Source organism: Gadus chalcogrammus, chromosome 12 (assembly GCF_026213295.1).
Source record: "Gadus chalcogrammus isolate NIFS_2021 chromosome 12, NIFS_Gcha_1.0, whole genome shotgun sequence".
NCBI lineage: Eukaryota > Metazoa > Chordata > Actinopteri > Gadiformes > Gadidae > Gadus > Gadus chalcogrammus.
Genome location: NC_079423.1, coordinates 30,770,113 through 30,840,162, shown reverse-complemented (window position 1 = coordinate 30,840,162; position 70,050 = coordinate 30,770,113). Strand labels below are relative to the sequence as shown.

At 50.0% G+C, this 70,050-nt stretch overlaps 5 protein-coding genes across 5 annotated transcripts in view; 4 read left to right on the top strand and 1 right to left on the bottom strand.

Moving 5' to 3' along the window:
- ell (elongation factor RNA polymerase II) overlaps positions 1 to 10,524 on the top strand; it is a 27,427-nt gene extending 16,903 nt beyond the window's left edge. The window contains exons 5-13 of the mRNA XM_056604764.1: positions 342 to 592; positions 1,416 to 1,540; positions 5,016 to 5,136; positions 6,981 to 7,118; positions 7,210 to 7,687; positions 8,302 to 8,368; positions 8,589 to 8,760; positions 9,177 to 9,221; positions 9,335 to 10,524. Coding sequence (XP_056460739.1) covers positions 342 to 592; positions 1,416 to 1,540; positions 5,016 to 5,136; positions 6,981 to 7,118; positions 7,210 to 7,687; positions 8,302 to 8,368; positions 8,589 to 8,760; positions 9,177 to 9,221; positions 9,335 to 9,451 — 1,514 coding nt within the window. The 3' untranslated portion in view covers positions 9,452 to 10,524. The remainder of the gene's footprint in view (positions 1 to 341; positions 593 to 1,415; positions 1,541 to 5,015; positions 5,137 to 6,980; positions 7,119 to 7,209; positions 7,688 to 8,301; positions 8,369 to 8,588; positions 8,761 to 9,176; positions 9,222 to 9,334) is intronic.
- A 3,298-nt stretch (positions 10,525 to 13,822) lies between these two features.
- Positions 13,823 to 44,906, top strand: dot1l (DOT1-like histone H3K79 methyltransferase). Its single transcript, XM_056604663.1, has 28 exons — positions 13,823 to 14,191; positions 19,343 to 19,386; positions 19,518 to 19,592; positions 20,084 to 20,147; positions 20,385 to 20,610; positions 21,004 to 21,098; positions 21,408 to 21,470; positions 21,655 to 21,710; positions 21,827 to 21,906; positions 22,221 to 22,289; positions 22,390 to 22,496; positions 23,588 to 23,629; positions 23,770 to 23,865; positions 25,042 to 25,315; positions 25,579 to 25,692; positions 26,116 to 26,207; positions 27,160 to 27,261; positions 28,294 to 28,431; positions 29,035 to 29,160; positions 30,324 to 30,718; positions 32,028 to 32,130; positions 32,478 to 32,630; positions 32,955 to 32,997; positions 33,515 to 34,167; positions 34,804 to 35,006; positions 35,746 to 35,822; positions 36,160 to 36,918; positions 39,776 to 44,906. The coding sequence occupies exons 1-28, from the start codon at positions 14,111 to 14,113 to the stop codon at positions 39,781 to 39,783; spliced, it is 4,338 nt and encodes a 1,445-aa protein (XP_056460638.1). The 5' UTR covers positions 13,823 to 14,110; the 3' UTR covers positions 39,784 to 44,906.
- A 4,012-nt stretch (positions 44,907 to 48,918) lies between these two features.
- On the top strand, positions 48,919 to 55,190 carry oaz1a (ornithine decarboxylase antizyme 1a). The gene is given in 6 exon segments (XM_056604750.1): positions 48,919 to 49,102; positions 51,917 to 51,983; positions 51,985 to 52,071; positions 52,581 to 52,756; positions 53,072 to 53,157; positions 54,542 to 55,190. Coding segments are annotated over 6 exon segments (666 nt in total). The 5' UTR covers positions 48,919 to 48,983; the 3' UTR covers positions 54,673 to 55,190.
- Positions 55,089 to 58,959, bottom strand: peak3 (PEAK family member 3). Its single transcript, XM_056604689.1, has 4 exons — positions 58,745 to 58,959; positions 58,042 to 58,196; positions 56,631 to 57,214; positions 55,089 to 56,456 (listed from the first exon to the last, which is right to left on the bottom strand). Exons 1-4 carry the CDS (start codon positions 58,816 to 58,818, stop codon positions 55,425 to 55,427), a joined length of 1,845 nt encoding a protein of 614 aa, XP_056460664.1. The 5' UTR covers positions 58,819 to 58,959; the 3' UTR covers positions 55,089 to 55,424.
- Positions 58,960 to 63,078: 4,119 nt separating this feature from the next.
- On the top strand, positions 63,079 to 64,745 carry org (oogenesis-related gene). The gene is made up of 6 exons (XM_056604747.1): positions 63,079 to 63,253; positions 63,378 to 63,455; positions 63,548 to 63,764; positions 64,069 to 64,241; positions 64,444 to 64,542; positions 64,629 to 64,745. Exons 1-6 carry the CDS (start codon positions 63,188 to 63,190, stop codon positions 64,665 to 64,667), a joined length of 672 nt encoding a protein of 223 aa, XP_056460722.1. The 5' UTR covers positions 63,079 to 63,187; the 3' UTR covers positions 64,668 to 64,745.
- Positions 64,746 to 70,050: the final 5,305 nt, after the last annotated feature.

The window sequence follows — 70,050 nt, the reverse complement described above, 5'->3', positions numbered from 1 at the left end:
CTCAGTGGGAGGTGAAGCACCAGCTGACACTGAGCATGGTTTACCGGAGGCTGTTGTCGATGTGTTTAGGTCCGTGCTATGATTCGATACTGGTGTTGATCATCGTCTGAAGGTTATCATACTGCTCTTGACGTGAGAATGTGTGGTAGAACACAGACTTCAGCGTGTTTATCCTGAGGCCAAGTAATGCCCCCGGTTGAGGAGTCGATCCAAGGTATCCCCCACTGTGTTGTTTGGCCTGGTTCGGGCTTCACCACGACTCCCGTCTACAAAGGCAGTGTGGTTATTCTACCGCCTGCTTCCCACTGCTCTAACGTCGCGTGTGGGGTCCTCCTCCCTAGGCAAGAAGGTTCAGATCCGGAAACCGGCTCCCGGCCTGTCGGACGTGGCGCCGTCTCGGAGGACGTCGCGGCCCGTCATCATCTCCAGCACGGCCCTGAAGAAGAGCGCCGCGCAGCAGAGGCCGCTGAGGGAGCGCCTCATCCACCTGCTGGCCCTGAAGCCCTACAGGAAACCAGAGCTCATCCTCCGGCTGCAGAAGGACGGCCTCTCGCAGGCCGACAAGGAGACTCTGGACAGCCACCTGCAACAGGTGTGCAGCCGGCCAGGGATCATACACGGGTGGGGAGGGGGGTGGTGGGGGGGGGGGGGGTACAGACTCTGCATAGCGACCCCCCCCCCCCCCCCCCCCCCCCTCCTACACACTTATTGTGTTGTTTACGTCCTGGTTATGGTACTTAGCTGTGTAGCTATCTTTGTTGGATATAGGGAATGGGTTAACGATTGCTAGTGGATTGCTTGGCACTTGGTCGTAGGGCTGGGTCAAAATATCGATTCATCAATGCCCTGCAATTTATTTGTTCTCGATTCAATTTCGATTCTGAATTTTTTTTAAATAGATTATTTCCAAAAAAAGAAAAGAAGCATGCTCAGTCATTGTAACATAGAAGTGAGTATACCTAAATGTACATTGTACATGCCCTTTTACATTTGTCCATGTTATGATTATTACTTTTATGCTGCAAATTTAGCTCAGGAGCAAAACTATACAATGGTGTATTCCCTTTTTGCTAGTTAAAGCCCAATGAAATGGTTAATTCATTTTGAAATAGTTAATTCTAAATAATATGTAGGTATTTTTTTCATCTGCACGTATTATTGAATCGATATCGAAGCAATTGGATCAATATCAAATCGAATCGATATCGAATCAAGACCTAAAGAATCAAATTGAATTGTGAGGTACCTGGCAATACCCAGCCCTACTTGGTTCTATGAACATCCTTACTGGTCCGACAGATATATTGTTCACCTTGTTCTGACAAATGTACTCGTTCTGAATCACTTTGGATAAAAGCGTCTGCTAAATGTAAATGTATATACCAACCAATTTCTGCCTTTTGTAATCTCTCCAGGTGGCGAACCTAAACGGCAAAGATAACACCTTCACATTGAAGGACTCTTTGTTTAAAGACCTTCAGAAGGACTGGCCAGGCTACACAGAGGGCGATCAGCAGCTTCTCAAGAGAGTCCTCGTTCGGTACGTGAGGGGTTTGCCTCAGACGCACACCGCTCTGATGTTATTACTCCATCAGCCTTCAAAGGGTTGATAGTTATTGACTTCCTGATTGGGAAATAATTTGCGTGTCAGTGATGGATATCCCATTATGTACTTGATTCCTATTAGTTATAGTTATGGTTTTCGTAGCCGTCGTCATCCAACCTCGTGATGTTTCATACAAGGCAGGTAGTAGTCCATACTCTGTAAGCGCTTGTTTTTGAAAATAAATCAACCATTATGGGTCCATCTCCGATAAAAACCAGAGCCTGAGGTAATGTAGAGCTACCAACTCCTGAGTTTTGTTTCCACTTCTGCGATGTTGCTGTAAGGTGGCAGGAGGTTCCTCTTCTGCATACGGAGCTGTACATAATGTATAACATGCATGTTTGGCTTCAAATACAATATCAATTGTATTGTAATATTACTGCCGAGTGCTCTGACCTATACAACGCAGTCAATTTGATCATTTTAGCCGACCAAGGTATCGTATGCACAAAGGAGGCAGTTGAGTTTGGTCACTTACTTTAGTTAAATCAAGTATATCAACTTCTATGAAGTTGATATACATTTAATGTAAGTTTAATGGCGTTAAATTGAGTCTTGTCGTTATGCTTTTATATGTAGTCATTTCAGTATAGGATATGACTTTTCTCTCCTTTCACCCTTTTATGACCTTTCATACATGTTTTTGGCAGCATATATGGTCCAAACATTGCCATTGTGTTGCGTTGCCATGGGACCTGAATCTAAACGAGCCCATACGAATTCTTTGCTGTTTTTATTTCCTCATTCTGCCTGCCACACACGGCTGCTGCTCTCCCCACACAATGACCTATTTTTGCCTACTTATGTTTGTCAGCTGATTGCCTGACATTTGGAGCCAATATTTTGAGTTGTGAAATGTGTGAAATGTGTGACGGTTGGACTGCGTGCGCTCTCGAGCATTACGGGTTATTCTGCTTGTGTTGGTGTTGTTTAAGGTAATTCAAGTGATTCCTATTGACCTCCGACTACAGTGTGATCAATTACCTGTACAAAAACTAAGAACACGTTGACCCGTCCCAGAATTCACTCGGTCTGAAGCAAGCCTAAGGACTGAGGCTCAATAAAGCTCGTTGAGAATCCTCCCTTAATCATGACCTGCAATAACCCGAGGCATGCAAATTCAGGTGGAGCTTAAACGTATTTCTAAATGATCTCCAGGACTAAGGTTTTTTTAATGAGCGCCACTTGACGTAAGATATGTATTTAATAAATGTATTGCTGAAGGTTAACCTCCGAACATCTAAACATAGGTTCAACATTATATCCATAGCTATTTTTAACCGTTCTAATGGCAGGTAGCGTGGGCCCTCCCACGAGGTTTTTCTGTGTTTCATTGAAGTCTTGTGTGCTCGCTTTGTTGACAGTACATGCTGCTGGCGTCGCTCCCAGTGGAAAATATGGTTTCTCAAGATGTGGGACAGAAAGGGAGAAGGCGGCTCCCATCAAACTATATATAGAGCAGGCAGCACGGCTCAGGGCTGGGCTTGGGTTTACCAAGAGAGCTCACAATGTTTTGGATGCACCAGAGCAGGAATAGTTCACATTCTCCGTGATGTGCTCAGACATTCCTGTGGTGATATCTGAGGGCAGCTCGAGTCTATCGTTCTCACTGTGCACATTTGCATGCTCTAATGCATACGCCAGTGCATACATTCCGGCTTGTGTACACTAGCACACGTTTGCAATCTCTTGCGTTCCCGGCTGTCATATGTGCAAATGAACTTTGAGCCTTATTGGTCAGTTTATCAACTAACTGCCAGCCTTTTGGTAACCACCAACCAAACCTTTCCCCACTTCTTGATTACGTCCCAATCTACCCTGTCACCAGCTCCCCAAATCTTCCTCCTCTCCCCCCCCCCCCCCTTAGTGTAGAGCTACAGAAGAACCCAAGCTAAATGATTCAGAGGCCTGGGATGCAACAGTGTTCGAGCGTGCACTGCTCTGTGTGTGAGCTGGCGTTGTTCCCAGGTTCACCTGTATACCGTCCCCTATAGTCTCTCGGGGGGGGGGGGGGGGGGGGGGGGCACTGGCTCCCAGCTCTCAGCTCTCATGTTACCTTTACCGGCGCATTTAAGCCTCCCTAACGACCATCACGGTGTGTCCAGTGTTCGGCCTGTCCCCAACATTGGACGCACCATGAAGAAGCAGTCCTAGATAGGGGTGGGAAAAATAATAGATTCTTCGATGCATCGCGATTCTGTGTAGAACGATTCCGTCTCGATTCAGATAATTAATAATCAGAATTAAAAAAATAAAATTGTATTTTTATTGTATTTTAAATTAAATTTGTTCACCTCCTGCAACATTTTCTTCGACAGAGAGGAATAATTTGAGTAGTGCTAAAATTATTCAATTTATCTTCAATGTGTATTGGCCAATCTGATATTTCTGGACGCGATTGCGATTCAACCTACGCATAGCATGTACGCACACTCAGAGCCAGACACAAGAACGACAAACAAGTTCTTATTCTTATAATTGACTAAGAGCCGGATTTTTTTTAATGACATAGAAAAGAAAGATTAGAAAGAAAATAAAACGAAATCTGTTTTTTTTACCTACAGTGTGTTGTAATGCGAGTTGATGATTGATTATTGCATTGTTCATAGAAAGTCATATTTGTGACAAAAGCCCCTAGAGGATGGGGATGACGAAACACGCATGAAAGACTTGAGTTGGTACCACCTGGTAGGGCTGCTCGATTATGGGAAAAAAAAAATGTTTTATTTATTCTGCATGCCTCTCCCAAAAATAACATTGTAACTGAGAACTTTGAAATTTCGCCTTATAAAAATACACAAAATGTCAAAAAGAAAAAGTTCCAATCTAAAATTATAAACAGATATGTATCCAGCTGTTCTGCCTTTTCTATAAAACATTAAAAAAATAATAATAATAAATACAAAAATCGAAATCGTTTGACGCAAAAATCGAAATCGGATCATCCTTCTTCGTTGTTGTTTTTTTTTTCTTTCGCTTGAAGTATTTGGATTTGTGGTTTGTCCACAAGCTGCTTTTGTGTGTCAGATTTATGCGTGCGTAATCAGGATACACACACGGCGTGTCATGCCTCAGCCAAATGGTGTCGCAACGCAGAAGGGGAAGCGCAAGGTCACAGATCATATTTGTCAGCGGCCGGTATTGCCACTGGATCAGCGCTGTTCTGCATATTTCAGAACGCAGCCCACAGTCAGAGTACTTTGACCTTTTCACCGCGCACGAGTTTAAGGGGCCCTCATTTAATCTTCTACAGCGCTTTAAGTTGGCCTTAAGCATTTTCGTTTGGCTCGAGTAGACCCTAATCTCCCTTGTTTTATAGAAAACCGGACCAGTGAAATCCACCAGCAGATATAGCCCATGCCATAATCCTTATGTGTGCCTTTGTGTGTGTTTCTCGTTTTTCTCTCAGGAAAATGTGCCAGTCCCAGAACACTCCTGTGACCGCACCCCCTCCCGGACCCCCTCCGGCCCCCCCATCTGAGAACCCCGTGAGCCCGCCCAAAGAGCTGGCCAGCCACTCCCCATCTCAGGTGAGTCCGCCCAAAGAGCCGGCTAGCCCCACCCCTTCTCAGGTGAGCCCGCCCACAAAGCCGGCCGGCAAATCCCCTTCTCAGGTGAGCCCCTGGGCCCCCCCCCCCCCCACCAGGGAGTCTGTCTTTACCTCCGGTGCAGTCCCCTTCGGTCCGAGTGGGGTCCACCTTTCCTTCACCTAACCCGGTGGGGAGGGGGGGGGAGGGAGGGGGAGGGAGGGAGAGAGAGATTTCTATGGAGATGTTTTCTGCTCGTTCATAAATATAAACTGGGAGTCATCGTCGTGCCCACGCAGGAAAAGGCTTTGCCGCTATTCATTGGAATTATTTGGTGTGTGTCAAGACAGACAGACGGACTGACTCACTCCTCGATGACCAATACCTCGCACACCCTGCTGTGTGACGCAGCAGACGACCTGTCATTCTTCTGCCTCTTTCCTGTGCCCCACCCAAGAGGCTACCCCCCCCCGCCCCCCAGACGAGGGCTGCTGATAGGCTGTGTTCCCTGGTGTTCAGGTGTCCATTAGGCAGGGTCGAAGCTGTTCCGCTGCCGGGTATTAATAGTGACTTCCTCTCAGCGGGGGGGGGGGGGGGGGGGTTCACCTGACTCACCTCTGTCCTGTCTCGCTCTCCCGCTCCCTCACCCGCCCACGCACATCGCACGCCAACACATACACGCACACACACTCGTGCCTGAACGGGAACCAACACGAGGGCCGCTGCGTCTCCGCTGGGCCGTGGGTGGGTGCGGGCTGGACGGGTATAACCGGTCCTGTCGGTGAAGTGGTGTCCAGGGGGTACTGCTCAAAGGAAAGCAGGGTTAAGGAGAGCTGCGTGGGTCCAAACGCGGTCCCGAGTCGTTGGTCCATGCTGTTATTTCAGGGCTGTAAGTCTTCCTGTTGCGACAGCCAACCGCACACGGTCATTAGGTGAGCCACTCCCAAAGCGGTCAGCCCACAGGACGAATCCCTCTTCTTGTGTGTGGAAGACATCACTCCCACGCAGCCCAGAATAGAGGCTGCTCTGAATCGGTCCTCAGTTTGTTAGTTTTTTCACCTTTTCCCCTTTTTCTTTTCTTCACCATTTTGCTGCAGTAAAAAATACTTTATGGAGTTTCCAGAACGTACTATCTCCCACGTTTGGAAATCTGCCTCATGAAAGCGAGACAGGCCGCGCTGGTTTAGAGTTTGGGTCCGGGTAACACATTTGTTATGGGTTGTTTGTCATTTAGTGGCATTGCAGTGAAATGACGATGTGACGTGTATCACGCAGTATATACCACCATATTGTAGTCTAAATGTTCACTAAATGATTTAACGTTGGTACTTGAATTGGGCTCCTTCTCTGACTTTGTGTTACGATCCGTCCAGGTCTCTAGACTTCCACCTGATGATGTGGAGAAGTTTAAACTTTCCACCCTAAATAGTGATATATCTCTATAGATATTTGTCGATATAAATATACAGTATATCTATAGATATATCTATTTATACACGTATATCGAGATAGAGGTATATTGAACAATTATTCGTCGAAGGCGAAGTGAATAGTGGGGATTAGCTATTGAAGGAGCCTGAGGAGAATAATTGTTTTAGTATATACTACACGTGAACACTCAAGATAACACTTTTTGCCGGGTTTTATTGATTGAGATCTCAATCATGGGATGTTGCCCAACATCCTGAGATAGCGAACCAATCGAATTGCGCAATCTTAGGAGGTTTACATGTAGCATACACTAAAATACACTTAAATGTCTATATCGAGACAGACGGTAGGTATAGATAGATATCTATCGCCTTATATAGATATCACTGCTAAATATCAAATGTCCTTGTTGACAGAAACGACCCGCTGGCGACTTCATCGACCCTCTGGCCAACAAGAAGCCTCGGATATCTCACCTGGTCAGCAAGGCTGCCGCCGGCCCGCCCAACGGAAAGCTCACCTCATCCAACGGCAAGGAGGCGGGCGGGGGCAGAGACGGGGGCGGGGGCCACACCACGACGACGGCGGCAGGCGGTGGCGGCGGCGCCAACCGCGGCGTCCGCGCCGACGGTCGTCCCGGACGTCGTCATGACGACGAGCAGCTCCCAGCAGCTCCCCCTGCTAGACATTCCGCGCCCCTTCGACCCGCTGTCCGACGTCAGCAACGACTCGAGCCACAACGGCCGGGACTGCGAGAGCCAGGAGGCGGCGCTGTCGGAGCGGCTCGGCCCGCAGCCCTCCCCCTTCTCGGGGCCCGGCGCCACGGCCGGCGCCGCCTCTCTCGCCGTGCCCGGCCTGGGGCCCGCGTCCCCGGGCCGCACGGGCCTCGCCGCGCCCCGGGACAAGAGTCCGTCCCTGCACAGCAAGTCCAAGAAGAAGTCGAAAAAACACAAAGACAAGGACAAGAGCAAGGAGCGGGAGCAGGAGAAGGAGAGGAGGACGGCGGCGGCGGCGGCGGCGGCGGCGGCGGCGGCGGCGGCGGCGGCGGAGCCCAAGCGGAGCTGTGACCTCATCAGCTCCAGTCCAGAGAACGCCAAGAGCAGTATTCCACACAGAAGCACAGGTACGCTGGGGACACGCCGTTAAGGCTTACTTATGGTTCCACGGTGACGTAAGGTAATGACCACGCACTCGCTTCGACGTACTCGTGGCCCTGTTTTGGTTCTGTGTCGGGTCGACGTTTGCGTTCCGAGCACCAATTGCTGCCGTGTCGCAGGAATTTTTGGGAGGCGCACGTCCGTCCCTTGCGCTGGACGCAAGGAGGGTCCGCAAGGAGGTGATGGGGCCGTAAAGCCCCCGCGTTGCGTCGACGTCCAACCATAACTAAGCCTTTGCACCTTGTACTTGGTACCGGGGGGGGACACACTTACACCGAGGCGGAGCAGGTTGGCTGGTAACCGCAAGGTTGCTAGTTCGAGTGTCGAGGTGTCCCTGAGCAAGACGCCTCACCCTCGCTGCTCCTGACGAGCTGTGCTGTCGCCTTGCGTGGTCGACTCAGCCCGTGTGTGAATGTGTGCATGAATGGGTGAGTGTCGGGCCATATTGGAAAGCGTTTTTGGATAAAAGCGCCGTATAAATGCTGCAGTCCATTACATCTCGTCGCTGAAACCTGTGCTGTCATTCCTCGGGTGGGTTCTGATTTCTGTCCGAGTTGACGGGCGGGTTTGTTTCTTGCAGATATCAACGGAATGTTCAACAATAGCAGTATTCCCTCGTCCTCATCTGAGATGGCAGATTATACGACGTAAGTTCATCCAGGCCCGTCGTGTCACTGCCCCCCGTACCGGCCCACTTCACATGTTGTATAATATAATGTAACGATAGATGATCATAGAATACCTTCGTTAGTAATCTATTGGAGGATTCAATCTCATTTGGTTGAACAACATGTCAACACGTAGGGGCGAGTATTATTCTCATGATTCCCCCCCCCCCCACAACCACCACTGAACCCTCCCTGACAGGAAGTACCTGGTGATTGGCTCCCCGGAACAGCGGCAGACGTATAAGACGGACTTCAACGCGGAGTACAGCGAGTACCGGGGACTGCACGCGCGGATAGAGGGCGTCACCCGGCAGTTCTCCGTCCTGGACACTGAGCTCAAGCAGCTCCCCCAAGGCACAGACAAGTACAAGGTGAGACCCCCCCCCTCGCCACGGCACGCGGCCATATTGGGAAGGGCAGCCTCTCCAACGCCTGTCGTTATGGGTTATGATATTTTTAGAAAGTCTCGTTGAGTTCTTGATCTGTTTTGCCAGAGGGTGTTGAAATAATCACATCTAGATGAGCATCACATACAGAACAATTCTAGAGCCATGGATACACAATCACAGCGTTCACACGTATTAATTAATATTGCACGGACGTAAACTGTAGTGTTTTTATGGTGTTTCTGATGAAAGGGTAGTTGTTGATTTGGGTCTGAAGGTGACGTGGGGACTGATTGTTATTCATAAAAAGCAGACGGGGCAGATGTCTGCTTGAAATGTTAATCAAGATCTAACCACATGATCATTCGATGGTTAATGCCCTTTCGTCTTCTCTTCAACAGACAATCCACGATCAGATACTTCAAGAGTATCGCAAAATAAAAAAGGTACGTACTTCCAGTGTTTTTCCAGTACTTACTTTGGTGTCATGAATCATTTCACATGTATGAGTAGACCGTTTCTGACGCTTCATAAACCTTTTCTTTCCTTTCTTTTCCAGACTAACCCAAACTATAGCCAAGAGAAGAATCGCTGTGAATATCTACACAACAAACTGGCGCACATAAAGAAACTTATAGCCGAGTACGATCAACTGCACCCACAAAACTGGCACTAGCTAGGCGTTGCTTCCGTATTCTCAGTCAGAGGAAGGAAAACTCTGGATTGTGCTTTTGCTCTAAAAACAAATTGAAAAAAAAAACGAAATAAAAAACCGATGAAAGATGCCATGAAGGGTGACTTCCCTTCATTGGGGCCAAAAGCACTAGTGATGAAAAAGCAGATTCTATTTTTTTCTTTCTCTCTCCCTCTTCCTCCCTTTTTATTTTTCCAGAGACGGGACGTTGGCTGTTGTCGGCCGCCGGCCCTCTGTCACTACACTGCTTCACAGAAATGACCCAGTGTGGCCTCTTGTTTTTATTTGGTTTCTCTTCTCCCGAGCTCTCCTTATCATGCACAGAGATCTTTCAGAGAGTAGACTTGGAATGGTCCACAGTGACTCTAGGGAGATCTCCCAGTAGTCTCCCAATGGTTGGGTCTCCAATTCGGGAGTATTTTGGTGGGGGAGGAGACGAAGTCTGCAGAACGCCAAATACTATCCTTTGAGAAGAGAAATACAAGAAGAATGAAATGGATGATATCAGTTTTCCCGCTTATACTGAAACGGACGGTGGTGAAGCTGAAATTATTTTTTGTATTTATTTTTTGACATGGGGTTAAGAGTCTGTTAGGATTTTACTGTACACTCCTCTCCATATCAGTGCTAAAAGCAGTATCTCTTTTGTTTTGTTTTTGTCTTCAGATCTTGAAAGTCAGCCAGTATTTATTCAAAAGAGGCCTTGGCCATCCAGTTATCAATCTTGCTCACTTTTCCTTTTTATAAAGAGGTACCGATAGACCTATTGATCTAACTGAAGAGAACGCTACTCGATGAACAAAGTCAGGCACAGGTTTCTGCTCGACTTTTCTTAAATTATGTGCAGATGTCTTAACAAGGGGAGCATGTTGTAAAAGTTGGGCTTTGAGAAGCTGTGAAGTACTGCCCCCCCACCCCTTCCCCCCTCCCCTTCCCTTTTGACTAGCTGCAACGCTTGTCCATCAAATGTTCTTGGATATTCTTTCTTTTTTTTTTGCTTCCCTCTTTTGGTCACTAAAGCCCAATCCCATTTCTACCCCTTACCCCTCCCCCTTCCCCCTTAAAAACAAGGGGGAGGGGTAAAGGGAAGGGGTAAGGAGTAGAAATGGGATTGTGCCTTAGGCCCAATCCCATTTCTACCCCTTACCCCTTCAAAACATGGGGAAGGGGTAAGGGGTAGAAATGGGATTGGGCCTAAGTCGTTGTGGCATTCGGTATTTAACACAGGATCACTTTAGAGTCAGGAGTAGATGGCTGTAGCGATCCAGTAATTCCAAACGGTCTGACCAGGGAGCTCACGGCCACCACTGCTGCTCAAATCATGCCCAAAACGATCCTCTAATTGTAAGTTAATGCAGAACTAAAGAGCTTTTCAACGTCTGCAACTGGGGAAAGAGAAATGTTGTGATTTCAAAGCAGAGGTTCAAAATGTCATTCTAGGTTCCCACACCATCACGAGTCGGATGTATAAGATGCTGTTTACCGTGTGTACTTAAAGATCCCGTTCTCCCCATTCTAATCACTAAAACGACTGTTAACATGAAGCCATCCTGCGTCCTCCCGGATGAGACCCGTACACTAGCCGTCTATGCCTGCCTGGCTACCTGGGACCCGTACTAACGGCCTTGGGGGAAACGCATGTCGGATCAATATTGCCTTTCTGAACACGATAGTCACCAGAATGACGTGGAACCTTCTGATTCCGGATCAGTGGTCCTGTTTGAGAAACACTGTGACAGAATATCCTGTTTTCAAATCGAATTGGAATCTTTTTAACAGCTGTCACAAAAAACGTCTATGAATAAATGATGAACCCGAGACTTGTTTTTTGTCATCAGACGCGTTTATTAACTCGACCCTTTATGTCAATATGACAAATCAGCACTTTTCCTGCTAATATTGCTGTTACCTGGTTGTTTTTTGTCCAAACGTTAACTCTGTCCATGAGTGCATGCTTTATGAATGTGTTACAATGCCCAGTATTCATATCTTCACTTGAAACAACTGCCCAAGTGCAATGTTAAATCAACTAAAGGCCTATTCCAACTGACTCCGTATGTCTGACCAGCATGTATACCAAAGTGCTTATCAAGCTGGATTCAACTATAACGTTCTATCAAGACACTGGAAAAGGAATCCAATCCATTTCACAGTATTTATTTCCACTGTTCATGTACAAATTCGTTTTTTTTGTTTTTTTTTGGGGGGGGGGGGGGTTCTTAATCCATTATTTTGATCTCAAATGTTGGGTGGGGCGGTAGTCCTTCGTATTTCGAATGAGGTCTGTATTGTGGGGTTCAGATATTTCAATCTAGATCCGACCACCTTTTTAAACTAAGCTTAACACTAAGGCCAATAGTCTAAGCTCTACCCCAACGATGCCGAGTAGTGCTGGGTTCACACTGGAACGGGAGCGGTGCGTGGAGGTTAGGAGTGGCGATGTCTGTGTGAACAGAAACTACAATCAGCCCCAGTATTGCAACCCTTCAAAAGGGCCTGTTTTTTTTCTTTTCTTTCCTACGGCTGTTTATTGTTTTGTCGTCTTCAATACCTTTTCTGATGCAATCGCTGTACTATGTCTGTTATGGTCGAAATGTATTTTGAATCAATTTTTCATCAGTCGATGGTAAACATTGTGCACCGATACAGAGCAATTGGTTTGACGATAATGAAATACCAGCACAGTAATACCATTGTATGAGTTGATTGTGCCAAATGACCTGTTGGTTAGGTTTATTTTTCTTTGATTCTATACATGCTGCTGTATACGCAAAGAGGGCTTTGGAGAGAAGTCGTCTGATATGTTGGCGCTACAACCCAAAGCACGCTTTTGGAAACCATAAGGGACTGGGACTGAAATTTATCTTTATTTCAATAAAAATTCTTTAAAATCCTCCTTTGTGAAATTCTAAAGCGGTTGTGGCTTGTCTTATTGTTCAGAGTTCCGATTACTGCTGTAATTGTTCTATTATGGCTGACATTATTTGAACGATTTTTATTCAATTCTACTGCCCAATATTGTTGAATAAAGTTATGCAAACAATGTGGTTCAACAAGTTTTATGTAACGATGACTGCTTGCTTATTCTATCCTATCCAAAAATGTCAAATATGTAACGTGCAAGAAGCCCTGGATGTGTCACTCAAGTGCGCATATTTGCAATGTATAATGCAAGGGCTGTATTTCGATAAGCGGCCTGTAGATGTCGCTGTTGGCCTGACCAGTTCTCCTTGCTCTCATCCAAGTGCACTTTTTTTCCAGAGATGTTTATAAGGAAAAACCTAACTTGGCTGCAGGGTCTTTTTGCTAAACTGTTACTCCTAAAAGCTAGGTTACTCTATATAATACACAATAAGCAAACTAAAGTAATGCTTGAGTATGTTCACTATGTTGAAATTAAATGTAGGATATATCATGGTTATTCTTGAAACAATTACTATTCTTTAAACCAGAGGAATATGTATATGAATATATTTTAGTTGCTTGCAAAGCCGCCGTAATGTGATCCAGAAAGTCTTTGGCCCGGCAGCGTGACAGAAGATGGCCCAACGGGGTGATGGAGCAGAGAGGCTTGCAGCAACAACACAATCATTTTAAAAAAAAAAAAGGTCCCAGAAATCCTCCACACGATGACTCTCTTCCAGCTGGCTCGGGGGAGCCTGTAGCCTTGGCGACCACCCCAATACTGGCCTCAGCTGTGCTCAGTACTGGAGTGATGTCAGTGGGTTCACTGTGGCGATCTACCATCTCCTCTCTCCCTTTTGGCCCTCCCCTTCAACATACACCGTCTCCTTCTGGATCCTCCTATGGCGGAGATCGATGGTTCTGGGACATTTCACAGAGCTGAAAAAGGCTATAAAAAAAAAAACATACATATATGCCTTTGTTTAAAAAATGCCTGTAGGTTCTAGAAACGTGTTGGAGGATTATGTATCAACATAATCTTCATGATTATCTTCATGTTTAACCTCTGTTTTTCTTTTATTCCTAGTCTGTTTTACATAGTTTTGATAGGCCAATATGTAAAGCGTCTTAGAGTACCATATTAAGCGCTATATACATTTCATTTATTATTATTATTATTATTATTATTATTATTATTATGTAGGTAAACAATGCATTGATTGTTTGCACATTAATTATATATTTCATCACACACATCTCAAACAATTCAGTACAATAATAAAGACAAGTAAAACAATGATTCAGCTACAATATACATTTTATTACTTTCAAATACAAAAAGGACCTTTCAGCTGAACAAAACCATCTCTCAGCCAAGAACTTTAACGTTTGTTTGGTCTAATCTGAGTTCCCAGTGACGTATGAGCGCCCCCATCAGGCCCCGCCCCCTCGCCATATTATTCATGCCGGGCAAGATGGCGGCGATACGGCCGAGGTATTATTGCCAGTGGATATGAACAGGCATTTTGATCATAGTATAAAACGGAATAAGAGATATTCATGGTTACGAATAGAACAGTATAGCATTGCTGTAACGCCGGCGTCTATACTAGTTTGGATTTCTGCTTTTCTAGGTGTTTTTTAACCAGAATGTTCAGGTTGTAGCTCGCTCCGACCGAGCAGCTAGCTCACCGAGGCTAGTCCGGCAGCTAGCTACCATCACAGAGAAAGCGGAGAATGGGAGAAAAGCTGGAACTCAAACTCAAGTCGCCGGTCGGAGCCGAAGCCGCTGGCTACCCTTGGCCGTTACCAGTATACGTAAGTATACAAATGGTCACATAATAAGGATTATTCTTTATTTGGGCTTTGCCGTCTCTTTTGTTAGCTAGCCCTTGCTCCTAGCCGTGGCTAGCCCCAGACCTACATGCTTGAAGTCAACCAGTTCATGCTGGAAGTCCACCAGTTCATGAGGGCTGAGGCGGTGACAGACAGACAGACGGGGCATCCAAGGTGACATGGCGCGGCGACAATGATCGATCCAGACGTGTGTTCGGCTGTACGTGCCCTTTTACCCGGGCTCTGTGTCTTATTTCGATGCTATTATGAGGCTTTGTGCAGCTCAATGTAAACACACGACCCTTTGGTCACTTGGATGTGCGATGTTTGTATAAGGAAGTCGGGTTAGAGACGGAGCGGTGCACTGTTGCCCACTACGTGAGGTCATTTGTGATAACGATTCATGACTGTTGATCATGTCTTGCCAGAGTGTATCGAATCGAGCTAGGGTTCTGTGTTATGAAGCGTTATAACCATCGGTCTGTCAGGGATCGCTGGATACACGACGTCTCACACTTCAAGCTCCCGAATAGACCTTTCACGTTACTTTGCATGTTTTTCCAATTGACAACTTTATCCCTGTGACCAGTAAAGAAACGTATTCAAATGAAATTGGAGAGAGCCACTGTAACATCAATGCATACAATTGGGCGTGTACATGTTAAAGGGGTAATGAAAGAGAAACTGAAAAAGGCTTCTTTACATCTCTTCTGAAGAGCATTAAGTATGATGCAATCACCCACTATAGCTTTTAACGTGGCTTATTGATTTCCTCCTAGTCATGTTTGCTTCCTATAAGCCAGCAAGTCAGCAAAACAGTCTCTTCAGGATCTTACAGGGACACAAGCACACACAACACACACACGTCAGAAATAGGCTTTATTGGTTTAACTGATACAAATTTCCTCGGGACCAACCGTCAAGGAATCTGAAGCATCTATGGTGTTCAGCAACACAGCCTGTAACGTGTCTCTCGTGTCTTCAAATGGAAAGCATGCCCAGAGTAGACTCTATATCCTCTCTCTGTCCTCCATGTGTTCAACCATTTATATGGATATTGGAATGGGGCCATATAGGAAGAGCACATTGCATTATAGTACATCGCATTGCTGCATATATTTAACGTCCGCCCAGTGTGTGTGTTTTGTGTGTCTGTGGCTTTCGGTCATGAATTGTATTATTCACTGCCCGTTTTCAGTGCTCTCCCACTGTTAAGACGCACACTAGCTGATTCCACTTGGTGTAGATTCCATTATTCTCCACTCCTACAGAGCTAACCGATTGGGTATCTCCTCGCCCACTGCGTGCACTCTAACTGTACTCTGTCCTGTCCCACATGATGCTGTAGCGGGCTCCCAACCGAGCTGCCAAGCAACGTTATTCACATGTTCTGCTCACCTCGTTACTGAATCGTGCACTTCTCCCTCCCTGCACTGTGCATTCTCCCCCTTCTGTGCATTTGAAATATGTCTAAATGCTTCCACACGAGACACCCTCTCTCCTTGTCTCGTGCGGTTTGTACTAAGCGTTGGCTGGGTGTGGGTAATTGCGATGGCATGTGGGTCTTAAACAGATTAGTTTTATAGAACTCCTTGGATCCGGTGTGGAATGTGTGACGCTTACCTGCCGTGTCTGGGACCCCTGTATCCTTTACAGCACGGTAAATACTGTAGTTTACACTACTAGTTAACCCGCGTCGGATACAGCAGAGATGCGGGAGCATTCATTTGGTCCAGCTCAACATCATTAGGAGCAGGGTTGAGACCAGGTTTGAACAGTGTGTAGTAGATGTCTGCAGCAGTGTAGTATAGTTATTATATACACACATTTGTACTTTTTTAAAATTGTTCATTTCTTTCGGGTCCCCTTGCACTGTATTATCAGATAGACACGAGTCAAACAGAAGCTAAACAGGCACCCTTACATTAACATTTAGAGCACTTAACAAACCCTTATCCAAAGCGTCTTACTATAAGACAATTTGTCAGAAGAAAGGATGTTCATAGAAACATGTGCCAAGCACTAACGATGGTTAGGTTAACCCAGTACGCATCAAAGATAGCTATTTTTAAGTCTCATGACGTTCAAAGTACAATAAGGGCTTAAGGGGGGGGGAACCAATGACTGCTAGTCATTGGGTCTGTCGCCAGAGTGAGCATAGTAGTAGTAGTAGTATTAGTAACACCAGTGGTATTCACTTCTTAGAGGGCTCATTCTTTAGATGTTTATCTTCCTCTCACCTCAGCGTCATGCTCTGTCTCTCCCCTTCAGTTCCCTCTCCTGGATCTCTCTCGTGCTCTGGGTCTCTCTGGCTCGTGCTCAGGCTGCCTCTGTGTCTCCAGACAGGGTTTATTTTTAGCCACAGCCCGGTCCAGGTGTTGCCGTGTGACTCTCCAGTCCTTTGTGTGAAAAGCAGCAACCTTTTCTCCCAGCCACGCTCGACGGAGGCATATACACACTCAGCGTTGATACAGTACAACATCCCCTCCACCCTCCCCTCAAGGCAGGTGGTGTATGTGAATGTTTACATGGACTAACTCGTGATATCATCGGGAAGTTGCGATTGTAGCTCGCCGAGCACCATATGAACCGCTACAACCCAATCCCTGCGAGTGTCTTGTTCAGTGTAAACAGGGCTACATCGGAAACCTCTGTAGCCAAAGATCTCCTGATCCGACGGAGCCTGCTCGACAGCTTGTCTCGTGTTGACAGTAGGGGCGCCGTGGCTCGTGTGCACATGGAGACGCTGGGGCGGGAGTTAGTGCAGCAGTAGTAGTAGTAGCGGCATTGCGCGGGAAAAACAGGTTTGTAGGCTGGGAGCCGTTGGCTGAAGGAAGCATGCCAGGCCGCAGAACACTGTGGCTGCTGTACTCCCTGATGGGCTCGCTCTCCTTCCCTCTTTGGCTCTCTGCCTCTCTGCCCTTTGGTTTCCCAACTGTGTGTGTGTGTGTGTGTGTGTGTGTGTGTGTGTGTGTGTGTGTGTGTGTGTGTGTGTGTGTGTGTGTGTGTGTGTGTGTGTGTGTGTGTGTGTGTGTGTGTGTGTGTGTGTGTGTGTGTGTGTGTGGCCTGAGTTGTTGTAGCAGTAGCGGGGAATATGTCACAGGAAGCCTGGTTGTCGCGGCGGCGAGCTGTTGGCTTACGGCCGGGGTGTCCCGACCACATGACAATTGCTGGGCTGCTGCAGGATTTCCATGTCTCCCGCCCCGACCTCCCCTAATCGCTTCCTTCTCTCTGTTCCTCTCCCCGGTTTCTCCCCCTTGTCTCTCCTCCCTCTGCTGTCGCCCGCCCCGCTTTACCGTCGCTACATCTGCACTTTCCTTTTCCTTCTCCCTCTTCCATTGCCTGACATTCCTGGAGCGAGAGGCCATTGCTGGCAGTTTATCAGGAGCAGGGAGAGTGAAAAGTGGGTCAGTGGGTCGAGTCAGGCAACCGCCTCAGACTGGCTCTGGGCGGAGACCGGTGTCCTATTACCGCCAGGCAGCTGTTGCGACACGGCACGCTCCGGCTCAAAAACCTAAACTATATATAACTCCGCTGTTGGCGACGGAGGCCGCTAAAAATAAAACCCAAAGGTCTAGGGTGCCTGTGTGTGTTAGTGTGTCTTCCCCTTTAGAACGCAGTGCCTCAGCATGCTCTCTCCCCAGGTACATTGCTGCAGGTCGTTCTGAGCGAGGAGGGGGGAAAGGGGGGGGCTTGTGTTTGCTTTTTGTCAACGCTGAGACAATGCAGCTTGTAACGACCCGGGCTCGGTCATTGCGACAGGCGTTAACGCTTCTTGGATGGTGACACGACGCCGGGGGGGTCTCTGGGGGTCTCCGGTGGTGTCGGGAGAGAGTGTAAACCGATCGGACAGGCAGGTAGAGGGTGTTGCAGTGGAGCGAGGTTGTCTTTAAGGAATGACGAACCGGCATGAGCTCGTGCACCGACATGAACCGTAGCCTGCGTGGGAAAGCCATACGGCTGCTAGGCAACCAAAACAAACGGAACGGTCAACTTTATGGAGTACATGTGGATGGAAACGATTAGACCCGCGTGGAAGACGTCAATGCTGTGCAGTGCACGACTAGATAAATGGAGTTCAGTGCTTGCTGAACCGCCCAGTAAGTCATATCTGCAGGGGGGTCATATCTGCACTAGCCATGCTACAGGCTGTAAGACATGCACAAGAAGAGGACACCGTGGCTGCAGCATTTGGGATTAGTAATCTCTGAGGCTGACCTCATGCCAGGGTTACCTCGGAGAACAGCTGGCTCCGTTTGATAGGCGTCAGCCCGGCCGTCATGACGAAATGTAAACGGATCGAAACCTAGAACAGAATCTAAACTTGCTCAACGCCAACGTTCACACTGTCTTACATTTAGGCTGGTTGGTTTGTTTGGTTGTGAATTACAATGGCTTTTGTGTGTAGTGCGGCAATCTGGTGGATTTCTGTTGTGTTCTCCTCGGCGACACCTTGGAGTTCAGTGAGAAATCTCCCTTGTGATGCAAACTGTCGAGACTGACACCCTGTTGTAACATTCATGTTATTGCAAATACAAGGGCTTTCATCAGCGGATCATTGGCTCATCGCCCTGGTGCTACCTCATCCGGCAATAGATAGTGACTCAACAGATGAAAATCTTTGAGATCCTGCTTTTTTTAAAATATTTTTAATCTAGAGAATGAAAGCAGGAAAAAATAACTGAAATCAATGTTCGTTTTCCAGTGTGCACTTTCACGTTAATGAATGACAATTAGGGGCAGCTCTTATCTCAAATCGAGTCAAATAATCAATGATCCCCATCACGGTTGTCCACTTTGAACTTGATTGTGGTCCACATTGATTCTGTCAGACTTCCTCACTTACCCCGGCCCTATCATTGTACTCTCACTAACGAGTCCCCTCTCTCGACCTCATGCTGTTAGTCAACCTTTGATTTTTTTTTTCTACACTCATTCACTCTGATACTGCCTGGTTCCAGTCCCTCTTTAGATGCTGGCTTCTTCTTCATTATTATTTATATCATTCACGTTGCATTTACGTTCTTCCCTTGACATGATCTTCCTACGTGTCTCGTTAAACTAGAGAACATGAGAAAACCTGCTACTTTTGTAACTCTCTCTCTCTCTGTCTTTCTCTCTCGGTCTCTCTAGGATAAACACCATGACGCCGCCCATGAAATCATCGAGACCATCCGGTACGTAGTCCCCCGTCACATCCGAGCCACTCTGACTATTGTAACCCCTGGTTACATGAACGCCTATACTGCAGTAACGCGGTCCCGATCTCTAATCTGACTTCCATGTTGTGTTTTGGCCTCATTCCTAGATGGGTGTGTGAGGAGATTCCAGACCTCAAACTGGCGATGGAAAACTATGTACTCATCGATTACGACACAAAGTGGTGAGCCGGGGTGTTGCACATCAAAGCACAGACGATCATAAGTGGCTGACCAACCTCATGTTCGGTGTCACTCTTTACTTTCTTTTTATTATTGTGGTTTGTTCTCTAGTACCTCCTATACTTCAAGCAATGCCAGTTTTCAACGTCCTTATTGTCTGTTTATGATAGTCCTATAATGCTGCAGTCACACCAAATGAAAAGGCGTGGCATGAATCCATAGAAATGACCTGGTTCGCATGGATTTCGTGCTGTTCTACCTAGTTTACCTGATGTCACACTCGCACGAGAGATTTCACGCTCTAGCAAGAAAGTTTGCGGGTATCGTGAGCAACCTCGCCACAGTAACGCCAGTAGAATATTCGCTTCCCTTTTGTTGCAAACATAATGATATTAGTGTGTTGCTTTTGTTTTGATCCAACCATTTAAAAGGGGTCTTCTTTGTACGCATACATCGTAAACTGTCTTCTGATCTTGTCTTTGTTGTCCCATAGCTTTGAAAGCATGCAGAGACTTTGCGATAAGTACAACAGAGCCATCGACGGCATTCACCAACTGGTAGGTCCACGGCCCACAGTTTATGTCTCTACTCATGCCGGCAGCCGACTTCTGAACCCTCCTTTGTCATCAAGTCGGCCTAATAATTCTTCTTTGATTATTAATGGCGTGAAATCTACAGTTTCGGACTGTAAACGCAGACATCTGTCGACGTGTTCTTGTTGTTGGACCTGAATCCTTCGACCTGGCCGTGTATCATAAGCACTCTGCCTCACCGGTCTGCACTCTGCCCCATAGTGGAAGGGGACGGCCAACATGAAGCTGAACAAGAGGCCCTCCAACGGGCTGCTGAGGCACATCCTGCAGCAGGTGTACAACCACTCGGTCACCGACCCCGAGAAGCTCAACAACTACGAGCCCTTCTCGCCCGAGGTGTACGGCGAGACCTCCTTCGACCTGGTGGCGCAGATCATCGGCGAGATGGAGATGATGGAGGACGACACCTTCGTGGACCTCGGCAGCGGTCAGTGCACTCCACCCTGGGGGGGGGGGGGGGGTTCTGTGGGGTTTGGACGTACCTAACAGTCCCTCCACGGGCCACAGGCTTGTGACTGAACTAATTGTCCCCTGTCCAGCAGGGTAACGAATGCACGGGCTGGGGTGGAACTTAGACTCTGATCAGCTTAAGTCATAAACTAGTTCCTTGGCCGTATAAAACTGACCCTCCCGCGTCAGTTTATTTGTCCTTAGCGTGTACTTGATGACATCGAATAAACCTTGCTGCCAGGCAACCGTCGACGACCGACACTGGTGTAAAAGCGAGTGGGCGACTGGGTCGGACGCCTTTTGTGTTCACCGTCTTGTGTGCCCCGAGAGAGCCGCCTGTGAACCCGTCTTCCGCTGTCGGCGTCCCCAGGTGTCGGCCAGGTGGTGCTGCAAGTGGCGGCAGCAACCAACTGTAAGCACTACTTCGGGGTGGAGAAGGCAGACATCCCCGCCACATACGCAGAGGTAAGGCCGTCAGTCTGGTGTGAATCTAAATTGACCAGGGACACAGACCTGACACTGACACGGTCAGCTGGGTTTAAACCATAACCTGATGTCTGATAAACCAATCGGACGGATGCCTTTCCCACTGAAAAGGATCTGAGATTGATTAACCGTTGCGCGCGCACGCACGCACGCACGCACGCACGCACGCACGCACGCACGCACGCACACACGAGAGGATTCAACAGTAGAGAGCAAAGCTGTGAATGAGCGTGTGGATTAGGATCAGCTGGCCTGAATGGAGTCATTGATGGTGTCTGTTCCCTCTAGTCCATGGATAAAGAGTTCAAGAAGTGGATGAAGTGGTACGGGAAAAAGCACGGCGAATACACGGTGAGTCGCTGCTTCACATAACCACAGGCCCCAACCCTGTCATATCTCTGCATAATTAGTGTTTCACATCACACCAGGCCACAGCCCCGTAGCATCTCTTCATCATGGGTATTGCAGTGTGGGCCATCCCTTAGACCCTCTTGGGTTGCTTGTGAGGCTCAATGTCCTTTTTATCGTTTTTCAGCTTGAAAGGGGGGATTTTCTCTCTGAAGAATGGAAGGAAAGGATTGCCAACACCAGGTAGAGTACCGAAACACAGTCGTACCAACCGGCCTGAAAACACTGGTATCATATGATCCGCGCAAGCGAGTTCCTACTTGTTAGCTGTACACTGACGTGGCTCTCTCTCCCTGCAGTGTTATATTCGTGAATAACTTTGCCTTCGGTCCGGAGGTCGACCACCAGCTGAAGGAGCGTTTTGCCAACATGAAGGAAGGTCGGTACCACGACGTCACCCACCCGGTTGGGTCCAGCCGCTGTAACCATTCACTTGTCTCTTCTTCTTGAGTTCATGGGAGGGAAGAGGTATCAAACGTGGCAGAGTCCGAACTCCATGACCCTATAACCTTTTCATGTCTGCCAATCGTTTGACCGGATACTCCGGAAGAGCTCCCATGTCGGTAGCAGGTGCTTGACCTGTCACTCAATCAACCTCACGGCCTCATAGAATTAATTGAATCAATGTGCTTAGTTTGTAAATCTCTTTGTGTGTAAAATCTCCACAACGTGTTTTTTCATTTGTCTTCTCAGGTGGAAAAATTGTATCCTCAAAACCGTTTGCACCTCTAAATTTTAGAATAAACAGTCGAAACTTGAGCGGTAAGTGTCTCCCTCTTGATGATGATGATTTAAAGAACAACCTTCGGTCATACCCGGACCAGACTGGACCCGTTTCAACGGACTACCTCTCCTCCTCCAGATATCGGCACAATAATGCGGGTCGTCGAGCTGTCTCCTCTCCGGGGATCGGTGTCCTGGACAGGGAAACCGGTCTCCTACTACCTGCACACCATAGACCGAACCATAGTGAGTAGAACACCTGCACACCATAGACTACACCATAGTGAGTAGAACACCTGCAGGCCATAGACTACACCATAGTGAGTAACCTGGTTTATATTTAATACTACCCATTGTGCACACAGAATGCGTTCCTCTAGACACTGTTGACCACAGCTTTCTAAAAGGCTTAGTTTTGGAGTGCACTCAGGAGCAATCAGCTGAAACATCTCCAGGCAGCCATTTGGCTACCCTAAGCAGCCAGAACTATTCTGTTTCTGCAGCAGCTGTTCTCCCGATGCAACAGTCGCATCCGATTCAAACCCACACATTGGGCCTGTAGCGAGAAATCAGGAAGGACAGCGTTGGGACGAACTGAAAGCGGGAGCAGGCAGAGTAGGGCGACTTGGCCAGGGACGCCTTTTCGTTAGCGCCTCTGCAGAACCACCGAGACGAGTGCCGTTTGCTTTCGGTCGCGTCACTCGGTCGGTGCCTCGGAAGCTCCATCTGTCTCCGTTGTACGCTGCATGGAATCGCCATGGGGTTGGCAGCCTGCTAAATGCCTAAATGCATCCGCTGCTTCCCGGCCCGTGTAATGCCGAGCATGATGGATGGAGATGAAGCACGACGTGGTGGTCGTCTGTTAGTTCTCATTTCTTGATTGATGCTTTAAGCGACTAGTTGTAGGCTGATCATGCATCAGTCACGCGCTGTCGGTTTATTCATTATTTGTGGAACAAATGACTTTTTGAATAGTAATGGGGTTGATTCTGGAAGAGTTAATTGCGTCTGTGGGGTAGCCCGACATTTACAAGGAAAATCAAACATTTCCTTGTTGTAAATGTCTCCTGTCGAAAAGGCAATTTCCCAGCACGCCCTGTGGCTTTTGCCTCCTCCACTTTGCAGCCCTGATGAATTATTTAGCGGCATCAGGCAAATTACAGGCTTTTAGTTGGTCATCAGGCCTGTTAATGTAGCGGTGTTGCTGTGGAAGATGTATTTCAATCGGACGACAACGCGAGACCACCCAACTGCCCAGTGGAACTAACTGCTGCCTCTTTGACTGTACGCCAAACCACCGCAGTCGTCTAAAACGTTGTTGTCTTTGTGTTCCACAGCTTGAAAACTATTTTTCTAGCCTGAAAAATCCTAAACTCAGGGTAAGTCCCATTGCTTCTATTCATGCACTGAAGCACAACATGTCACCAGAACTCCCTTTGGGGGGGAGAGTTCTCCCTTCAGAGGGTGTTCAGGACCCCGGGGACCGGCCCTTGACAGCAGCGCTCCGCGTGTGTTTCAGGAGGAGCAGGAGATTGTGCGGCGGCGGCAGCAGAAGGACAGCAAGGACAGCAAGAGCAACAGCACTACACCCACCAAGCCCAAAGAGCCGACCAAGGTACGGACAGAGCAGCATCCCCCGGTAGGCCGGCTCCCCCCCCCCCCCCCGCCCAAGAACACGGACAAACATCCACAACAATATGCCTTTGTTGGGGCCGAAATCGTGTGTGCTGTCCGATAAAATAATCAACATTTGTTTTAAAATTAGCAAAACATAAGCCGATATGAAATGCGTCCTCTATTGCGTTATCGCTGAAGTACAGTTCTAGAGCGGGGTTTAACTTCCGCGTAGCTTACGCTCACCGTGATTAACCGCGGCACTGCAGGCCCACGCACGGCTCGGCCGTCAGAGCGGCTCTCCTGCCGTACGGTTACTTCGGACGGCGGTTTACGGACCCTGCTCGCGGACGGAGCCGCAAAAAGGTCGGCGGCAGCACATCGTAAACGGCATAAGAGCCGTGCGCGAGGGACGTGATTACGCCGCGACTGGTTCACGCCAGCTCACACGCGGCTACTAGAGACGAGGCTCATGGCAGGCTGTGCGCCGTTTCCCTGGCCCCTTGAAGACGCAATTTTTAACGCTTCAACTAGCTTCTACCTTTATTTTTTTAAATGACCCGGTAGTCAACTCTGATCTATAGTGATTTTCAATCAAGTCGCACCCTATAATTGATCTATTATAAAAAATCGAAAATGCTGGCCAGCTTGTACTTGTAAGACTCATACTAATGACAGTCCCTAATCCCTTCCCGCTGACGCCACCCGGCCAGCCGAGCTATACTGGATCGCCCGAGCCAGTGCAAAACCATTTTTATAAATTCCGCAAGCCGGGAGTGGCCCTGATCTTAGACATTGCGACTTTAACTCCAACCAGATGGTGCGAGCTCCCCCAACCCTGAACCGGTCGGTGCATCGCCCTGCCTCACCTTACCTGTATGCTGACTGCCAACTTGTTTTGCATGCACACATACGCACACACACACTCACACTCATGCTCACACACACACACACACACACACACTCACGCACACACTAACTAACATGCAAACACTCACACGCACGCACTCGCATCCGTAAACACGCGCGCGCTCACACTCAAACCCTCCCACGCACAAACGAACGCCAACATCCCTACTCACGCACACACACACACCAACAAACAAAACCCACGCACACTCACGCAACCACACAAACGCTCACACGCACACACACACACACACACGTGTTCGACTAGGTGCTACAGCAGGATTCCTGCGGTGAGGAGGAGGAGCCTAGCCCGGTGGCACTGAAGGCGTCGCCCAAGCCGCGGCGGGCCCGGCTGCTCTCCAAGGGCCGCAAGCTGAACAACAAGAAGCGCGGGCGGCCCAAGAAGGCGGCGGCGGCGGTGGTGGCGGCGGCGGCGGTGGCGGCGGCGGCGGTGGTGGTGGCGGAGCGCAAGAACAACAAAAAGGGCCAGAGCGCACTGGACCTGCTGCACGCCAAGACCCTCTCCGCGGCACCCCCTCAGGGTCGGCTCCACACACACACACAAACGCACACGCACAGACACACACAAGCACACACACACACACGGCCAAACACTCGGCCTTGCTTTCCAATGTAATTACTTTCCCATGGTCGTCTCCTTACTGGCGTCTCCCACCTGTTCTACACCCTGACTTCACATCTCCACACACGGGTGTTGGGCTCATTGCAGCGGGTGTGATGTTGCTGCCTTTATTTGAACATGTGTTTTGTGTGTGTGTGTGTGTGTGCGTTGTTGTGTCTCCAGATGCGTACCGGTCTCCTCAGACTCCCTACTACCAGCTACCTCCCAAGGTGCAGCACTACGCCTCTAGCCAGCTGCTGATGAGCCCCACTCCTCCAGGCCTGCAGCATCTACTGGGTTAGCGCTCACTCTACCCCCCCCGACCCCCAACCCCCAACCAATACCACACCAACACCCGGACCCCACACCGCTTTACTATGTTTAGACGTCTACTGCGAACCCAAACAGTCAACGGAAGCTTGTCTCAGTGACGTGACATTAGAATCGGTTCTCATGTTTGTCTGTTAGATTGTCTTTTGGGTTGCAGACGTGCATTGTCAGCCCTTTTTTAAATCGTCAATGTTTACTCTTTAGATTTGAGGCCTATTGTATTTTCTTCCTCATTGACGTTTTAAAAGTCGACTGCCGCTTTGATCTCTGCCAGTCCCACTGCATCATAACGCCGTCTCCCGGTAGGGGGGGGTGGTCTGTACCGTCGTCCTCCTCCTCCTCCTCCTCCACCTCCACCTCCTTCTGATGCGTTTGTCTCCGTCTCCTCAGACAACATCAAGGTCCAGTACCTGCAGTTCATGGGCTACATGAAGACGCCGCAGTACCGGTCCAACCTGCAGCAGCTGCTGGAGCAGGAGAAGGTGAAGGGTTCGGGTCCCACCGCCTCAGGCCTGACCTCGGCCGCCTCACGGGCTGATTCATAATCAGCCCGTGAGGCGGCCACATCGGAGCCTATATCTGTTTAGTTCTGTTAGCATTAAGCACGGTATAGAGTCCTTGTTAAACCAATAGTTGGATTAGATTAGATTCAACTTGTCATTGCACAAGTAAGGACAACCAGTACAACGAAATGCAGTTTACCATCTGACCAGTAGTGCAATATTTAAAAAGTGCTTTAAAAATAGCAGAAGGAGCAGAAAAATAAAAAAATACATAGTGTGAGGTGGAATGCAGAAGGAAATGTAGACCAACTGAAATAAATCATGAGATGCCATCTCATTTCTCTTTTCTGAATCTTATAACGGAGCTAAGAAACATAACTGGAAGATTAAAAAAAATCATACAATAAAATTAAGAAGATCGAATCTATGATCTGCCTGTCTGTCTGCCCATCGGGGTCCTCCTCTAACACCCGGTTCTCCTCCATCTCTTCACCGTGTGAATTTGTGTGTCATTGTCTTATTCGTCATTGTCTTATTGTGTCTTTTCGTGTTTTGTGTTATTTAGACATTGAAACACTAACTGCTGCTAGAGAGTGCCAAACTGCATTTCGTTGTGTGTTGACGTGTCGGCTTAGCTCAGGCGGTAGAGCGGTTGTCTTGTAACCAAAAGGTTACAAGACGGCTAGGACTCAGCTCCTAGCTGAGTGTTGATGTGTCCCTGAGCAAGACACTTAACCCTAACTGCTCCTGACGAGCTGGCTGTCGCCTTGCATGGTTGACTCTGCCGTCGGTGTGTCAATGTGTGTATCAACCGATGTAAGTCGCTTTGGATAAAAGCGTCTGCTAAATGCCCTGATTGTAATTTTAATGACCATTCAGCTCCTTGAATCCTTGAATGCCAACACTGCCTCCTCTGCCCCCCTCCCTGCAGCTGAAGCAGCGTGAGCTCTCAGGACAGGCGGAGAATCTCCACTCCGTGTGCGAGTCCCACCGGGAGAAGATCAAACGGCTGTTCCAGACCAAGCTGGACGAGGTGAGACAGCGCTCCGGAGTCCCTTTCACAGCCAGCCGCTGACGTTAAGCCGGCTTTATGGTCGCCGTGGCGATGCCCGTGGGTGTCGCACTCCTCGTGTACCGTCTGTCGGGCGGATGATGTGTTGCCGTGGCAACAGACCGACCGGGGCAGTTTAGGCGTGGGGAATTTTGAAAATGTTACCTTCAAGGATTATAGCCTGCTGTGTATTCTGTGTGTGTGTGTGTGTGTGTGTGTGTGTGTGTGTGTGTGTGTGTGTGTGTGTGTGTGTGTGTGTGTGTGTGTGTGTGTGTGTGTGTGTGTGTGAAGACACAGCATAGCAACACGCACATCAATACACAACACGCACATCGACTCACAACACGCACAACACGTCCATCAACGCACAACACGTCCATCGACGCACAACACGTCCATCGACACACAACACGTCCATCAACACACAACACGTCCATCAACACACAACACGTCCATCGACGCACAACACGTCCATCGACACACAACACGTCCATCAACACACAACACGTCCATCAACACACAACACGTCCATCGACGCACAACACGTCCATCGACACACAACACGTCCATCAACACACAACACGTCCATCAACACACAACACGTCCATCAACACACAACACGTCCATCAACGCACAACACGTCCATCAACACACAACACGTCCATCAACGCACAACACGTCCATCAACACACAACACGTCCATCAACACACAACACGTCCATCAACACACAACACGTCCATCATCACACAACACGTCCATCAACACACAACACGTCCATCATCACACAACACGTCCATCAACGCACAACACGTCCATCAACGCACAACACGTCCATCAACACGTCCATCGACGCACAACACGAACATCACAACACAACATCAACATCAACACACAACACGGTCAAACGGTGAAGTTAAATTAGGGGCCGATGTTGTATTGTGCCCAGATCCTCGTTGACCCGTGTCGTTGACGCAGAACACCCAACCTCTGTGTCTGTCTCTGTCTGGGCCCAGCTGGGGGTGAAGGCTCTGACGGTGGAGGACCTCCTGCAGGCGCAGAAGGAGATCTCTGCCCACAACCGGCAGCTGAAGGAGCAGACCAAGCAGCTGGAGAGGGAGATGTCTGAGCTACGGGACCACAGCCTGCTGCTGGTGAGACCCCCCCCCCCCCCCCCCAGCGGGTATCAGGGTCCATCTCTGACACGTCCCCGCGGACTGTAGGCCCCCCCCCCAGGCCTAGGGAACACACAACGGGGTTGGGGCGTTTTGTAGATCAATGCTTAAAGAATTTTCAGGGTATAGATAGATAGATGGATGGAGAACTTTATTGCCATGACAACACAGTTGATTGAAATCTGTCTTAGTGCCACACAGGTTAAAATATGACAATACACGAATAGTACATACAGTACATAAAAGACAACGACACAGACAATCATTCAAACCAGTAAAAGATCAAAAGAAGGGTTTAACCTGTTGTTTCAAGCACTAATGGATTCAACCAGCAAATACATTATTCTTTTTTTTAAATGGTTGAGTTCATAGCATTTTTTCCTCTTTCTGAATTGTTATTGTTTAAGTATTAGAGTTACAGTAAGAACCATTATCAAACATGTGAAATTAAAGGTGTGTGTGTGTGTGTGTGTGTGTGTGTGTGTGTGTGTGTGTGTGTGTGTGTGTGTGTGTGTGTGTGTGTGTGTGTGTGTGTGTGTGTGTGTGTGTGTGTGTGTGTGTGTGTGTGTGTGTGTGTCCCAGCTGAAGGCTCGTTGTGAGGAGCTGCGTTTGGACTGGGGCTCTCTGTGCCTGGAGAGCCTGCTGAAGGAGAAGCAGGCACTGCGGAGGCAGATCTCGGAGAAGCAGAGGCACTGCCTGGAGCTGCAGGTACGGACACCAGCACCCTCACACCCCCGGAGAGAGGGGGCTCCCCCCCCCACAGCCTCAGAAGGCTGACTGAAGGTTAAAGGTCCCATATTATACCACCAGGTGTGATTAGCTGTTACAGGCAATCTGCGTCTTCTGACATCACAAGTGTGCGTGTCCACCTAGACGTGTGTTGGATAGATGAGCAGCGTTTGCTACAGTCCACTGGGTAGGCTGGTAGACTGATCTATCGAACGCACATCTAGGTGGACACGCCCACTTGTGATGTCACCAAAACACAGGAAGAGGCAGATTTTCAAAACGGCTTGTAATGGCCTATCACACTCCCACCTGGCGGTATGACGGGGGAGCTTTTAAGTCTCAGCTCAAATCTGGCTGATTTGGGTTTCGACCAATCACGTTGCAGGTGGCGGGGCGCTGTAAGCGCGTGATTGGCCGTAAACACGTAGTTTTGTGTTGGCTGTAAAACAGCCAACACAAACTCAGGCAGCGCAAAAGGAAAGAGGGTTTCTCCGGAACACAGAGACTGAGAAATGGATGGATTTGAATGAACCCTTCATTCAATCGCGCTGATGAAATAATCTGTAGAGCAGCGCCAGAACGGAGCGGGAAACCAGGTGTGACTCCGCCCCTCGCACTCCCTTTTTTCCGGTTCGGTGCCGACTCCCCGTAGTGGTGTCATAACAGTAGACCCCTGGACCCAGATTACCTTCCAGAGATCCATATCTCCACCATCTATACTACAACCTCCTCTACTCACACAGGGTTAAATAGGTACAACAAATGTTTATGGACTCTCGTAGCTGGGTCATAAAAAGCGTTGTTCCGCGAGGTGACTTGGGATCATTTCATTGGCAACAGAAGGGTTTCATTTCAACACCTTCTCCTTGTGAAACGGCTCTCCCTGGTGTTAGCCTTTCGTAAAGATGCCCCCTGGTGGTCACCCTGTGTAACGGCTTCCCCTGATGTTCAGCTGGTGTTCTCCTTGTGCAATGGCGCCCCCTGGTGTTCTCCTTGTGCAATGGCGCCCCCTGGTGTTTTCCTGGTGTAACGACGCCCCCTGGTGTTCTCCTGGTGTACCGGCGCCCCCTGGTGTTCTCCTGGTGTAACGGCGCCCCCTGGTGTTCACTGCCTTGCGTAACGGCGCCCCCTGCTGTTCACAGATCAGCATCGTGGAGCTGGAGAAGAGCCAGCGGCAGCAGGAGCTCCTCCAGCTGAAGTCGTACGGGCCGTGCGACGGCTCCCCCTACCGGAAGGGCCTGGACCCGCGGCAGGGCCTGGATGGGGACCCCTCCAAGATGCTGCTGTCCTCGGGCCCCGCCCACAACGGCCTGGGCGCCGAGGTCAACGGCGCCAAGGGGGACCTGCTCACGCGCTACCTGCCCGCCATCGCCATGGAGCACGAGACCGCCCCCAACGGGCGGGCCGCGCGCCACCTGGGGGTCTGCCACGCCCTGCCCGACTACACCCGCTTCTCCCCGGCCAAGATCGCCCTGCGGCGCCACCTCAACCAGGACACGTCGCTGCAGCTGCGCGGCATGGCGCTGGCCACTCACAGGTTGGTTGGCGACCCAACCACGCTGTCTCCGCTAGTCCTGCTCCTCACTGAGTGATGGGGCTGGGGGCGGGGCTAGGGGCGGAGCTAGGGGCGGGGCTAAGAGCCCGCTGTCTCTGCTCGTCCTGCATCGCACTGATTGATTAGGGGCGGGGCTGGGGGCGGGGTTGGGGGCGGGGTTAAGACCGTTGTGGTCCGTTGATTGGTTTTCAGGAGAAAGTCAATCCAAAAGTTCAGGGTTTAAATAGAAGTGATTGTATTGTCAAGAATGTGAAACGATGTATTTTACGACTTTGTTCTATATTATAAAATTAAAAAAAGTCCAAGTTTGAAATAACTTAAATTTGCATGTGATGACTTTTTTTTTCAAAATATTATCTTTTGTTTTGTTTTCTTGTATTTTATGGAGCCCTATAATTTCAAATCGCTGATAACAGTTTCTGGGAAACTTATCGTTACTTTTATCATCATTACTTTTATCTAAGCTGTAGCACATAGTGCTTACAATCATGGTAATATATTCATAACAGAAGATAAACTCAAAGTATTCTACGGCAACAATATAATACCAATTAGTCAAATAAATACCACCGCATTAATGACCCATAAACCTATGAGGGTACCAACCTTGTTAACAAAAAACAACTCCTGAAGAATTATGCAGAATATGGACAAAATAAACCATGGTTGCATATCTATCCTAAAAAATGGCTTAAAAAAAATGGACGCCTGTCCCAAATCTTATCAGGCCTCTCATCTTTCGAGGCCAAAGCCCTTATCTCCCCCTGATATGAACCTGGACCCTTGGTTAGAACACCTCTAGAGCAGCTCAGCCCACTGGCTCTGAGGGGCAGCAGTGGGGTTTAATACACAAGCACACAGTCTGTTAAACTACCGTTGTAAATCCTCAATATATAAAGTGTTGGACCCGCAGAACTACGGTTATTGATAGCCGAGCTGCGACTGCTTGAGAATGTTCTTGGGGAATTGTGGTCAGTTTAAAAAAGCTTGTCGCGGCATGTTATCCTGTTTGGCGAAGAATGTGTTCATGGGTCGTAAACATTCCCTTCCCTTAACTTTGCACATTGAGGCGGCCAAACCTTAATCTTTTCTGCGAACACACATTCCCAACAAAGAATGTAAGCACTAATTTTTCTTTTTCTTCTCTGCTGTCCCACATAACACGTATTTCTTGTTGATGATTTGTAGTCAAGTCAAAATAAGGTCAACGGCGTCTTTTGAGCAGCAGATAAGGAGGGCGCTTGCTGGCGGTTAACCGGTTTGCCCTGCTGTTTGTGTGTGTGTGTGTCAGGGGGGAACAGTGTGGTGTGATGTCACCCCTGGGGGCAAAGCTCAACTGTCCCTCTCCCAGCTCCTCCGACGGCCACAACGGCACCCCCAAGGCCTCCGACAGGGTGAGGACACGCCTTCTTCGCACGCTCTCTTGTGGATCTCTCTCGACTTGGCCTACAGGCCACGCCTGCGTCTCCGCCCTCCCGGTGACTTCTGTCGTTATACAGAGAGACTCACTCCGGGACCCTGTCTGTCCCTGTCCTCCTCTCTCCTCTCCCCCGCTGACTCCCTGTCTGTCCATGTCCCCCTCTCCCCCCCCCCAAACCCTACCCCTCCTGTCTATCCCTCTTTCTCCTCTCCCCCCTCACTCCCTGTCTCCCCCTCTCTCTCCTCTCCCTGTCGGCCCATGTCCCTCCCTCTCCTCTCCCCCCCCCCCCCCTTACCCCTCACTCCCTGGGTGTGTGTCTAGGGTGGGAAGGAGAAGAGTCCGTCTGGGCTGGGCGGGGACCCCCCCATAAAGAGCCTGCCCATCAGTATCCCCCTGAGCACCGTCCATCCCAGTAAGCTGCCAGTCAGCATCCCGCTGGCCAGTGTGGTGCTGCCCAGCCGAGCCGAGAGACTGGTGGGTACACGCGGACACGTCACGCACACACTGGCTCCTTCACACGCTGGCTCCCCTACACTCTGGTAATGGGCTTGGTTGCAGAACAGTGGGTCTTTGGGGGGGGGGGGGGGGGGGGGGGTTGTTAGGTGTTTTGCAGTAGTTAGGTGTTGTGTTAGGTTCTGTTTTGGAGTGTCTGTGTCCAATAGCGGTGCACTGCAGGAAACTTGACATGACAGAGGGTCTCCCTAGACAGGGGTGACATGTTAGACAGCTCTCCCTAAACAGTGCAGCGAAGGCAGAGCTCCTGTGTAAAAGGCCAGCATCTTGTTTTTATCTCTCCAGAGGAATACTCCCAGTCCTGTGTCTCAGACGGGACAGACCAACGGTAAGACTCTCCTCACAGCTCACTCACGAAGCCCGACACGTCGACGGACTCCCTAAAAGACACGCACTCCCTCAGACACACTCCCTCACAGACACACACTCCCTCACAGACGCACACTCCCTCACTGCAACACACTCCCTCACTGCAACACACTGCCTCACATCCACACACTGCCTCACATCCACACACTCCCTAAATCTCCCTCACATCCACACTCTCACATCCACACTCCCCCTCCAGCGACATACTTCCTCAAAGCCACACTCTCACTCACATCTAAACTCTCCCCACTCTGTCTCACATCCACACACTCCCCCACTCACATCCACACTTCCTAACTCCCTCACCCACACACTCCCTCACATCCACACTCACATCCACCCACTCACATCCACACCCTCCCTCAGTCTGCCTCACATCCACACCCTCCCTCAGCGGCCTGGCTGGCCACGGCACCGCGCTGTGAGCGTGACTCCACCTGTTCTGACCCCGTGACCCCTTGACCTCTTGCCCCCAGGCTTCTGTTCTGGCTCAGGGCTGATGAACGGCGGCTGTCACTCTGACGACCACGACGGCGCCTCTCCCTCCCCTCACCCCCACGCCAACGCCTGCCCGGCGGGCCCGCCCACCGCCGGCGGGGGGGTGCTCCACTACGCCGACGGGCCCCCCCGGATCCCCCCCGAGGACCTCCCACCGGGGGCGGAGTCGGACGCCGAGCCGCAGGACGGCGAGTCCCGCCGCCGCATCTTCTTCTCGTCCTCGTCCTCCTCGTCCTCGTCCTCCTCTTCCTCGTCGTCCCTGGGGGGGGCGGCGGCGGCGGCGCGGCACCACCACCACCACCATCACCACGGCAACAACAACAGCAACAACAACGCCGGCAAGCAGGGTCATCACGGTAGCCACGGAAACAACCACCACCACCACAATCACCATCAGCACCACTCCCATCATCAGTCGCCCGGGGTTCAACAACAGCAGCAGCAGCACGCACACCCCCCCACCCCCCCGCTGCACGGGACGGGGGCCCAGGAGGGGCGGAAGCGCGGGCGGAGGAAGCGCAGCTCCGCGGGGGCCGCCTTGGCCGCCAGCGTCTCCCCCAAGAGGAGGTCGTTCCACGGGCTGGGGGCCGGCAGTCACCCGTCGGGCTCCCCGCTCAACATCAACACCATGGTGGGTCACGGGGAGCCCTCCACGCGCACACGCGCAGACACACACACACACGCAGACACACGCAGGCACACGCACACACAGACCAGACACAGACGCAGACACACGCACACGCACACACAGACGCACACAGACGCACGCACACTGAAACGCTCAGAGACACACACGCACACAGAGACGCACGCACACACACACAGAGACACACATGCACACAGACACACCCATGCAGACAGAGACACACGCACAGAAACGCACATGCAGATAGAAACACACACACACGCACACAGAAACGCACATGCAGACAGAAACACACACACACACAGAGAAACAGACACACTCACTCAGAGAAACATGCACTCGCACACAAAGACACACGCAAACAGAGATTCACAGAAACCCACACAGTCCCGTACGCACACACGGTCACATCGTTGTTTGCGCTTGCCCCTACTTGCAAACCTCGAAAGATCGTCTCCCAGCAGAGCCTGATAAAAGGGTGTGTGTGTGTGTGTGTGTGTGTGTGTGTGTGTGTGTGTGTGTGTGTGTGTGTGTGTGTGTGTGTGTGTGTGTGTGTGTGTGTGTGTGTGTGTGTGTGTGTGTGTGTGTGTGTGTGTGTGTGTGTGTGTGTGTGTCGACCAGGTGAACAACATCAACCAGCCACTGGAGATCTCGGCCATCTCGTCCCCGGAGCAGGGCAGCCCGGCCGGCGGGGACCGGGAGCAGCCGCCCGTCCTGAAGCGGGAGCGGCCCCTGGAGCCCAACGGGACGGGCGCGTACTCCTCGGCCCCCAGCTCGGACGACGACGGCGACTCGGGCTACCCCGCCGACACCTCCAGCTCACGGTACGCAGCAGGCCTCGACCCACCCTCCCCCCCCCCCCCCCCAGGGCCCTGCCCGGTGGGACCAGAAGGAGCTTCAACCGGGCTCAAGGGTGTGATACCAAGCCTGCTCAAGGCTGCTTTATAGGCTCCCAAGCCAAGCCTGCTCAAGGCTGCTTTATAGGCTCCCAAGCCAAGCCTGCTCAAGGCTGCTTTATAGGCTCCCAAGCCAAGCCTGCTCAGGTGTGCCCCATCTCACCATGTGTTGCTGCTCAGCCCACCAACTCCCTGCACAGATTACACCAAGCAGCAACAACAAAAGCAGCCCTGTGGCCTTGACAAGACACACACACACACACACGCACACGCACACACACCAGCTATGGGATCTGCCCGGTGAATGCTGTAGTGCGTTTCTTTAAAGGGGAACTTCACCCATTTCCATTAAGCTTTGTATCGTTAGACACCCACTCATATTTTTAAATGGTCGTGCATCATTCCCATATTTTCTGGAGAGAATGGAGAGATCCGTATCGATCTCCAACACTGGAGAGATCCGTATCACTCCCCAACACTTGTGGGAGTTGTTGTCTTCAAACCACAAGCGCCAAAAAGTCACTTTCTGCCTTTTCTCGGTCAAGACGGCACCAAATTATAATTTTATTTTATTATTCAACTACATATAGGACCCAATTTCAATACATATTCATGCCTCCATCGGTGAAATGCTCCTTTAAGTGTATCTTCCTCCTTTTTCCCCAAGAATTGAAAGGAAGATTGCCACCATATCGTTGGAGAGCAGAGACGGTCCCAGCAGGACCGGAGAGGGAGGAGAGAGAGGTCAGTGTCCAGACGGGAGAACCCTGAACCCTCACTCACCCACTCACTCACTCACTCACTCACTCACTCACTCACTCACTCACTCACTCACTCACTCACCCACCCACGCAGGTAACCCTCACTCACTCACTCACCCACCCACGCAGGTAACCCTCACTCACTCACTCACCCACCCACCCACGCAGGTAACCCTCACTCACTCACTCACTCACTCACTCACTCACTCACTCACTCACTCACTCACTCACTCACTCACTCACTCACTCACTCACTCACTCACTCACTCACTCACCCCCTCACAGGGATGGCTCTCACCTCCTCCTCTCCTTCCTCCCAGGAAGGAAGTCTGGTGGCAGCAGTGGCCACAGCACCGGCAGCGACGCCTCCTCCTCCTCCTCCTCCTCCTCTTCCTCCTCCTCCTCCTCCCTCTGCTCCACCAGCAAGTGGAAGTCCACCTTCTCCCCCATCTCCGACCCCAAGCACCCGGGCTCCGACATGAGGCAGGGGGGCTCCCCCTTCGGCCTGGGGGGGGCCCCCTGCCGCGGGCCGGACCCCGACTCCTCGGACCACAAGCAGCAGCAGCCGGGCCGGAGGGGCAGCGAGGGGGAGGCGGCCACCTTCTCCTCCTCCAACCCCTTCCTCAGCCAGGAGGTGGTGCTCCGGGGAGGGGGCGGGGGAGGTGGAGGAGGGTCCCAGGGCGGTGGCGGCGGCGGCGGTGCGGACCAGCGCCAGAGCTTCCAGAAGCAGAAGGGGTCCCGGGACTGGGAGCTGAAGGGCGGCGGCGGCGGCGGCGGCGGCGGAGGAGGCCTGGCCGGCCAGAACCTGTTCATGGCCGCCGCCAGCGGGGGCGGAGCCGGGGGCGGCGGCGGCCGGAGCGGGAAGGCGGGCGGCGGGCCCGCGGCGGCCTCGTCGGCCTCGGGGCCGGGGGGGCAGTACCTGGGGGCCCAGTTCTCCCTGGGGGGGCCGACCGTGCTGCAGTCGCTGTTCGGCGCCCAGACGGGGGCGCCCACGGTGAACAGCGGGGCGCGGCTGGTCAACGGCCACTGCTCCATGGGGGGCTTCTCCAGCGCCGGGCTGGCCGGCGGAGCGGCGGGAGGTAAGAGGAGCAGCACCGAGCGGACCTAGGACCCCCTGATCCTTTAGGGCTCAGGGCTCAGGGTTAGGACCCCCATGACCCTTTAGGGGTCAGGGGTCAGGGTTAGGACCCCCTGATCCTTTAGGGGTCAGGGTTAGGACCCCCAGAACCCTTTAGGGGGTCCAGGGTTGGAGCTCTGAGGACGTAGCTCTATGGCGCCGCGGAGGGGAAGGGTCGGCATGGGAACCACGTGGACGGTACAGCCAGACCCCGTGTCGGCCTGGACTGACTGACTGACTGACTGACTGACTGACTGATGGACGGGCTGGCTGACTGACTGATGGACGGGCTGGCTGACTGACTGATGGACGGGCTGGCTGACTGACTGACTGATGGACGGGCTGGCTGACTGACTGATTGACTGACTGATGGACGGGCTGGCTGACAACCCGGCTGGCGCTCGCGCTGCTTGGCATAACCCCCCCCCCCCCCCCCCCCGCTGCTTCTTACTTCACGTTGGAGCCACCCACTGAAAACGTCTCTCACCTCGACACTAAAAGGAACTCGTCAATATGTATTTGAAGTCGATGGTCGACGTTCTCTGTGGGTGCGTCGGCTGGAGTCTGTCAGTCCAATCTGCATGCAACATGTCACGTCGCTAAAAGCTTTTGTTGTGAAGCGCTGTCGCCATGGCAACGCTGATTGGTGTTGTGCAAGCCCTGCCGGGGCTTGCACAACTCGCTTGCTGCTCTGCAAAACCTGCTTCAGCCCCTGCTTCCCTCTGTCCCCCCCTCTCTCTCTCTCTCTGTCTCTGTCTCTGTCTCTCTCTCTCCCCCCTTCCCTCTCCTCCTCTCTGTCTCTCTCTCTCTCTCTCTCCCCTCTCCTCCTCCCCTCTCCTCCTCTCTGTCCCTCTCTCTCCTCCTCTCTCTCTCCCCCTCCCCTCTCTTCCTCCTCTCTGTCTCTCTCTCCTCCTCTCTCTCTCCCCCTCCCCTCTCCTCCTCCCTGTCCCTCTCTCCCCCCCCTCCCCTCTCTTCCTCCTCTCTGTCTCTCCCCCCTCCCCCCTCTCTCTCTCCTCCTCCCCCTCCTCCCCCCGCTCCCCCCCTGCTCCCCGCTGTGTGTGCTCCGCAGGTATCTTTCACCACGTGGTGCCCTCCGTGTCGTCCCATCAGTTCGGCAGCACGCTGCCCGTCCCCGGGGGCCTGGGGCCCCTGCTCGGCCTGGCCTCCTCCGCCTCGGCCCCCGCCCAGCAGCACGCCGCCGCCCCCCCACCGGCGGGCTCCGCGCGGCTGGCTGCGGGCTCCACCTCCCAGGCACAGCAAGGCCGCACGCAGTCGGTCCTGCAGGGGCCCCCCTCCAAGCCCGGCGGGGGCGCCGGCTCCCTGCCGCCGCCGCCGCACTGCGCGGCCCCCGCGCCCGCCTCCTCGGCGCCACACCTCCATCTCGCGGGCCCCCCCTCGCCATGCGCCCCCTCCCCCCACTACTCCTCCCTGCAGCACCAGCGAGCTCACTCCTCCCTCTCCTCCTCCACCATCCCCCCTGCTTCTGTGTCCGCCGCCGCCGCCGCTGCCACAGCCTCCCACTCCTCCCTCTCCTCCTCCTCCGCCTCCGCCTCTTCCTATGCTCGGCCCTTCTCGGGGCACTACCCCCCCCGCCCGCCCCCCCCTCCGCCCGCCAGCAGCAGCAGCTCCGCGGGGGGTGGGGCGGGCGCGTGGAGGACTCAGAGTGTGACCGGCTCCCAAGGTGCCGCGCAGCTCTCCGGCAACCGACCCAGATAGGGCGGGGAGGGGGGTGCGAGGGGGAGGGGGGGGGGGGGGGTTTAGGCGGGGCGGGGTGGAGGAGCCCAGGTGGTTGTCGAGCAATCAGAGGAAGAGGGACAGTGAGTCTGGCTCTGGCCCCCCCGCGGTTCTGCCTCAGAACAGGGTGAGTCTGAAGGGTTCTGAACGGAGGGCAGCGTTGGCGATGCACTTCGCTTCATGGGGCGACAGTTCTTGCACACGCACACAGTGGTACAGAGTACACAGCCTGGCCTCTCTTTGGTTGGTTTGTGTTTTAAATCTAATGTAAATGTGGTTTTGATCATTGCTCTGTAAAACAACATTGATTTTTTAATCCCATGTTCCTATTCAATATCAAAGTAGAGTTATTGGTTGACACTTTTGTGACAGATGGCACTTTAGCACATATTGGGAAATGGATAAATTGAACTGGTTCATTTCCAATGATAACAGCCCAATAGCTAGAGCCAAGCCAAAAGTAGGCTCGAGTTAGCGTGCTAAACACTCATTGGTTGTCATAGTGCTTGTTTTATTACAAGATTAGATTAGTTTAACAAATCCTCAGTGAAATGCAATATCCACACCAGGAAGGAACCGTACAATCGGGTGATGAATGTTGAGTGATAATTGTGACTGCAGAAGGAACAGAAGCCCCCCACGAGTTGTATGCCAAACCCACTGTCATTAAACTAACTTTACATAAAACCGGTCATTAAACACGCCGTAGATAAGACCAGTCAATAAACCCACTGTACAGAAGACCGGTCGTAAACCGCACTGTACAGAAGACCAGGCATTAAGCTGACTGTACATAAGACCGGTCATGTCTTCCTCCTCCTGTTCATTGATCTAAGGGTCAAAGCAGAGGCTTGAAAGCAGACCCCCATGTTAGTTCTGACCTGTCTCGCATCTCCCACAGCAAACCACCGCTTTAGCAGATTGATTGTTTTTCAGCTTCCTACTCCTTGTGAGTGCGTCCATCCCGACTAAAACCGTTGACCCGGGTGTGTTTTCAAAAGGCTTGGCGGCCGCCGGCCCCCAGGTTCTCGTGGCCTGACGCTGTGTCTCTCCCCCCCCCCCCCCCCCCCCCTGTGCCGTCGCAGGTAACTGATGAAAACTACCTCAACCCAACGTAACCTATGCAACCGGGACGCTCACCGTACCTACCGATGCTTCAGAACACCTCCAGACCCACCGCCTCGAGACCGGCCACCGGACTGGGATGTAACGCGTCTGCACCACTCTATTCACACACACACACACACACACAGGCAAACACGCACATTCTCAGACACGCACCCAGACTTCCAAAGCATAAATCATGCTTACAAGTGATGAAATTAATGTCTAGATGAATACAGATGTGTCTGTAGTTGGTGGTGCTTACAGGAATTGAACTGTCGTAACATTACATTGCGGTGCTCTAAGAACTAGTTTGGTATTATTTTTTGTCTGTCATGATTAACCCATGGCTCTGATTTTGCTTGAATGGTGCATTTAATTATTCAAGAATCAATGAATCCTCTTCTTCTAATTGAATAGAATATTTTCTATTCGTGAGGTGGATCCAGGAGTCCCTTGATAGCCTTCAGAATTGTCCAATCACATCACTGATCCGTCTGTTAAGCCCCTCCCACTCGTTATGCCTCGTCCCCACAAGTCAGGCTCCTGATTGGTCAGTGAAACACAAAGTGTGTGAAATCGCATCTCACTATGAGGATAGAATTTGGGAACAAATTCTCATGTTGACTTCGCCCATCAATAGAGGACCCCATCCACTCGGACACCAACTAAAACCCTTTCCGGACTCCTAACGTGAGCCGAACCTGCAACTCTAGCCAAACATTCTGGGACTCTAACTAGTCATGTGTTCAGTTGAGCAGCAAACCGGCATGCACGCATACACAGGCGCGCGCACGCACACAGACACGCGCACACAAACACGCTCACACACACACTCACACATCCACATCCTCACACTGGGAATCCAAAAGCAACAAGGACTACCGTACTACTGGACTGTTGTCACACTTTGTTTTGTTTGGCTTTTTAATTTTCTAAGTTATTTTTCTAACAGTGTTTGTACTGTGAATGGGATTCAATATTAGACTGTACAATTGTGTATAATTTAGATTATTATATTTATGCTGACAGTCTTTTTGGTATATTTCTCCCCCCCACCCCCCCCCCCCTTTATCAATCCTAAATTGGATGGATAAAGTAGAATGCAATAGTGTCTACTTGACAGTCTGAAAAAAAGAAACAATGGTGCTATCTCCAGACTGTGCCTGAACTTATTTATTCAATATTGAAAACATCTAAAGTAAGTTAAGACAAATAAGTACACTTGGTGCTGCTTGTATACAGGGACTTTTGTTTTGAAATGCCACCTACTAGTGGCATTTCCTCTGTTCTGTCTCCTCTCGCCCTAACAAGACTGTGGACTGGACAACGAGGGTTAGGTAAAGCTCGCCTGCAGCAGCTTCCTCCAGGTCCCGTTACGCCCGTATAAGGCTGTGGCATTCCCTCACGTTTCACGAAATAGTTTTTATGTTCTCGAGATATTTGGTTTATGAACACGACACACTGTTTTGTACATATGTTATTGTTGGCTCCTTTTGTCTGTTGTCATTCTAAAAAAATAATGGATATATATATATAAATATATATATATATAGATACATATATGAATATATAAGTGAATTGGAGATAAGAGTTATGGTAAGGCTGGTCGTAATATTTGCTGTACACTCCAAATTAGATAACCATCTTAACATACCCATTAGTTTGACCATCGATGGTGTGACTTTAAAGGTTGGGTATGGGATTTGCGAAACGCCAGCAGATTTTGAAAATACATAACTCAAATGGTCCTACCCGCTCTCCTTCAACGCTGACTCTGACTCCACCCATTCCAAGTACATGGACGCGCAATCATGCACGAGCGCGAACACAGATGCGCGAGAGCGAGCCATTAGCTAGTTAGCTAGCTCCAGTAGCTACCGCAGGATAACAAAAAACAGAAGCTTGCTCTGTGTCACGAGCTTTGAGTACGTGCACGATGGGGTCGCGCGGGGGGAGGGGGAGTGCAGTACGACCGTTTGATTGACGTACTTACTGTCCAATGCCACTCGGTGGTTCTGGAAATCATTGGCTGGAGTTTTTCGAGCCCTGCCCGTTCCACAGATGATTGTTTAATTTTCATGTCAGTACTTCTAACTCAGTGGCTGTAAGTGGGTTATGATAACGATTTCAAATATCTTTTCAAAAATGGCCAAAAAAGAGAATTCCATACCCAACCTTTAACCAGAATCTAGTGGTGGAATCATCTTGAAATATGCCAGGCGTTTTAACGTGGGTTTTATGTTTATTTTTACCATATTAGATTGTGCGGGAGGAAAATGGTGCTTTTTTTCCAAATAATAAATGTATCATTTAATAATAATTTTATTTTGGTGCATACAATACGAAACCTCAGCCTCATCGCCCACTTCCGGTCCTCGCTCGACGGCGGCCACGTCTGGTGACAGCGGGTCTGTGACGTCATCACGGTGGTTTGAATAGTGAACCTGTACTTTGAACCCACGCCTGTTACTGATTTCCGAGGGTCAGTTGGAAAACAGTAAACGGGTCCAACAGAAGTCTGTTGAGAGGAAGCAGGTTTTCGTTCAGTTTAGCAACAGACGTCATGATTGGTCCAAAGGATAATCAAAGCTTTTGATTGGTAGTGCTTTCCTCTAGACTCGGGTTTGGTTGATCTGTGAACACACCAATGTGTTTGTGAGGGGGTTCTTTTTCTAGTTGAAAAAGAAAAAAAAACTAAAAATCATTTTTCAAAACCCATAGCCGATCTTAAGTTCCCAGCACTGAGAGGTCTTTTGTAATTGTAGGATCTTGTTGACACTGTTCAGATATTTCTTATACCTGGTGTTTGATACGAGTTCTGTTGTTCTGTATTAAGGTTTTACGTTTTGACTCAAAACGCTGATCGACTTTGAATACTACTTGTGTTGACAGCGCGGTGCTCTCCTTCACTTAAAACAAGGAACATGCAGCTATTGAGAAAGTTCTCCTTTCCTGTTTTCTGTGTGCTACAAAAGGAGCGTGGTTTGGTGACGCGCAACCCAGCTTGTCTGGTGACTATCCGATGCTCCATCTCTCAAACTTCCTACAATCTCAACGCTGGGGCGATGTATGTGCGAGAGAGAATACGTTTGTTTTGGTAGCCGTGAGCGCTTTTTCCTTTTTGGTTTACTCCTTTTGTTTTTAACCCTGTTCCTGTTCGCCGTCGCCTCCTATATAGAGTCAAAGCGACGCGGAGTTGTCGCCGAGGTGCCTCTTCGGTCGAGCGCGACGCGCGTAAAATCCTCCGCTCTGTTCTCCGTCTTTGTGACGAGAGAGAGAGCGCTGCAGCAATACAAGTGTCTGGTTATTTTGAATCCTGCCAAAGGTTACACTCAGGAAGAACTCTTGATTGCTTGAAATTATGCTACAATGCAACCCACCAAACGACTGCATTACGCTGCTGTCGCGGGGTCATGTGGAGAGGCTGTCTGGCGCCTCTCCAGCCGGCGTTCAGCCAGCATCGCACAGTCACCTGACGATTGGCCTTCGAAAAAAAGCGCCTTTGACCTCACGTGCTACGTCTCCTTGACGAAACAACGTGTTCTCCCTGACCCGTACATCAGGCCACTTCAGCCAAGGCCTTTTCTGTCCCAAACGCCTCGCTTTAGGACCAGAGCTCTGTGTGGGATTAGAGATGGAGCGATTCAGTTGATGCAGTCCTTGACGTAGGAGAAGCTGTCGTTTCAGAACACCTGACCTGTGTATAGTGGGGCCAGGCCTGTCCTTAACGTAGGAAGAGCAGTGGTTTAATACAGATGACCTGTGTATAGTGGCCTGTCCTTAACGTAGGGTAAGTGTTGGTTTTACTACAGGTGTGTATAGTGGAGGGCAGGCTTGAGCTGCAATAAAGGCAAACCCAGGTTCCAAAACGCCCTGGGGGTTTCCATGGAGATATTCTTGCTAGTTGGTGTTGGTGCTTTTATCTTAAGATGTTCTAATGACGAATTGAAATGTTTTGTTTTGCTTTTTATGATTATTATTATTAAAATGGTTTGATATAAATTACTTGTCTCAGTCTCCACTCCTTGGGGTGGGCCGTGTCTGGGGGAATGACAAGGTCCTGTTGACGGTTTCTCGTCATGTTGATGACAAATAGGCAGGAAGGTATTAACTGAAGTGATGACAGCATGGGAGGAACCGGTAAAAACGAGCCTACCAATGATTACATGTTTGGTCGAGTCATGGCTAGCCTGGGGAATTGGATCACTTGGATCCCTTGTGTAGAAATAGCTAAACCTAATTACCCTGATTTGGGTAGCTATTTTTATGTGTGCATGCGTTTCAACACTTGTAAATGTTGATATATTATTGTTTTTTCTAAACCAATTGTAAACCTGTAACATATATTTTTTTCCTCGCACATTGCGGATCAGGGCTGTGCAATGTGTACACAGTGGGTGCCATTGGTTACCCAAGATATATGCGACTCTGTGCCAAAGCCTTGAGTTTATCTCTTGGCTTCCACCACTCTGAGATTCGGGAGGCCTTGGTAGACTGAACACAATGGAGCAGCTGTGAGAGGTTCTCTATGCAACTGTGGATGAGATACTTTGTGGCACTTCAATCAATATGGTATAATAAAAATGGGATCCAATGAACTAGGATTTGATCAAGGTTTTATTTGAACATTGTACATATAATTGTGTAATTGTTCATAAATCCTAATTTAACTGAAAGTCGGTCCATGCACGGTTGTATAGAAGATTCTTTTATTTTTAAAACCAAAATGCTATTTCATCCTGACCCCATTTGAATCATTGGCAAACGTATTCACTCGTCACCAACTAATCACCTATGTGTTACCTAGTTTACATGAAGCTAGCCATTGAGCCATAGAATCAACCTGTTTCGTGGGATCCACGAAAAGTGTCAACACGGTTTCAAAGTGTGGCCGGTGTGTAACCATTCCTCCCATCATCCCTCGGTCTGGACGCTGTTCTCACCGCCGCTCAGCGGAGTCTAGCTAGCTGGAGGGATGAGAGCTCGGTGTCCCTCCAACAACATCTCTTGTGATGTTTTTCTCCTTCCTTATTCCCTGCTCTTATCGCAGATAAACCTAGAGAGCATGTGCTGTTCTAACGGGTAGACGGTACCGTAGAGCGCCGAAGTCTGCAACACGCCAGGGTGTTGGCGTCCAATCCAAGGACAGGGCTTTTTTCAATAAGAAGGCGTGTGTGTGTGTGTCTTTATAAAGAAGACTTCCCCTGAGCCTGGCCCAAAAACAAGGGACTCAGGCAGAGCCAGAGACACGTCGCAGGTCTATCTATTAAGCATGTTGGCCGTTCTGCGTGCGTGCTGCTGCCTGGCGTGGCTCCTGCTGAGGTGTGGGGAGGGTCTCCCCGAGCAGCTCCCAGACAGACCCGGGGCGGACGGACAGAGGCCAGACACGGACGTGGACACCCCATCTGCAGGTCGGATTATGCCCACACAAGCAGTCGGAAGTCTGGAGAGACTTTTATAGTTGAAAGACATTTGTGTGTAACTTTGTTGTTCTGCTATGTTGTCCCAGCCATCCATTTCCTGTGGGTGACAAAGAAACGGTTCCTACACCATCCCGGTGTCTTCAGGAGAGTGTATTTATTACAAATTCTAACCGTTGTCCACCACTCATTTTCCTTTGGTCCTCCCAGGGGCAGAGGAGCCCTCGGACGCCTTCTCCTTCCTGCGGGAGCTCCAGGCCTTCCTGGGCGTCGTCTTCCCCCTGCCCCCCGGGGAGGCCGTCTCCTTGAGGGTGCAGCTGCCGTCCCTGAAGTCCCTGCCCAGCCTGGCCCTGGGGCCGGCCTCCAGCGAGACGCTCCTGGTGGGGCTGCTCAACTCCTCCTCGCCCACCTTCTTCTCCTTCCCCGCCCCCCTCCGCTCGGTGCGGCGGCTAGGCCGCGGGGGAGAGCTGGCCCTGCCGCCCGACCTGCTGGAGGAGCTCCGGAGGAAGCTGGGGACGCTGGAGCAGCAGGTGGAGGCGCTGATGGGGGAGGTGGCGGTGGAGCAGAAGGCCGTTCGGAGCCTGGAGCGCCTCAAGGCTCTCAGTGCGCTTCCCAGGGAGGTGCGACCAGCAGGTGAAGCCTTCAGGGGTTACCCTTCATACCGCAGCGTTGGTCAGTGCGAGGTGTCCGCGCGTTTTCTCAAAAAACACAAAAAGAAATTGCTCAAAGATGTATGTAGTCATTGTTGGTATTGGTAACTGGTATACGTGGAATAACCCTTAATCCTTACATATACTTTTACTGTATCGGGATCCTATTTATTCCGATTACCTCGCCGCAATGACTTTGAGTGAGTGATATTGACACTGCGTAGACTTAAGGTTTCCATCCTATCTTGCCCCCCCTTCCAGGAGAGCTCCAGTACAGAGCCTTCCTGCTGATGCTAGCCCTACAGACGGTATCGCAGGCCTACGAGATCCAGAGAGGCCTGCGAGCCGCCAGAGCCGGTCAGGCCAGCGAGAGCAACATCTGTAGGGTGCAGGAACACTATATGCAACTGGAAACGTATGTGCTGTCGCCCTGCAGGGCCTCTATCAAAAAATGCACCGGGGTGTGTAGCTTCCCCCTGCACAACCCGACCAACCACGCCGTCGTGATCTTTGACCAGATCCAGAGCGGCGCCTTGCTGGACAGCTCCGTGTGCTGCGTGCCAGTGGCCTACGACTCCCTGCGGGTGGTGGAACTTATGGATGACGGGACCACCCTCAGCCACGTCAAGGAAAACATGTTTGCCAAAGAATGTGGCTGCCGTTGAAGAACCGCCTTGCCTGTAGCAACTGAAGCATTGTACACCTCTGGTGCTGGTGTTACAAGAAAGGCGGTTAAGGAATACATTATTCCCCTCCGCGGTTTGACTGAAATAGATCGTACAGATGTTTTTTTCCAATTCCATTTTTTCCTTCCCGATTTTCGATTTCTGAGCTTCAGCATCGGCCGATACCGAGTATTTACTGATACAGCCCCTGGCATTGCGTTGATATATATTTGATGTACTTGATTCGTTTTTTAAATGTCTTCACGTTTTATCATTTATATACATATTGACATTTGTTCTGGCTGTAACTTGTGTACAATTTTGTGACTCAGAATAAACAAAGCCCGTTTTTTTTCTTCCCTTTGCTTAACAATCATGTGTCTATTATATCTTTATTTGACAAAAGGTTATATAAACTGTATTTCAACAGCCAGAAACAAACAAAACACATGTGAAAGCACTATTTAATGGCTTATATTAATAAACACCAGTGTGACATACAGTGGGTCCTATTAATTCCATGACATACATAGCCTCTGCTCTAACCAATACATATCTCCATAAATGAAATCCCTAGGGCGGTTCGTATCACTCTTTAGTCCTGGGCCTCAACACGACCCTCCCGCTGATTGGTCGTTTCCTCCGTCGTATCACTCCGACCTCCTCCGTTCCCCACCAGCCAAGAACACTGGACCACAACGACCCCTGGAGTCACAAACACACACACACACGGAGCGCTTTAGGCCGGGTATGTTCTGTAGCGCTGCTCCTTCACCTGTGTGGGACTGCTGTCATGTGCCGTATGGATACCTTGGAGCCTTCCAGACCTCCTACATACAGGACGCCCTGGTACGTCTCCTCGTAGACGTAATCCACCGCTTCTACAAGCACATCGGGGGGTTTTAGAGTTCAGTTTAAATCAGAATCAGCTTTTATTAAAGGGGTGATGTCACGCCACCACTCGGTGTGAGTGTGATTAGCCCACACCTGGTGCCATGACACCACCCGTTTAAGATAGCATGCCTTACACATGCCAGGAATCGGATGGTTTCATTACCTCGAATATTCACTCAAGTGTTTCCCCTCCCCCCCCAGTCACACGCATATAGAAGCCACTGATGTTCCTGCACCACCAACCACTCCTACTTCCCGTGAAATTCAACATGTGCAATACAAATGTAGACGCAAACACACGTTAATCTATACTATTTATACAATTTCCTCAATGCCTTTCACAGCCTACATGGCGCATTCTCCGGATGAAAGAATAACTCACCGTGTAGTTCATTCATACTGGAGCTCACCAACACCACGAGCAGCGCCACCGCTATGCAGCGGTTCATGGTGAAACCCTTCCATGGGTTAGCGACGTCGTTCAGACTTTCGATGGACAGGATCCGCTCATAAGACACTAAGGACAGATGGACTGTCAGCTTCGTTGCAAAACAAATCTGTCATATCATGTTATGATAACAGCAAGCACGCGTTACTTACTTTTGGTGACTTTAAACTACTTTCTTCCAACTTGCTTCTGGTTTATTCTAGGGTGAGGATTTGGGTTTAGCTTCAATAATTCAATAAAGATATGCACATTGCACACACACACACACACACACACACACACACACACACACACACACACACACACACACACACACACACACACACACACACACACACTCAATGCAGTTGCGTCTCTATTTTAATAACAACTTGCCTCATGCATTGCATTGGCAGGTGTACTTTGAAAATATTGAAAAATCCGACAAAGAAATCTTAAAGTAGCCTACACATGTATTCTGAAATAAAAGGAAGGATCTTACCAATGTTGAACATTTGCGCTCATGTTTTGACCGTATAACTAAAAGGGCTCGAACTCAGCGCACCACGCGCTGTGACAGGTTGACGGGCAGGCGCAGATGACGGCTGTTGGAAAGAAACATGGCGGCCGCAGCTACTGTTAACGCTCGTGTTTTGGGTTTTACCACGGCTGCTGAGACCAGATATAGGATATACTGTGCACACAATTTATTTAGCAACTCCATGCACAGATAATAATTTGACTGTGTGTTGTGTTGCATTTCACATGTGATCGCATACCGGTACACACAGAGCATAATTTGACAAAAATGCAGACCAAAAATATCCGAGACACGGGATAAAAGCCCAAGATTGTGAAAAGCTATGATTACGTAATAATAATAAAACAGATTATTTTTTATGATAATTATATTATTTATAATACTATAATAGTATTATATTATTATTATGATATATACATTATTAGTCCGTGAATCGAAGTAGAACACATGACGTCATGTCATTATCCGTGCGAGTGACGTCACGGCCCCCTGGCCACTCCTCTCTTACAAAGTCCGCTGCGGCGGCTCGCGCCCCTCCAGTACGTTGAGAGACGCGAACAGAGAGTATCTGAGAGAGGAGGTCGGGCGGATGGTCAAATCACACCTACAGACGATACTGAATAGCCACTGCTTCGTTAGAGAAAAAGAGAGACACTCCGTCGAGATGCCCGTCGTCGAGAATCCCAGTGTCACCTCCGAGAGTGAGAGGTATGTGTCCAGAGAGGATGAGAGGTACGTGTTCAGAGAGTGAGAGGTACCTGTTCCGAGAGTCAGAGATAGGTCCAGTGAGAGGTAGGTTTCCAGAGAGTGAGAGGTACGTGTTCATAGAGTGAGAGGTACGTGTTCATAGAGTGAGAGATAGGTGTCCAGGGAGAGTGAGAGGTACGTGTCCCTGGAGCTCCAGCCCCGGCCCCGGTCGCCCTAGCCGCCGAGGCCTTCACTCCGAGCCGGAGATCTCCCTGAACGCTCATGACTTGTTTACATCGACTCGTCAAAATGATCGGGGAAACGTCGTCCATCAACGCTACTTCTCGTTCTTATGTCTAAGCTGCTGAAGTAGTCCGCCTTAAACCATTTAAAACCCCAATAAAGACTTTAATTTAGATGATTGTGGCTCTTTGATGTGTTTTGAGCAGAGTTTGACCGATACTAACCTCTGGTTATTAATCCGCTAGCAGGCTAACAGGCTAACATGCTCTATGACTGCAGGGGGTGATGCAGCCCACCGCGGGGTGAGGTGTTAACGTCCCGGGCACTGGGTGAACGAACCATCGGGTTCAGAGTGTGTTTATATAGGAAGATGAGCCGTCAGGTCGGGGCTCTGAGCTATCTGACTGGCTAGCTGCTACCCCGGACGGCTGGTGGTGTTGTGGACGGAAAGTAAACACATGTGTCAATCAAACCCCAACCCAGAGCCTGTGTTGTCCTCGGATGAATCCGTGGACTCGGTTCGGGCCGTGTCAGTATCGTTATGTTCATGTATGAAATGCACGACTGCGACGTTTTGAAGGCAATTAGTGTGATTCCCAATCGATGGATATTTGTGTATCAGTGTTTTTCCATCTCCCCTGCATGTGCGTCACGTAGCTTCGGGCTATGGGTATACGGTGTATCCTATTGGCTCGAAACGCGTTTGAATCCACCACACAAAAATCCCGTATATGTGCCGATCTAATGATGTGGTTCAGAGTCAATGCGATTACAGCAATTAATGCAAAAATCGGCTTGTTGTTTAGTTTCTCTGCAGATGTAAAAACGTGATGGTTGCGCTCGTTAAGTTACCCAATATAACGCCCGATTGCGCAGGCTTTGATTAGCGCGGTTTGCTTTCATGTCCTGACATGAAATGGGCTTCATCGTTTTCGTCAGGTTCGACAATTAGACGCGCTTAATATTAGTGGAAATGTCCCCCTGCTATCTGTAGCCCTAAGGGGAAATAATGTAGGAAGGAAGAAGGAATTCATACATGTTGGTCGACGTGGACCTGTCCTGTTTTGCGTTGAAGTGTGACGTTTGAGTGTTGCGGTTGGATTATAGTCCTTCGTGGACAGTTCTCAGGTATAAACAACAGTTGGGTAATAGGTAACCACGTCGTCGGTTTGCACGTCTATCTACCGGTTAATACTAGCAGCTCTCTTGGCACAGTAGAGGCCAAGTTCCCTGTTAATTTCTGATATACCAATGTGATCATTTGTACGATAGGTAATCTTCTAGTTATAAAGATCACAGATGTCACGTGCACCCAGTGGTTATCTATGCAGAAGTAAAACCCACCCATGGTGAAAAAGCATTTACATTTCTAAAAATGATACAAATGAATTGGGTTTGAACTCACAACCTGCCATCAGTGCTAATCAACCAAATGCATTAATGAATTAATCTACCTATCTAAAACGCGTGTCATTATCTGTTGGCTTCGTGGAATAATCTTTTAAACTAAAAATGCGTCGTTACGCAAGCAGCCCTCATCCCTTCACAATGTGACCCGAGCAGCTGTCCTAGCAGAGATAACTCTTCCGGTAAGGTTGTGTTGTGTGCGTTGCCCACTTTGCACACAAGCATTCTCAAATGCTTTCGGCCATGTCAACAGGGGTTTAATTTTCAGACAAAGAGGATTTGGGACTAGAATCACTGGTGGCCGCTGGCCAGGTACTGCAGTGACCCCGGCCAGAGGCTTCCCAGGCTGCTGCCCGCTTCCTGTGTTCACTGTGGTGAATTCCATCTTGTTATGTAATATGGAGCCGGGCTCCTCTGAGCCGGCCGTGAATAATGCATACGGGCTCGGGAGTTGAAGCGCGAGGGCGACAATGGCTTTCCTCCTTTGGGTTCTCGCACGTCCGCTCTGAATATAGCACGGCGGTGGCGTCTGCGTCAGCGGCCGTCTGTGAGTTTGAGTTGCCGTGGCGGCCGTGCTGTTGGTGGAGCTTTGGGGGGGGGGGGGGGGCGTGCGACGCTGTCACCGCAGGCTGCAGAGACATGCATGCCTCACAAGGCTAGGTCAATTTCCTAATGCATTTACTGGCCTCTTAAATCAAAATGGCTGTCGGGACAGCTTTTATAATCTGTTGTTTTCTCCTCTGCTGCCGTGTCTCCTTAAGTGGGTCAGAGAGCAGGCAGGTACATAGGGTGGCAGTGTTTTTCTTGCCACCGACGTGACTATCCAACCTGTGGTTAAAATGTTACCCGGGCACGTTTTCCATTGTACACGGTGCCCCCCTTTATCACGTCGTAAGTCTTCGCGCTTCTGTGGCATCGGAAAGTGTCGAAAGCAAAGAAAACAATGTTCTGCTTTTTTTATTTTTCGTCGTGCCAACAGATTGCGTCACCGCAGACGAAGTGGCGCATGCTCATTGTCCCGCTGTTGTGTAACAAGTGAAGCCAGCCCGGGGCACGTCTCCTACATGTTGTGTTGTTCGGCGATGTGTGCAGTCGAGTCCCCGCCCCTTCCTCTCAGCCTCTGTAAACACGACGGTGCCCTCGCCCTAACCGACTACGTTTGTCTCCTTGTCGCCGTTCCTCCAGCATCTCCAGCCCCCGGAGGTGCTCGCCCCGCAGCAGTCACCTGTGTCCGGGGCCTCAGTGGTGCTCCTGATGCCCCTCACCCACCCCTGAAGATCCCAGGTGGGCGAGGGAATGATCAACGGGATCGCAATCTTTCTGCAACGCTTTTCTACTCGGTGAGTTCAATGGGAAAAGGGTTTGTTTTTGATTGGATGTTGTTAACCCCTGCCTCGGCCTCTCTAAAGGATGCGGATCTGCTTCACTGTCTGATCCAGGCCCGTGTCTGTTGTGCTATCAGAATCAACCTTGATAGCCATCCATCGTAGCGCTTCACAAGCTGTCCTCTCACTATCTTGTCTATGAACAATAAATCCCTGGTGTCCCTAGCTTAATTCACAGGTTCTTTCCCCGCCATTTTCGATCAAATGTGTTTTAGGCACTTATCCCTATCCTAAACGGATACAACTTTATTCTTTCTAAACTATAAACACACTGGCAGACATTTTCATGTCTGCCAGTGTGTGTATACCTGTCCCTCTGGTATACACACACCAGCTCTGTGGGCTGACTCCCTGTCCCTCTGGTATACACACACCAGCTCTGTAGGCTGACTCCCTGTCCCTCTGGTATACACACACCAGCTCTGTGGGCTGACTCCCTGTCCCTCCCTCTCTCTGTCCTCCAGGACGCTCAGCTGCTGGTTCTGGAGGAGCCCCTTCCCGCCAACGGTAGGGTGCGCTTCCTCCACTTTGAGCCCCGCCGCACTGAGTGTAAGAAGTGTGTCTGGAGGGTGGCACTGAAAGGGGGGAACCTCTACATCGAGATCCTCCCCGGGCCCCTCCCAGAGGGAAGCAAGGACAGGTGAGGCCGCGTTCCCACACGACCCCCCCCCCCCCCCCCCCCGAGTTAGCCATTACAAGCTGTTTTGAAATTGTGCAGCTTCTGACATCACAGGTGGGCGTGTCCACCTAGATGTATGACAGATAGTTGCGCAACGTTTGCAACAGTCCAGGTAGGCTGGGGGGCTGCTCTACCCAGCACCCATCTAGGTGGACACGCCCACCTGCGATTTCAGAAGCTGCACATAAAAAAAACCAAGAATGGCTTGTAATGGCTGACCACGCTCACACCTGGTGGTATAATATGTCCCCTTCAACTGTTGTTCTTCTCCCTCAGTTTGGCACTTCTGTTGGAGTTTGCGGAGGAGAAGCTGCAGGCTGACCACGTGTTCATCTGCTTCCACAAGAACCGGGACGACCGAGGTGAGCCCGCCCGGCCCACTGCGTCCCAGCAGACACACTCAGTGGGAGCCCTGGGGTAGATACCCGCCCCGTCCCTCGAGGGCTGGGCAGTCGGGTCGCTAAATGGTCAAAAGGTGCCGCCTCTGATCCGTGGTCAGAGAGATGACCCTTCTCAGCGTAGAACCTTCTGTGTGGGGTTAGCTACGGAAAGAGTTAAATCTGGATCGATTTATGACTATTCTCCAAGTCTTAGAAAACAAAGGTCAGGCGTCCTCGAACAGGTACACAACGCTTGGTTAACCAATAAACCAACTTTGAATAAGCTACCTCAGCTTAAACCGGCTCCATTATGCCTGTGTATACTTTGGACCTAATAGTTCACCCATGTCTTCCTTTTATAGTGCCACACAAAGTAATAGATTCATTTTTAAGTGAGGTACACTTTAGACTTTTGAAGTACCGATTGTTAAGCCTGCCTTTCAAATCAAGGTTGTGTAAAGATTAGAAACTACATTTTAAAGGCCACCGACAAGAAAAGATGACACTTGATCAAACCTGGGAGGGATATTCAGGAAATTAACAATACAGATAATATATTCAATATATAGGCCTGGGAAGTGTGGACTATTAGTGTCGAGGTGTCCCTGAGCAAGGCACCTCACCTGGACTGCTCCCGACGAGCTGGCTGTCGCCTTGCGTCGTTGCCACCGCCGTCGGCGTGTCAATGTGTGTATGAATGGGTGAATGTTAGACAATATTGTAAAGCGCTTTGAGTGGCCACTGGTTAGAAAAGCGCTCTATTTATGCAGTCCATTGACCGTTTACTGATGGAAGCATCGTGGACCTGTTCCACGTCACCTTGACACTTTGTCTATTGTGATTCCATTCGGCCTGGATGTGATTCAGACTCCTGGGCTCATAGATGTTGAATAGGGCGGGGTAAAAATATCGATTCATCAATGCACTGCAATTTATTTGTTCTTGATTCAATTGCGATTCAGTATTTTTTTTTAATCGATTATTTCCATAAAAAAAAAAAAAAAGAAGCACGCTCAGTCATTGCAATCTAGAAGCGAGTATGCCTACATGTACTTGCCCTTTTACATTTGTCCATGTTATGATTATTACTTTTATACTGCAAGTTTAGCTCAGGAACAATACTATACAATGGTGTATTCCCCCTTTGCTAGTTAAAGAACATTGAAATGGTTAATTCATTTTGAAATGGTTATTTTAAATAACATTGAGGTATTTTTTTTTCATCTGCACGCATTATTGAATCGATATCGAAGCAATATAACCAATATCGAATCGATATCGAATCAAGGCCTCAAGAATTGAATTGAATGGTGGGGTACCTGGCAATACCCCGCCCTTGTGCTAACTGTACCCCCCTCTCTCTCAGCTACCCTGGTGCGCACCTTCAGTTTCCTGGGCTTTGAGATTGTGAGACCGGGTCACCCCCTCGTCCCGGCCCGTCCTGAGGCCTTCTTCATGGCCTACACCATGGAGCGGGACTCTTCTGACGATGATTAAGTGACCCCATTTACCATTCTAACTGTTGTTGTTTTTGTTTGGCTTCAGAATCCCCCCCCCCCCCCCGTTTTAAATTTGTAATGTTGGTGAAGGTTAATATACTTCCCGCTCAGTGTTTATTTTTCTCTCCGGTGAAAGGCGTTCAGGTTCGTTTTGATTTCTAGCTACCATCTGCTGTATTGCAATGATGATTAAGATGTTACAGGCCAGGAATATAAATTAAGCATCCGTTTGAAATCATCCTGTTTTAGTTATTTTCTCTGTGATGTGTAGTGCTTCAATTCCTGTACATCACTTTTGATGCAACCCAATGATCATCTCTACAAGGTCGTCCTAATGGTGAAATCCTACATGTCATTCATGTCATTGACGACTATTGATTCATGTTAATATATATTTTTTTCAATATGTGCATGGATTTCAATTTGTTCAGGTTCTCTGGTCAGAAATGTGCTTGTTGTAACTGTTCTAAATAAAAATGGTCACTTGGGATTGGAAAGCAGTCGCATGAGCCCCTTATTTCAACACTGCCGATGCAAAGGCGTTTTTTATTAGATTGTTTCAACGCCGTTTTATGCGATGCAAAACAAAAATGTAGAGCAGCGGTGGTGCGCATGATCAGAAGACTCGCAGCTTATAAACAGCCACGCAAGTGTGGCAGGCCAGTGACGTCATCTTCAGTGTAACTTAATACAGGTCATTGCCATAAATTATAAAAAATACATGTATCGAACCAAAATATTCTAAATATTTCATAGCTTTCGGAGGAGCGCTAGGCGCTCGGAGGCACTGCTCAACTCCTCGGCGTCACAGGACGCAAAGTACCTGAGGCGGAGGCACGCCTCCCAGTCCATGGGCGGCCCGGCCTGGAGAAGGCCCCTCTCGGCCATCTTCAGCACCAGCAAGCTGCGGCTGATGGTCAGCCAGGAGTTCATGGTGGACGTGGCCGAGCCGATGTGGAAGGTGAAGAGCTGGGCCCGGGGCCCCCAGAGGAGGGCTTGGAGGATGGTCTTCGTGTGTGACAGCGGCAGCGCGGCGCTCTCGTCCTGAAGCCATCCCGCCAGATCCAGCAGTCTCTCAGTGTAAGGATCGCTGGTGGATTTTGGAAGCGAGCCCCGCTTGACAGAGGAGAGGCCTTGGAGAATCAGCCCTCCGATCTGGGCGTTGGTGGAGGACACGGTGTGATGTTTGGAAGAGGCCCTATAGGGTGTGTTGTTGAGAACCACGCGAGGCGCTCCTATTCTCTCCCAGTGCGTCTGAACCGCGGCTCTAACATTGTCTTCACCCGCGTCTCGTTCTTTGTCCATTCTACTTTCTGCTCTGTCGGACGCGGCTGGCGCCCTACTGGGCCACACAAGGAAAACATTGGACGGTCTTAACTCTGTGTACATTGCTCCGTTACTGCACAGCGGCTGTAGGCCTGTGGCCACCTGCAGCAACAGGAGACACAGCTGTTTCGCATATAGCGCGGGATCAGAGGTTTGCTTGGCACAGCGGCCCTGAAAGAAGTCCCCTAGTGTGGCTTGAGGAAAATCTCTTTCAACACTCACAGCATGTCCCCTCTCCAATAACTCTATAATAGTCGGAGAGTTATTTATGGGGGAAACCAGTTGGCTGTCAACAAACTCACTACTGCCACCCAGTGGCCGCATTGGAGGTGTGCAGTCTGGCTGTGCTGCTGCCTCTTGTGTTCTGCTAGGTGAGAAATTAATGAGGACTTGTCGCAGGTTGACGTGCGGCGACTGGGGGACGGAGTGGGCCGAATGGTTATCTGGATTGTACACCTGTATGTAGAAATGCAAAATGGCCAATTAAGTATTTTTGAGTAAACATTAGATATTTGAGATGTTTTTTTGACAGTGGGTGGTTGTCATGCACATTATAATATGCTATTCATATTAAAATATCAAGAGCAACATTCAATGAACATGTTCGATTTTGTTGCAGTATGGACTTACCCTTGCACCCAGTACTTTGTTTGGAAGCTTGTTGCAGTGCAGTTTGATGTAGACGTCATCTCCTATCTGCCTGGGCTCATACCCGTCACACAGCTGGAAGTCCTCCGGTGAGTATGACAACCCGCCAGCCTCCCCTAGCATCAAAAGGTCGGACTCCAAGGCGTCCGCAGCTTTCCGGAGGAACAACAGATGTCTCTGCGCGATGATAACCCCCGCGGCCTCGCTCGACAGGTACGGCAGCACCTGCTCGTCCGGTGTGTCAAACGACAGTTGAGAGAGGGGCGTTGTGTCACTGCTGGGGTCGGACGATAGAAGCGGATTCGCTGTGGCTGCTGTCTGCGCTTCACTGCGCTCCGGGGAAATGGCGCCCTCTAGTGGCGACAATATGTAGAGCGGGTTGTCGAAGCATCGTAGGTCGGTGAGCTGTTTATTGAGTGCCGACACGGGGGGCCTAGGTGGCCGTTGTGGGGCAGTAGGCGGGGTGCACCCCTCGGGCATCGACATGGCGCGCACCAGCTTCTTACGGGGGACAGGTGGGGGAAAGCCCTCTGAGAAAACCTCGTCCTCATGACAGCAGGATGAGACTGCGGATTTCAGAGTGAGCACGTCAATGAATGGTCATTTTCACAATAGATGCTCATAGGAAACAGTGGACAATCTACAAGAGCTAAAAGCACCAGGGGGTCTATTGTATTGTTAAACTCTACAACCCACTGCCAGTATATTGGCGGCGGGCGTTTATTTATATTCTGAATGTCTGAATGAAGTGTAATACCAACACGATAGTCATACTATCGTGTGTATGAATGCGGCTCGTATTTTCAGCGCTTGATGAAGACGCCTAGGATGTCTGATCATCAGGGTGTGAAATGTGTCTCTTAGGTGTAACTTCCTTCCTCCTGTGGTTCATGAGAAAGAGGAACCGCAGAGAGGGCAGGGCGGCACTCAGAGAGAGACACACACTGGAGCGACGCACATCAGAGCAACACGCCAGAGCGACGCACAATAGAGCGACACACAATAGAGCGACACACACTGGAGCAACGCACATCAGAGCAACACACCAGAGCGACGCACACTAGAGCAACGCACACTAGAGCAACGCACATCAGAGCAACACACCAGTGCGACGCACAATAGAGCGACACACTAGAGGGACACACACTGGAGCGACACACAACTAGAACAACGCACACTAGAGAAACACACACTGAAGAAACCCACTAGAGAAGTACACTAGAGCTCTTATTGTAGGTCGCTTTGGATGATAGCGTCTGCTGAATGGCCTGAATGTAAAGGTTAATAAAACTGTAAATGTCTAAGCAGGTTGATCCCAGACATTGGTGTTTCGGCCCCCCCCCCCCCCCCGCTTGTCATGGCCGACCCCCTGAGCTATGACCTTTGACCTCACCGGAGCCCTTGTGTAGGGGACACTGGGCCTCCTGGCAGAAGACCCCCTCCAGGAACACGTCTGGGTCCGGCTGGTCCAGCCGGAGGCCGGCCAGGCTGGGCAGCCCCACCATCCCCCAGTCCATGTCCACGTTGGAACCCTCGGAGTACATGCTCCTGCACACGCACACACGCACGCGCGCACACACACATGCACACACACACACACACACACAGCACATTGATTAGTGGGAAACAAAGGGACTTGGGTCCCATGGGCTCATGACGGCTATGAGTACGGTTATAATCCCTGGCTCATGTTCACTGCTGTGCTCTTCATCGGGGTTAACTACCGCAGGTGTGGAGACATTCCCTTTTGCGTAACTTTCATTAGGTCGTGATATGAGCACATCGCCCTTGTCATTGGCCATGTCGAGGGTTATCTAAAGACAGCGGGCTTTCTAATGCTGAGAACATGTCCGCACAGCCGTCACAACACACGCTCAGATGGATCCTTGCATCCGCTCTATCTCTATTTACATCCTATATTTCTCAATGTGTAACATATAATACAGGCTACATTCATCCATTGAACAATTGTTTGGTTTCATCCCACAGAACCAAAAAACCGGAGGAGGAGAGGGTCGTCACGGCGATGGTGTTCAGCGATGCAGAACCCCCAGCCGAGGTCGGCGGGGGGTGGTGGGCGGGGGGGGGGGACCTACCTGCGCTGCTTGGCGGGCAGTGCTGGGGGGCCCGAGCGTGTCTTCGTAGGGCGAAGGTTCCCACCCCACTCCATCTGGAAGACCGGGTGACTGCTTCCCCCTCCACTGGGTTGAGAACCGAAACGCTGTAGATCCAGTTTATACAGCAGCACGGAGCCTTGTGTCAGTTTCTCACTGTGGTATAGTGCCGCAGGTCATACTGATGCCCTGTTTGAACTATTCCCCTCTCGTTCTGGCTGGTTCTGCCTCTCTCTCCTTCTCTCTCTCTCTCTCTCTCTCTCTCTCTCTGCCTCTCCCTCTCTCTCTCTCTCTCTGCATCTCTGTCTCTGTCTCTCTCTCTCTCTCTCTCTCTCTCTCTCTCTCTCTCTCTCTCTCTCTCTCTCTCTCTCTCTCTCTCTCTCTCTCTGCTGAGTTGAGGTTGGTAACGGAAAAGCCTAACTGCTGTCGCTCTTCTAACCTCAGTTTGAAAAAAATGAGGAACAAGCTATACCAACAAAGTATTTTCAAAAATCTTTCATCATTTCCTTCAGTTAAGAAATTACCAAATCCTAGATATGTCAACCTGAGTCCTTCATTTGGTAAGAATTGTATTAGCAAAGGCACTATTACTGCCATTTAAGTATTTGAAAGTCTTTTAACCTCTACAAAGGTATGCTATTCGTATTAATTATTCTAATTTTAAGTTTGAGGAAGCCACCAGTTTTGTTTTCTGTTCTAATACCTTGGGTGATGAGCGGTAAAACTGTCACACCGAATAACATAATCCCTGGGGCTATGATGGCCATAGGCTCTAACTGCATGATGTTGCCTCGCTCAACCATAGATAGGGAGGTAACAGACATTTATTTATCATGAAAATCTTTGAGATGACCTCTTTAAAAAGGACAGGTGTCGTTTTCAAACTATATCAAAGTTCATATTTCCGCACTTCAGGTTTCCCGCTATTAGTCATTTCTTTTTCACAGCATGAAAAGCGCGCAGTCCCCTCTCAACCATCTCAAAAGATATTTTTAGCCAATCGCTCCTCAATTGTTTTATTTCTCACCTTTTCCAATCTTGGATGTCTATATTCTTCCACTGATAGCCAACAGGCCCTTTGACAAACATGTTTCAGTACCACCATTTCCAACCTCTGTACCTCAAGCTAGGCCAGAACAAATCTGGGAAATTACGCTTTCAGAATCTGGAATAACAATGTCAAGGGCTAATAGTTTTAATTGTTAATTATACAATGAGGGCTAAAGTGTGTTCACTTTCAAGAGACGAGCGTCAACACATCAGGCAGAAATCATTCATTTTTACTTGAAGATGTTTTGGTTTTGGTTTCCTCCTGACGGAACGAGATGCTCATATCAGCAAGTCCATAGCCCGCAGTGCGGCTTCGCTCTACTAGGTCCAACGCTCTCACGTCATGAGAAGGCCTCACCAATTCAAGACATGTGTTGAATCATGGCTGCGTGACCATGGTGAAACAAATCAGGGCCGGAAACAACACTCATGTTGGCCCCTCTCGTTGAATTTATTCCAGAGGCCCCAGCCATGACTCAGTGTTTCGTATTGAGACTACCCACTCACACACAATGTCACTTGTCTTAATGGCAGAACATGGAGGAAGATAAGGGTCTCTGACTACAAAGCTCTAGTGGGCGAGCGTCATTGGCTGTCTCTCTCTTCAGCTGCGAGCTTCCTCCTCGCACACTCAGAGAACGAGGGGGAGAGGAGAGCGTGGAGGGTACGAGAGCACCGTGCAGACGTCAGGACAGACCCGGGTGAGTGCATGCTCTCTTTAGCGCTGGTCCGAGTGAGGGAAAACAGACACGGGGAGGGATAGATTACATATCCACCCAAATGAACCTATGCATGAAATGCATTGACATAACTAAAGACATTTCGTCTATGATTTTAGTTTATTTTATAAACACACAATACAGATGAAGTTAGGAACAACTCCCCCCTATGTTGAATATATATATGAAACGAACCAGAGCCTATGACTCTGTTTATATCCTGTGAGAAAATACTATGAACCACTACTTCTACAGCTACTATTCATAACAGTACTTCAGGGTTTAACTCAGCACACAACCCAAATCAGCAAAGTGCATTCATACCACGTAGCATCAGTGTGATGGACGTTGAGGCACACAGAGACATGAGGCAGCGAAATGAAAGCAAAGCGAGTTTCCTTTTTTATTAAAGGGGAGATAAAGATTTTCCTGGTAGACAGCAAGACGGTGCAACAGGAAATGCACCTTCACACGTTCAAACCGTCAACATGAAAGCTGTCACATGAATGCTGTCACACCCCTGGGTCGTCCTTCTCCCCCCGTCGGCCCTGAGTCCCGCCCTGAGTGTCTAATGAAGCGGCAGGATGTGCTTCCGTATGATGTCGTAGAGCCGCCGTTTCGGCTTCTTGCTCGCCCCCCTTTGTGAAGACACGGCCGCCGTCGCGGCTGCCTCCGTCCGGGCGTCGCCCGAGTCTTCGGACGACCTCTGACCCGGGGGGGGGCGGGGCGGCGGGCCTCTGTCCCCTGCGCCGCCCGTCCTCTCCAGGGGGGCCTTGGCGCGGCAGCCGCCGCCGCCCCCCCGTCGACGGCCCCGCGTCCCGTTTGGCCGAGGCGCGATGCGGGCCGACCGGGCAGAGCAGCACCTCCTCGCTCGCCCTCTGGGGGCTCTGGCTCAGCGTCACGAAGCCGTAGGGCGTGGTCACCTTGGCCAGGTGCGGCAGGGAGAGCGCCGCCCTGCTGGCCGGGTCCAGGCCGTGCCGGTGCGCGTCCTCCAGGTAGGGCCCTTGGTAGGAGCGGCGAACCTCCTCCCGGTAGGGCCCCGGGTAGGAGCCCTCTCTCAGCAGGGACCCCCTCCTCAGGGGGTCCGAGACGGTCCGCTGGGCGCGTCGGTCGGGCGGGGGCACGCGGAGGTCCGAGGAGGACGACGTCGTCCGCCACAGCTCGGAGCGAGACGCCGAGACGCTCAGAGACGACGCCAGCTCCGCCCCCAGACCTTCGTCGACGTCCCCCTCCTCCTCCTCGTCCTCCTCCTCCTCCTCCTCCTCTCCGGGGCGGCCCCTGGGGTGCCGGGCCCCCCTGGGGGGGCCGTCGGGCTGCAGGGACAGGCTGGGGATGGTGAAGGGCGGGACGCTGTCGGGGGTCAGGATGTGGGGGGGGAACGCGCCGTCCCGGCTGCTGTGGAGCCCGGAGCCCAGGGAGCTGCCCAGGGACCGGGCCCCGCGGGTGGCCCACAGGAGGGCCCGCATCCCCGCGCTGCTGTGGCGCCGCGACGCCGCCGCCGCCGCCGCCGGGCCGGTGGAAGGGGCGCCGTCGGAGCCGCCGGAGACGGCGCCCGCGCTGATGCTGCGCGTCACCGTTGGGTCGTCGTCCATGGTTACGGTCGGCATCGGCCCTCGCTCTCCTCTGCTCCCGCTGGGCTGGTGGAGGGGGACGACCGGGAACGCCTTTTATACCGACCTCGATGGGCCCTCCACTGCCCCCCCCCTGCCCCCCCCCCCCTACGCACACTAACAAAGTCCTCCCCCTGACGCACACACACACACACACTCCTCCCCTAAACACACACACACACACTGCTCCCCTGATGAACACACTAACACACTGCTCCCCTACACACACACACGCCTCCCCTAGACACACACTCACGCACTCCTCAGCTACACACACACACACACACTCCTCCCCTACACACACACACACTCCTTCCCTACACACACGCTCACACACTCCTCAGGAGAACGACGTGCGTAGATGTGACGGTTTGAGTGGCGGAAGCGCCTCCCGATCTGGCCTTGTGAGGGGGAGGGTCAATAGGGCTGCTCTCATGCCTCCTCAGCGCCTCTTGAATATCCACGCGCTCACATCGAGTACATAGCGAAAATAGCTCATGGAGAGTGTTTACAACCAAAGGAACTGAATGTGTTTTTATTATTATTATCATTCCCGTGACGATCTTGATTGTTGTCATATCTGTAGTGTTGCTTTTGGCTGCGCCTAGTGAGCATCATTTCAGAAATCAAAGTCAGAGAAACGTTCACGTAATTACTATATATATATATATATGGTTATTCGAATTAGAAGAGTTCGAATTTATGAATGTGATTGATTACTGTTAAAAGATTCAAAACATGAGCGTGAAGCTCATTAGCTTACAATGAGTTAATTTTCATCTCACGGTGTCATCACTCATCATAAACGGATCTAGGATCTGACTGTCAAAGCCATCGTGCACTCTTGGGCAGTGTTAATTGGTACAGCTTTCTCATTGGTCTATGCTGATTACACGGGTTGATTCTGTGCACTGATTGGTTAAACGTTGAACGCTACTGGGTACATTACACCTCCGAACTCTGGGTTCAGTAGTGTCCTGCTGCTTCGGCTCCTTTTTATTTTTTACTTTATACTTCAACGTACTTTTCCAGCTGTCTGCAGCAGGATGGCCAGCGACTCTGCGGAACAACAAGTGGTAGTGGTGGAGAATGTGGAGGTGGAGAAAGTGGAGGTAAGCGTGTGTGTCTCCTAGTTTGCCTCTCTGGACGTCACGGGGCTAGGCCCAAGTTGAGGCTAAACACGATAATTGACTTTAGAGTGTAGACTTCAAAACTTTTGATGTAAAATGCCCTCAGGTTCAAGTTGTGAAGAGAAGCGGCGTTTTTACCGGTGTGCTTTACTACGTATCTCGGTTCTGGCCGTTCAGCATCATGGTATGTAACGTTAACGCACCTCGTGCTCGACAGCCGTGTTACTTTAATCGTGCTCATTTACTTTCGTGGTAACGATCGTTTTTCGCTGCTAGATTCGTGCCTACCGAGGTTTCTGGTACATGTTCGGGTTTCGACCTAAAAGCACCCCCGAAGTGCCCGTCCTGGGTTCCACTCCTGCCCGTCCGAGCCGCCAGGGCCTGAAGCGCCTCCGCCGGATCACCCGCATCATCATGGCCGTCCTGCCCCGCCGCATGCAGAGCGCCCTGGGCTACCCGGTCCCCGCCAGCGTCGGCTGCTCCCTCTCCCCAGGTGTGTTCACCCGTGATTCTCAACACTGCATGCTTCGGGAAATGTGTATATTGTAATGTTTACATTTTTATTCTGATAAACCTACTTATTGTAAGTCGTTATTGGATAAAAGCGTCTGGTTACCATGTCTGCAGCTATTTACTCCATAATTGGAATGTTATTCTTAGCCTAAATGCTAAATCTATCAACAATTTAGCATTTGGCAAACTAGTATTAAGGATTACTACTGTGTACAAGGTAATCTTAACAGCTGGAGTCATAGTAATGGTCCCCACAGCTGAATCGGTATGTCTTGTTTGCGCAGAGATGCGGATCTCACCCACAAAGCCATGTGGGAAGGGCAACAAGAGGAAGCAGGATGAGCTGGACGAGGATGAGGACGAGGAAGGAGACGAGCCGGAGCAGCACACCTGGGTGGAGGCTTTCGCCAACGAGCTGGCCACGGACGAGGGCTCTGAAGAAGACCCGGACTACGAGGTGGCCCCTTCATACTACCCTTTGACTTGGCATTTATACATTCAGGAGGTCTGCGCCTTGGAGTTTGACGTGTCTGCACACACTGCATGTAAAGTTACCAAGTCAAACCATAAAGTGGTATTCTCTGGTTCTAATGTGTGTATATAGCGGGTGTTCACTGCTTGTGCTTTGCTCCCCGTGTTAACGACGTGGTGTTCCTCAGCCCAGTGCGGTGGAGACGGAGAGCGACGAGTACTGCTCTCGTAACGAGAGCGACACGGAGGAGGTCGACAAGCAGGGACTGGTCATTATTGAAGAACTGGTGAGTGCTGAATCGACGCACTGAGGTCTGGCCTTTGAGTCGAGTCACAGCCTCATGACTCCGATTATCTGTGTTTTCTTCCGTAGGCCATTCCTCCTGCTGACGTAAGCCTCCCTGCCCTCTGAATAACCTTTGCATTGTTTGTTGTTTTTGTACTTGTTCAATAAATATAAGTTCCTCTTATCTGCTGACTCTGCCTGTATTTGTTGACTTCTCTTGCCACTAGGAGGCAGTAGTGTCCCGTATTGCAGATGGCAGGAGGTAAACAAATTTCTGCAGCCTTGCTTGAATTTAATTCGAAGGATGTTTCGGTAATACTTTTATAAAAAAAATCTGTTTCCAATTTTGAGTTAACATCCTGAAACTGACTGCTGGTATAAACGGTGGTACAAGAAGTTGGTGCTGCTATATTCTGAGCTGAGAGGTATCCTAACGTCCTGGCTTAGGCAACCAGTTCCATGACCAATTGTTAGTAGCCTTCAACTTAAGCTGCTGTCTAAAGCCTAGGGACGGCGTGTGCTGCCAGCCTAGTTATAACATCCACCTAACCTGCAGCGCTGGTTTCTGAACTCGAGTAAACTGCTCTCTGGGGACGGTTGTGGAGGATTGTTTGAAAGATGGGCGACTCGTTTCTTTCGATTTGCCAGCCTATGCAACTCGCCTCATGTGTAATCGTAGCCATCTGACTATGAATCATTGAATATGAACTTGTTATACATAATACAATTGTCCCATCAAACTATACTCTGCAGTGATGTCGACCTGTACAAATCAAGCATGGCTGAAAACGGCACTGCCTGTAAAACATTACACCACAGCCATTTTTCATTTAGGATTTGTCCTGAACTCTCTGCCTGGTCCGAGTGTTCAGTCTCTTATCAGTAAGTGCTTTCTGGTGGGAGTGAAAGTAGTCTGTGGGTTGCTGTGAGGGTCTCTCGAACCGTTTCATGCGAACCAATGAGGGCCAGTGCTGGAAGAGCTGCATGCGTGACTACTCTGGACCAGATTGGGGAAGTGGGCAAATTGCTTGCATGGCAGCAGATTTTCACGTTTCTCATGGCCCTTAAAATATGGGGGATATTCACCTTATTTGAATGCATCTCAAGTAATATTTGATCTATCCTTGACCATTGTATAGATTTTTAATCCGAAGTCATTCCGTTGGTTGTCAATCAATGCTATAAATCCGACCTCTGCAGGTTGTCTTAACTGGTGGCATTGTCATTCATTAGCTCGTTCATCATGCTTGTAAAACACTTCCGTCTGCAGAGTTCTCTCCCTATGTAGGTCAGCAGAGGGAGCTGCTGTGTGTATGATCAACAGCATTTATCAAAACATTTCATGATGCCGTGATGACCATCGTTGGTTCATACTGGCATTATAGGATGCTATCTGCCCACGCAAATATGCTTCCATCGTTTCCCAGAGGTTGGAATGGCTCGTATCTGGTATCTGATTCCCAGACTGTTCTCAACCTTTGTGAGAGGGCATATGTAGGAGACCTAAACATAAAGTTGATATGACTGCCTGGTTTCATGTTACGTCAGTAGACCAAGTACAACTCAACGTAGTGTGGCCTTACCTCTGTGCAAAATTAAACCAGGACTCTGTGTCTGCTATGTTTCAGTGGTGGCGCGTGCCAATTTATAGCCCATCCGGATATATTGTGAATTTCTACTGGACTTCTTATTGGTAGCGAGACTCAAGTCTTGTACCCACAAATCCTGTCTTATGCAACGCTCTTGCCTCATGGCTGCTCTACACATTAGGATTGTTTTAATACATCCTGAAAGTTGAATGATCCTTTGGGTGTTTATGGTGTGTTATAATGGTAGAACCTGTTGGAAAAGCAGACGTCGAACGATGTCACATTGCCTCCAGTTTCTGTAATAAATGCCTTCAAATAATCGGCTACAAGGTTATAGCAGGACTCATTGGTGGAAGGCTCAGGCGAATTGTAATAAATCTGGAGTTTTAGAAATGAAAAGGATTTGCTTTTGGTTCTGCAGCGGCCTAAAAGAATATTCTCCAGCTCCAATCTGCCCATCTACCCATCCCTTCTGTGGACTTTATTACGATTTACTCTGAGGCGCCAGAGGCAAGGCAAACGCATTAAATGTAACTGTGGATACTCACACCAGCGTCTGCTATTAAGGTGGGATGAGACTTGTTTTTACAACTCGGTGCATCCGCGGCGAAACAATTTATTTTAGCGGAGAACTATTGGCAACAAATCAAACGCATACAAATGAGTCCTAGCTTAGCTTGTTTTTTTTTACCGCTGGTGTTTATGGATTTCATTCCCTTTCACTTTGCTGCAACTTTCCAAGTACAACAGTAAAGGGAGTTGTGTAAGCCAAATAAATAAAAAGTTGCTGCAAAATGACACGCCAGACCCCATAAAGGCGGTCGATAGTGGTTGGATTAGAATCGGATCGTGTGAACAGAACAGCCAGGCGTAAATGTGTCTTCATAAAAGATTATAAAAACATTGCATCGTTAAACCAGCATTGTTCTGAGAATGGGAGGTTGCAGGAGAACGAATCATAGATTTACTCATCATAGGGAAGCCCGTTACGAAACGAACCGTTCAACAAGATTAAAAAAGTTCGATATTGCCTGCAGAAATCAGCTGAAGAATATTGCATCTGTTCAGTTGCCTGACAGATACTTTTTAAATTAGCTGGTTATTGCATTTTCCCGAAGACAAAGACCAATTGATGCTGTGGAATTAAATATTGCTCAAAGTTTAGCTCTAAAATAGCCTATACACATAGAGATTTATCTGTAGACTATATGAATGCTTGCCTCGTAAGACCAATCGGATATTAATTTGCACTTCACAATAAACTTCAGTCCTGTTTGGGCAGAAATAGATTTCCGGACATGGCGGTCTTACACTCGGAGTGATGCTAGTGCTCTCTTTGCTCTTACCAAATCCGGTTGGAAATAAAGCAAAGAGATGAACTGATATGAGAAAAACTTCAGTGTAGTTTTCTGTTCATCCTTTAACATTGTTATTCAGTCTATTTCAGTTCAACACGGTTGCGACGCTTTCGTTTGGCGGACCTTTTGCCTTTCATTCAGAGGAGTGCGGCGCTCTTCGTCTGAACTGAAAGTCCCTCCAACCAGTGCTGATTGGTCCAAAGAAACTTGGGAATAGGCTTTGAACCATCATGAATCCACCGCAAAAGTAATAATGAAATAAATCCAATGATTATGACCAGATTATGAATGCCCCTGTATAAACTGCTGGAACTAAAATCAAAAGGAGGTAAAATAAGAGAATACCACATCCTCAGTCCGACTAAAGGTATAAAGACATCTAGTTGTATGAACTGAAGTCTTCCTCCTCAGTTAACATCCAGACACGCGTATGGCTATGAGATACTTCTTCTTTGTTCTTACCCCTCACTGCTTAAGTACATTCCGGTTTCACCTGGTTGAAACCAACCGCATTTTAAAATATATTAAATGCCTGTGTGTGTGTTTGGAATTGGTGGCAGGAATAACTGGATAGAAAATGAGGATTGATGCTCTCTGGGGAGCGAATTCTCTAGCAGCCTGTTAGGAGAAAAGTGTGTGTGTTTGCACGACCACAACTCGCGTGTGTGTGTGTGAGCTCAATCTTTTCCTTGCTTGTGTGTTTGCAGCCAGCTGGGGACTGCTTTTGAACCCAGAGGTTTTCTTTCCTCCGCCTTTAAACTGCAGGATGAATAGGTGGTCTGTGGATGGGCTCCGAGTCCATGCCCACGGTCCCAGCTGTGCCCGACCCAACAACAAAGACTGGCTCTGCCTTTGTGACCGTCCCGCCTCCCTGGCTTTTGGCTCAGGAGCGACCGGCCCCACTTTTATGGAGGCTATTAGTGAACCTGTGATGTTGTATGTTTATTTTATTCAATGAACGGGTGCTGTATGGCCTGGGACAGCCATACCCCCCCCCCCCCACTCTCTCCATTGGAGCCTGGGTGTATTATCACCTTCAATGATTGACAGCTGGTTCTGGCTGCCCCCCAGGCCCCCCCCCCCCCCCCCGTCTGACCCGGAGGTTTTATCTGCTGCTTGACAATGAGTCTAATGTCAGCCAACAAAATGGCCTCTTAAACGTTCTCTCTCTTTCTGTGTCCCTTACTCTCTGTCTCTCTCCCTCTGACCCTTTTTCGCTCTGCCCTTGTCTCGGCTGAGCCTTTTGCACATACAAAGCAGCAAAAACTCATGCGAGCACACACACCCCCACACAATTGAACACCAACACGCACACATTCACACACACACACACACACATACACACACACGCAGGCAGCTGCCGAGCTTCGCTCCCTGAGGATTCTGAAGAGCATCCGTCATCTTCAGCGGGATGGAGGGATGGAGGACGCAGCAGGGCTTGGGCTCAGACAGGAGGCCCCAGGGACGCGCTGCACACACGCTCAGCTCATGACCATGATGGAACCGCTAGCTCCCCCAGAGCTGAACCTCTGGGGGAGCTAGCGGTTCATCACGGCCTCTTCAGGAGCAGGCCATGCTAGCACGAGCTAACGCTAAAGTAGCTTAGCATCTGCTTTTTTTTTTATGCCTTATTACTGGAGTTGTTCCGATACCGATAACCAGTATCGGGAATGCCTCCGATACTGCCTAAAGAATTGGGAATTCGCGAGAACGCAAGTCTATGCCAAGTCAATCCGATACATCTAACGACTAATTTACTACACAGGCAGCGAACATCATAAACACGTGCGATGTTCGTTAATGGACAGAGGTGGAAAGTCGGAATGGGAATGGCGTCATCTCCGACCTACGTGCGTTCGAGCAACCAAGTCGGAAAAACATGGAGGCTCATGCTCAACTACAAGAATACAAATGTATTACTATAATTATTTATTATGAACGTGAATCGACTATACATTTTTGTCATCGTAAGGGAACCCTTCAATAAGAACAAGCGCCGTTAGTTGTTACAAGGCTAGATGCTGTATCGGTATATACTTGGTATCGGCCGATATTCAAGTTCAGGAATCGGAAAAATGCTATCAACGGCTAACGATCTTGGCTTTACGCTACGTGAAGGGACGCCGATAGCATCCACTGCGGTCTAGTTCGTCTGTGCTGCTGATTCACTGATACAGCTGCCGAGTCGCCACTCTTGGCTAATTGAGCGCAAGGCGTCTAGGTTGGATAAGCGTATGATCCCTCGTGTCGCTGCGCTTCCTCACCCGTCCAGCAGGATTAAAACACAGCTGTGTCCCGCTGGGCTGATTAGCTGACCCTCAGTCACTCATCACTGACCCCGGTCGACTTATGGGGGGGGGGGGGGGGGGGGGGGAGGAATATTAGGTAGCCCCAGAAAAAGGTTGTGTTTTCTGAAGATAAATATACCTAACTGAGTCAGAAGTGCTTTTAATTACCCAGCTTCTGGAACGTGTTCCTGGGGGGCTGGTGCAGAATCGGCACAGTGGCACTCATTACGGGCAATCTCCCTATCAAGGCTACGAGAGACGGGGGTGGGGGGGG

Bases quoted from the DNA above. Each gene is read 5' to 3' on its own strand.
- dot1l (XM_056604663.1), top strand. From the start codon at position 14,111: ATGGGAGAAAAGCTGGAACTCAAACTCAAGTCGCCGGTCGGAGCCGAA. The intron at 23,630-23,769 runs GTAAGTCCCATT...CGTGTGTTTCAG, and splicing joins TGAAAAATCCTAAACTCAGG to GAGGAGCAGGAGATTGTGCG. The intron at 32,631-32,954 runs GTGGGTACACGC...TTATCTCTCCAG, and splicing joins CCAGCCGAGCCGAGAGACTG to AGGAATACTCCCAGTCCTGT.
- org (XM_056604747.1), top strand. From the start codon at position 63,188: ATGGCCAGCGACTCTGCGGAACAACAAGTGGTAGTGGTGGAGAATGTG. The intron at 63,456-63,547 runs GTATGTAACGTT...TTTCGCTGCTAG, and splicing joins TCTGGCCGTTCAGCATCATG to ATTCGTGCCTACCGAGGTTT. The intron at 63,765-64,068 runs GTGTGTTCACCC...TTGTTTGCGCAG, and splicing joins CGGCTGCTCCCTCTCCCCAG to AGATGCGGATCTCACCCACA.
- peak3 (XM_056604689.1), bottom strand. From the start codon at position 58,818: ATGGAGTGGGGTGGGAACCTTCGCCCTACGAAGACACGCTCGGGCCCC. The intron at 58,197-58,744 runs GTAGGTCCCCCC...GTGCGTGTGCAG, and splicing joins CTGCCCGCCAAGCAGCGCAG to GAGCATGTACTCCGAGGGTT. The intron at 57,215-58,041 runs GTGAGGTCAAAG...TGAAATCCGCAG, and splicing joins TCCCCTACACAAGGGCTCCG to TCTCATCCTGCTGTCATGAG.